A 60,948-nucleotide genomic window follows, 5' to 3' on the forward strand; every position below is an offset into this window, starting at 1 on the left:
GAGATTTGAAGATGAGGAGAGAAAAAAAGATATACGATCCTTAAGCACTACAATTAGGTGGATGGAAAGGCTTTGTTATTGTTTTACATTACAAAGCTAACTATGAATACCAGAAATATTAGAAATATTATTATTTGTATAACTTTCAAACAAGTATTCACATCAGAGCCTCATCAAGAAACATAGGTGAATTGCTGTTTTGGTCCTATTCTTTTAAGGCAGTCATCTACAGCAAATAAGCAAAGGCACAAATTGCTTCCTTGTTATTGGACTCTTTAGAGACAGACAATGAGACTTTCATTAAAGAAAATGGTCTTTGAGAGAATAAGATTTCAGGGCAGAAGCAAACCAATTATGTCAGCAATCTATCTCTAATGAAAATCCATATGAGCATCTACTCATCATTCTTTTTTTTCCTGATTTTGAAAACATAAATAAAGTTTTACCTGCAAAATGGAATGATGAATTACCTTCTAGAAAATGTATGGATTTCTTTTCCTAGTGAGTTAGTCTAATTTTTATTCACTGATTAGACACAGTTCTCTTAAAGAAAATTAGAAACCTTTACATTGTGGATGCAGTACACAAATTAAGTGATTTTTTTTTTTCAATGAACTGTATTTTTAATGTAACTAAATCGTTTTCCTGATTGTTGTTTTGTTGTTTTTTTTTCTTTTTTTTATACCCACAGAATTCTGGGTCCCATAGCTTATATTCCATGGACAATTTTGCATAAAAGAAAAAGACATAGCATGCACCAAAAAAAGTAAGTAACTGCTTTTTTTTTTCTCATCGTATACTATGTATTTTTGAAGTTATATCCAACTGTCTGTTAAATTAGGTTTTTATTGCAACTTGTGAGAAATGGGATACGATCTTCTATCTTGAAAAAGAACTATGAAATAATTTTCAGAGTCTCTGTCTCTTCAAGTGATAGAAGTCTTGTATCCTCACGGTTAATATGCTGTATGAACAGGACTATTGGGCTTCAATACTGCTTAATTCCTTGCGAATGAGGCCTGCTGCTTGGCATGCCTTTTGGTCTATAAGAAACTTGCAATGTGATGTTACACATAATACTCTGTGAAGTGAGTTATGGAATATTAGCGAGTTTTTCCTCTGGTGACTGTTAGCTAAGCAGTAAATCAACAAAGGATACCACAGAATGATGAAATGGTTGTAGACCACGGATATTACAACACATGGGCACTATCAGAGGACTCTAATCTCTCTCAGGAAGAGTAATTTATTACAGCAACTTCCTCCAAAATTCCCTTATTGCTACAGAACTCATTGGGATGAAGCATTTGGCAGAGAAATATTAGTATTGCTAAGCAGATTGCATATGGTCCTTTCCTTTTTATGAATTCACATCAACATTCTCATTAATGAAACCTTTCACAGAGTACAGCAATCTCATTTTAAAGCAGAGGTGCAATGAAAGCGGAAGATACCACTTGACAGTTCAAATCTTTCCTGTTACCCTTCATGATCCAAAGAGCATGCCTGAATTAGGTGTGAGCTTCTTTCTACATTCAGCTTTAAACTGTGGCCCTTAATCCCACTGAAGCCACGCAAAGCATTCTTCTGCAGGAAAGATGCTTCCAAACAGGGGCAGAAGATGTGAAAGTGGATTTCTCGTTGTATCTTTGTCACATCTACAGCTCTCCAAAACCAAGTGGAAAATCAGCTGTCTTTAAAAGGTTTCACTGTTACGCTGTGCTGAGTGTTTGCACAACAGTAAGCTGCTGCAGATGATTGACAGACACCAAGAGGAGCACGATATATTTTGAGTGGAGATAGGAAGAGAGATGTGTCATGCCAAAGAGGTCACTGTATTCACACTGGACTGAACACAATTGGTCGTCTTAACAAGAAGCTAGTAGCTGACAGTGGTTCTGTCAATAAATACTTTTGCCTCCTGAACAGACAGATTTCCAAGACCATAAAAGTATCTTGGAGTGAGATCTGCCCCATATTATTTCCATATGTTGCTTTTCCTGAGGGGAAAAAACAGAGTATCTGCTAGGCCTTTGGTGAACGCTGAGGAACAAAGACAGCTCAGAAATCTTTCCCACATCTTTCAGTATTATATAAAAAATGTAATCACGCTTCCTGAGCTGAGGATAGCCAAAGCTCACATGTGATGAGGTATTCAAGTAAAACAAGATAAATATGGTCAACTGAGAAATGACTTCTGTAAATCTAAATATTTAATCATGGACTGTACTGGGTATTGGGGTGAGTTCATTTTTTCTTTTTATTTTTTGGTAGTTCTTTTTGTATTTTTCTCCAAGTGCTGCAATTTTTGAGGAAAGGGAAATGCCAATAGTCTTTTTTGAAACTACTTTAGGGCTGTATACACTCTTTCCCCAATTGCCCAACTACAGGGGCACTTCTCATGTGATTAAATGCAGCATCACCAGCATTCAGTACACATTCATGGAGGCATGAAGCAAACAGCACCATTTTCATGAATGCACGTGTGAAAATGTTTTAATGTGAGGATGCTCAGCACCTGTTCTCATCATGGATGTTGCATTTCTGAACGTTGGAGGTCAGACAGTTTGTCTGATAGGTTGTGCTTGGAGGGCTTTCTGAGAAAGGGACTTGGAGATCAGGCATTGAATTTAATTGATGAACTGGAATTGAGGCAGAATATGAATTTATTCACAAATTAAGACCTATCACTGCTCCTTTGAGTAAAATTAAACAAGAATGTCTTCAAAGATTATTTTTGTTCTTATTTTCTCCAGTGCTCAATATCTAGCCCTTTGCTTTTCTCAAGCAGATCTTTTAACAAGCCATGTCTCCTGTAACAGATAATTCTGTCTACAAAATCACGTATGTTTCAAATTCACAATGAATTCATTTTTGGAGCTTCTGGATGCTTAGAGCACTTGATTTTTTTTGGCCTCTACTCTCTTAAATAGGCCCAGTTGGGCAAAAGCAGAGAAGCAATCGTGCATGGGTGCACAGTCAGATTTTTAAAATATTGGCTAGGATACCCTTAACAGAAATGCCATAAACCTGTAAAAGAGTTACAGCTATTCCTGGTAGCAGCAGTAAAACTTCAAAAGCCTTCAGTCTGCCCTTGTCCTATAATTTCATCTTCTGTTTTTCCTTTGTGTATATTTCTCAGACAAAATGCTAACAGCAAAATCATTCCAGACGTATGTCTTCTATTAACTTGTTGAACTCAAGAAACTTATAACACTCCATTAGAATGATTTCCCCTCTCCCTCCAGTGCCCAGCTACAAATCATAGAGCAACTTTAAGCATTGCTAACTTGTACCTGGAAATACTATAGTCTTGAAGAAAAGAAAAAAAAAAAAAAGAAAATTATTCTCCCTCCCCTTTCTTCTTAAGAAAAAAAGTTTAATTCTGAACTGTGGCCCAGAGGCACTGCTGGCTTCTGCTCTAAATTATCATAGATGAATTTGATAGCCTGAGGTTGTGTTAGCAGAGATTGATTGAAACATCAGTTGGGTTTAATCCTGCCGACTGGGAAAAAGGAATAAAAAATGGCAAGCAGAATGGTAACCCTGAATGAGATGATCAATAAATAAGCTCTCTTAGAAATCAGAGATATTACATTTCACATGAACTATGAACTTATTTAATAGAAACTGTGCTAAAATGTCTGTGATCCACATCAGGAGGGAATGCTTAATATTTTTATGATATTTTATGAAAGTAAGTCTAAGTTCATTCTTCAAAACCATGATCACACTTGCTATTTTTATGTGGCTCCTTGAAAGTATTTCCTTGGAACAAATGTCATGAATTTTCTTTTGTGTGAATGGAACTGAGCCTTCTAGTTAAAAAATGATGAACAGTAATTAGGATATAAATTATTTAAAGGTCTTGTAGTTTAAGCAGACATAAAAACTGGCAGGCAATTAAATTCATGGTAAACTCTAGGGGATACTGGTGGAAACAGGTGGAAGCAAGTATTTTATGAGACCCGGGAACAAGCTTGAGGGCTCAGGAGATGGTGGCATGTGGATGAAAACTGGCATTTTTCAATCTAATGCTGGCTTAACCAGATATATAGAAAACATTATTGCACTGGTGCACGTGTCCCCTGTGGGGTGGTGTGAGGCTAAAGCTTCTCATTTACAGCTCCAGATGGGAACCTCCAGCCCTCTCTTTGAAAGCTCTCTCTTGCCTCCATCTCTTTATATGTGTAAATAACTGTGGTGTGCATCGGCTTCAGTGCTCCTTTTCACAGCTACTGTGAAACCAAGCAGAGCAAAGTGTTCTGATAAATGAGCAAAGCTTGCCAGGATCTATGAATTTAGTTAGACAGGCAAAAGCTAAGGGCTTGAATATATTGTACCTACCCCTCCCCCATAGAAACAGAAAACTTAGGATAGTAATATTGCTAAAAACTCTCTACAGAATGAAAAGAAATGGTACTTTTCTATCATTTTCCACAAAGGTTTTTTAATACTCATTTGCCATTGTGTGCTAGCACTCTCACAATTGGCAAACAGCTTCCCTAGAAAGAGATGTATGGTTGGTGGAACATCTGCAATTATTTATAGATTTAGCAAATCTATAAAGTAGAATAATCAATTTTTAATATCTGGCAACTCTGTTTAACCACAAACTTCCTTGTGTTTGTTGTATGGTGGTGCGATGCATAGAGATCTCTATGTCTTTGTTTTCATGTGTGTTTATCATTTGAAACAAACCGTGCGAACTCATAGCTGTAATCAGGCAGGCTGATTTAATAGTTAATATATAATCAGTAATTTCTTTACATATTGAGAAGAAAGATTCTCTTTTGTGACCTTATGCCACCTTCCCATTAATTATGGGAGCAAGCTGGAGACACCCAAGAACTACAAAGCTACCAAAAGGCTTTCTTTAAGTTGCTGAGTATGTCTTTTTATTTTAGTACAGCTCAAGACATTATTTATTTTCTTGTTTGTTTGTTTTTGTTCTCTGGGCTTGGGAATGCCAAACAAAACAGTCATCTAATACAACTGAGCATTCTGTGACAGCATTTTTGAGTGCTATTGAGACTCTTAGAAACTTAGAGTCATAGTATGGACATTATTGCCTTCATGGCACTGTCTTTTTTCATTCTCCTGGGAGTGCTGGAAGTGCAGCTCAACAATATAGTTTTTAAATCACTTCCCAGGACACTGTTTAGTTCCCATCACCAATGGGAGTCTAAGCCAAAGATGGTCTTTCTTTTCTGACAAACTGGAACAAATGCTGCACTGAAGACAGGAAATAGAACCTGTAGAAAGCTTGAGATTCCAGCATTTGTTTCTGTTCTACTTAGGAGAAAATCATCTAAGTTTTGGAATGTCTAAAATGAGAATTTAAAAAAAAAAAAAAAAAAAAAAAGATATGCTGAAACATCTTATTTTACTTCATTTATATGTATAAGAAAAACTACAAGCTTTCAGATTAGGAGTACCAAAACTAAATGGTCTATTCTTGAAATGCCCTTGAATTCTTCAGATAAATGATACTTCAGTGAAATCAGAATATTTCAACTTTTGTCAGAGGATTGTATTGCTATGCAAAATACTTCCCTAAACAACAGCTTCATTTTTGTGTAGTTTAATTCTCCTTGCCAAAAGTTCCCTTCTCTGTAATGTCAGGACTTAGTGATTGGAAACACACTGAAAAGCCTTTAGCTCTAACTCCAAGGTTGGTGTCCTGGATGGGTGCTGAATTTCTTCTTCTTCACTGCACATACAAAGCTAATGCTCTGACAGGTTTGTGCATAATAGTGAACTTCTCTTTTGTAAAAATATTTTCCTAGTCCCAGTTGTTCTACAGATTACAGCATTACTACCATTACAAGTAGTTAAGGAGAGGAGAAACCCTGATGTATGTAGCTAGTATGGCCTGAGCACATTCCCCCTTGGAAACTAAAAACAGCACCACTGAGGTAACTGTCTTTAATTGAACCGTCAATATTTCAGCAGAATTGTAATTTTTTACTGTGAGAGTGGTGAGATGCTGAACAGGCTGCCCATAGAGTTGTGGATGCCCCATGCCCAGAGGTGTTAAAGGCCAGGTTGGATGGGACCCTGGGCAGCCTGGTCTGGTATCAAATGTGGAGGTTGGTGGCCCTGCATGTGGCAGGGGGTTTGGAGATTCATGATCCTTGAGGCCATGATCCTTGGCCATTCTGTGATTCTGTGATTCTGTGATTCTCTGTAACCGTGCTTCACAGTTTTGTTCTTAATTCTTAATTCAGCCACTTTCACAAGAATCACAAGCTTTCAATATTTTTAAAGCCAATTTCTGGTCCTTACAGAAATGGAAGAAAACTAGGAATTGTAGTGTGTCGACATTGTTATGATCCAGTGTCTTAGTGCCCAGAAAACTAAAAGTGAAGAGAAACCAGCCCCAGAGAACAGCTGACTGAATTAAATTTTAATGCATTCAAATTCTGTCGTTCTTTTTTTCCCCTAATCCCTTAGTTTTTAGGCCTGATTAAAAATGTTAAATTCTGGATCCTCGGATTTCATATCCTCAAACATTGCACTGAAAGGTAGTGATCCCTTCATTTTGTAGGAATGCTCACATTTAGTAGACCTGCCCTGGATCACCGCCAGGAGGCCTCTAGCACCTTTGGACACAGAGGAAATCTTGGCCAAAGTGAAAACTCTGCAGTGTTGCACAGAGTACATTAATACTATGCATCTAATAGCAGTGATATTACAGCCTAACATTTTTTAAGGATAGTTTTATTTCTGTTATGAACACTTCAAGTCATACTGAAATCAACAGGGACACGTGGAAGCACAGATTTTGACCGTGTTATGCAGTCTACACATGGAGTTGTGTAATTCTGTGATGTAAAATAACCCTGGAAGCTATTAGAGTACTGTTTTCTTTTTATAATCCACATCAGATTTCAGCTCTAAAAAACATATTTAAAAGCTCCAGAACCCCTTAAAGAATTGATTATTTTTAGGTCTTTGGAGGTTGTGTGCTCTTTAAATCAAGCCTTTTTTTTTTTTTTTTTTTTTTTTTTAACTAAACCTGGCTATGTGTAGCTATTAGTAATAAACTATTTTGCATAGCCAATAAAAGCTTTTGGTTTGTATTATATAGCTTAACATAGAAGGTGTAGTGCATAGCTGAATACAACTCATTATGCTGCTAATGAAAACAACTGTACATTGTATTTTGAAAAAAAAGTTAGGCTTACCGCAATTCTCTTCTTTGCTAAAGAATGAAAATACAGCTTAAAATGGAGATAAATAACAGATGTTCTTGATGAAGAAATATTTTTTTTAGCTTTCTAGACATTGTCATAAATCTTAAGATATGGTTTTCAGAGCTGCACAATGTATTCAACTATTCACTTTTTATATCAATGTGAATTGAGCACATACATCCTATAGACCTAGATTTTCAAAGCACCTTAAAGACTGCTGATTTTTGCAGATTTCTTCACAGATAAGGAGCCAAACATTTTAATGAGTATGCTGGCCATGGTACTTACAAGTACCACCATTCTACAAGCTTTTTTTCTTTCCACAAGAGGAAACGACATTGTAACAGTAGTGACAAAAGGGCAGTCACAAAAAAAGGCTCATTTATGAGTGAAATGGGTGATCAGGATTTTGCCAAAGATGCTATAGCCCATAACTGCTATTCAGACCTTGCTATACTAGATGCTGCATATAAAATAACCCATATTCCTAAAAGCATAAAATCCACATAAAAATGAAGCAGGAATAAAAGCATTGCTATAATAGCCTCACACGTGGGAAACCAAATGAACTAATGAGAAGGCTCTTCAAATGGTATCTATTAAAGATACCTTATTATGGTTTCATCTTTTGTTTCAATTTCTAGTTCTTTTAGGAACTGAAGTGTCATTTAAAAAAATTACTTACGCCAAAATCTTCAAAAATATTTAGCCATTTCATTTCTATTTAAGAGAAGTGTAATGATTTTTGAGGTCAGACTTCAGGCTTGATGACCTTAAATGCATTTGATTTTCAGTTGCACTTAGAGACTACAGTGGCAAGCAGGTTTTGCATATTGTAATGCCTGCCTGCCCTGGCAGATTGTGACTTGATCGTTTGCTGCCATGTGGAATTCACTGCCAAAGTGCCTTAGCCCAGCACAGCACATAAGGAGTAAGGCTTAGCAATGACATGCTGTGCAAAGATAAGAAGACTGAACGAGGAGCTGTAAAATGCAAATAGGAAATTATGAGAACTCGTCTATCCAGGAATGAAAAGGCTGAGTCTGATCTGAGTAATGATCAGAGACACTTTTCTCGGTTCAATCCTGAAGTTTCCCTTAGAAACAAGCATGTCACTTCTTCTCTGAGGTGAGACCAATCCTCTTTCAACAGAAAGCAGAAGTAGATGCTCCAAAATCCAATAGCTCAGTAAAACAAAGACTAAGGTGGTCTATATTTCCTTATTTTGTTTAACAGATCTTAACTTCTTCCTTCCCTCTTTCTCTCTTCTCTCCCTCTTCCCCTTTCTCTTTCCATCCTTCCTTCTGTATCTCCTTTGCTCCCTTTCTTCTTCTTTCAGTCACAGCCAATAAAACAGCATGGAATAATATGTTGTCTGTCATTTCTGCCTGAAGCTGTTCCAGACTGAGTTGGGGAATTAAATATTTATGTAGGACTACAAGAGAAAGAGCATGTTTGAGACATGTTAAAGAGCTTGCAGCCTAATTATAGTATTAAATTAGGAAGGGCAAGATGTATTTCTTATTTTCTATCAGTAAGTAATATGAAAAATAAATTATTTATTGGAGTAGGCATTAAGAATCTGATCTCCATTTTCCATATACCACTGATTGTGTTACTATTCCTGGTTTTCATTTCTGGACTAAACTATTTATCTATAAACTACGTACTACAATTTGAGTGCATTTATCCTAGAGTTTTGTACATGAGAAAGGTTTTCCTAAGTTCATATTACACATATCATATACGACATGATGACCATTACCATTTAGAAATCATAGTATAGAGAGCCATGCTGTGTTTGGAACTCAGTAAAGGTCGAGAAGAAGTCCACAATTTGGGATGGCTAGAATAGGAAAAGAGAATCCCTGGCTTGTTGGCAGCATCAACCAGTTATTTTCTGGCCTCAAATACTAAAAAAGTCCAGAGAAAGGGAATTCAGAAGAATGTATTGATTTCCACGCAGAGGAGGAATGTGTAGGCTGGAAATATTCAACACAGGAATAAAGACAACAGAAGTCTTTAAAATTGTGAATAGCATGGCGGTGTGCCACTTGTCATTTCCAACAGCAAAAAAAATATCAGGACCATCAAATTAGGCAGGTAGGGACTGACAGAAAAAAAAATTAAAAAAAAAAAAAGTTTAGAGGGAAGTTGTTCTATTCCTTTGCTTTAGGATATTTTGGATAATAAAATACCTCGGTTGCTCTGAAGGTGATTTCCCACAACAGATACAAAGAGCACAACAGCACTATTTGATAGACCAAATTCTCAGCACTTTTTTTCCAACAGAGCCATCAACATTATCTATGCATTTTCACCAGCAATGAACAAAAGCCTGGATGCCACCCTCATAAAATCTGCACCAACAGGTGGGAACCACCATCACTGTCACCACTTCTGACATGCACCAACCAACACCTCACTGTGCTCACGTTCACTGCTTGGTCTCCACAGATGTTCAGCAAGTATCGATGAATTTCAGTGGGTGAAATTTTTGACACAAAGAGGAATTCAATGTCACTTTCATATGTACTTCCATGTCACACATTCTGTCTGTCTGCCCCTCTGCTGCCACTTTTCACATGGCAACAAAATCTATCAGGATATTGGTGGGAAGGTTCAGCCTCTAATACTGTACCACCAGCATCCTCCTCTGATATCATGGGCCAACATAATGAAATAGGAGGCATTTCTTTCAGAGCAGCCACCATACATTGTGTTAAGAGGAGACAAGAAAACTATGTGGAAGAGAGATTAATTGAGGATTACTCAGTGGACAAATGCCAGTAGACTTTGGAAATTTTCCAAGCAGAAAATTGTTGGAGGCTGAGAGAGTATTAAGGGGAAATATCACATGTGCCTACTTTGTACTGTTCCATAGTGCTCACTTTTCTTTGCTGCTGAAGTCAAAGCTATCTGGGCTGAACTAGTGTGACTATTCTTGTGTTCTTCGGTCCTTCCTTGCAATATGGAAAAAATGTCACTAATTTTGTTAGGATTCTGTGGAATCAATGAGATAAATTTGATAAAAAACCGTAGCATGAAAGTTAATAGCAGTGAGGATAAAACGTTCTAACATCCACTCACGTGTTCACTGAAATATGTACGTGCCAACTGATTCATCTTGGTCTTCACATAATTTTTTATATTCTTGAAAATTAGAAGATGTATTTGGTTATTTAGAGAATAAAACTTTCTTTTCTTCCACAACCAAAAAAAGTACAGGAAAAGAGAACAGCTAATGTTGTACCTATCAGACTAAATCAGCACTTCTGGAGAACTGAGTGATACAGTGATACCTGGGAGGTGTAATCCTAAAAGCCAAATAGACACATACATGTCAGCTCTGAAACAATAATAGGTGCAGCTAATAGTGTTTTTATCCTCAGTTTGTCAATAACAGGAGGAGCAACCCTTATCTGACTCTATGACTCGTGCATAGTAATTCTACCTCAGGAATTCACTGTGAAATGAAACCAAAGAATCCAATTTACTACTAAGAAAATCATATTCTGTTTTCTGAAGACTAAGCACTCATCAGTTTGACAGAACAGTGGATATGAAGCAATGTTGAGATGCTTCCCTTAAGAATATTTCCCATGGTTACTTTTTCTTTCTTTAAAAGTAACTCCACATGTTACAGGAACTAGAGATAAACTTGAGTCCTTGTGTATTCACACTTCCAGAAAATGATCAATCTTAAAAGCACTTACTTTTCTGGTCCTCAGCATCCTTGTAGAAAGGTCTTCCAGGATCCCTTTGGTCTGATGACTAGACAATTATTATTCAGACTTCTGCAATTTACATATGAGCTTGTACTTTTGTTCCTATGTTACACAGTCACAAATTTCATCCACTCCCCCTATTCCTGTTCCAACTGGCAGATGCTGAAGTAATTTAGATTTACTAAATGATATATTCACAAAAAAAACAATGAAATTATGGACCCTTATTTCTAACACAGATCTTTTATAATTTTCTCCCCATGGTTATTGTCATCTTTATGTTCATTATGGTTCATTTTGAAGTATCCATAAAATAGTTATTATCAAAGATGTCTTTGAAGTCTCTTAGGAGATTCTCAGGTATATGTGGTTGACAGGTGGGCTTTTTCCATTCTTCTAAGACTGAGTTTTACTCTAGGTGTAAACTGATGGCTGTCAACCTAAAGAATCAATAGGCAACATAACAAAACATATTTTAAATGTTCTGTCATGCCTGCTATTGCTTTTTACCACTTGCCCACTAGCTCCTTGTTTAATCTTAACCTCCACTTTTGCTCTTGTAAATCATAGCTCTATTTATCTCTTCTGAGAGCTAGAACAAATACCAATGTGTTGATTACATCAGTGACAAACCAGTGTAAATTCCTCTTTCTTTGTGGTTCTTGGTGTTGAATTTCATATTATAGGACTCACACCCTTCTTTTCCAGACTTCACTGAAGATTTTGATCCAGCATATGTCCAAATGATTCTCAAAGTTATCCTTGACTGTCATGTTACAATAATATGGAGTTTATTCTTTCTTCAACAGTAGTATTATTATACTCCCTTGTTTCTTTCTCAATGTGGTTCATGGTAAAGAAGGAAAATCCCAGTGGTTCATTTTTTATATTTTTCGAGCGTAAAGCTGTTTTTCCACCTTGTCAGCCACCACTGACATTCTGCAGTACTTTAAGAGATGTTTTTTTGTTTTTTTGTGGATAATACCCTGGCGACACAAACCCAAACAGCAGTGGCAGCAGCAGTAGAAGCTGAAGTGGTAGCAGGTTTTTTAGTGAATGAAAAAGAAGAACTTGCAGAACCTGTGAGAATGTGACCCATAGGAGGACTTGTTGCCAACTTTCTCTCTCTTTTATAACTTTTCCTCTTTCTTTTTCATTATATTTGACATTTTCCAGAGACTAAGTTTTGTTAACTACAGGTAGCTCGTGGCAGAGAACAGGGGATATGGAAAATAGGGCTCTGATATGGAAAGTAGACAAAGAAAACATGGGAGGGAAAAAGCTTTCATTGAAAATATCATTTGTAAGAGATTATAATCCCTCTTTTTCTTGAGATACTGATAGCAGCCAAAGTGCTCCAATCCTCTCAGAAATGCTTATACACAGAATCAAATGTCACTCACTTCTTCCCCTAATTTTTCCTCTTTACCTTCACTGGTTAAAACAGCACTTGTCTTGGTTTTCAAGTTAGAATTATACACAGCCCTCTCAGTTGGGCTCCACTGCTACCTCTATAATCCATTTTGTATATTTGTTTTTCCTTAAAAATAGCTAGAATATTGAGAAAAGTGAAAAAATGAGTCACTTGGTTTTTCAGAGATGTTTTCATGCTAATACTATTACACCAGTGCTTACCATGCATACTGGCTTAAATCTAAACACTAGTTTTCACTTCTGTGGCCTTGAACAGCCAAAAGCAGGGTGTCTTACAGGCCATTTGTATAAAAGAGATTTCAAATAGAGAGAAAAATAGAATGTTTGTAGGTTTTCCTGGTGATAAAATCTCATTGCCAGGTGGTGTAGGTAAGTACAGGCAATAGCAACAGGTCCATGTTGGATGCCATTGGAATTGACTGGATAAGATTTTAGTAGCTTATAAAATGTTGTCGTAATTTTGCTTTTTTAAATACATTCAAAATTATTGGTAAACCTTGAAAGACCTAAAATGCAGATCTCAGAGGATGCTAATGTCAGATATAGAGATATGAGGTAAATTCAATCAATTTGGCTGAGGAGGCAGTGTTTTGGGGATAAAAATACAGCCACCAGACCACCAGGAGAAATTCACCGGATTAATTCAATTTAATCTGTGACAAATCCTGATGGTAGACAGCAGTGGCAACATCACATCCTTTTTTCTGTTTTGTTGCTATGAGAGGTGAGGCCAGGCTTCTGCAACATTCATACCCCTCTGCTCTTTTTAGTATATCTGGCCCAGTGTGCAGGAAGATTCTTTGAAAAATCACTGTAGCAGATGGTAAGTGGTGTTTGTAAGTGATGTGGAGCAGGAAAAGAAGAATGCTGGTTTGTCTTCATTTTGCAAGGTTGCCTATGGCTTTGTGTTGTGAGCCGTACAAAAGCTCAGTGGTCGCATCAGAGAAATGGGAAAAGGGATTAGGTAGGTTTACCATGTCCTCCATCCCCTCTCTTCTTTATTCTACTCTCACAAGTGTAACCAAACAGCTTTTAATGAAGCATTTTTGTGTTTCTTCCGTTCTTTCACATCCGTCTCTGGTCACACGCTCACACAATGGGCATTGATTTGGATCAAACTGAACGATGACTGCTTCAAAGAAAAAACAACAAATAGGAAGAGTTCTCAGATGCAGAAGCTAAGGACACACTCCTAAGCTTGAAATACATTTTTACTGTCTGATCAACTGGGACATTTTCTTCAGACTGTGACAAAAAGGGACCAAAGCCCTTTGCCCCTTGAAGTTGTTATTTCCATTTTTGAAAAAAAATCTAGAATTTCAAAATGCAGTTTATTCTGCTATTGCTGTGTGACTGTCTGAGTTTAATTTATATATATACAGATGCCTTTTTGACCCAGCAAATGCTTTTAGGACCGTATTACAAAAGAAATAATCAGTTACTTTTGTTATAATTCTTTTTGGAGGGTATGCAATATGTTTGCATGACACAGAAATTAATGCAACTTCTAACTCAGGGCTCTAAAACCTGATCAATCATTTGTGCCTGCTTAGCTAGGTATGAATGTCTTTCCACCTGCAGATGTTGAGCTGGGGAGCTCTTGACGCAATGTTTTCTGTGCTGATGTTTTCAAACCTGATCGAATTTAAAATGTACAGAACAAAGAAATCCACGTAAAATATAACACAAGTTATCAGTGTGCATTTGTGCATGCTTCTTTAAGGAGATGCTCTATATCTCTGCAAGAGCTTAAGATCATCATGTGATGCAGGTATTACCATGGTAACTACCTGTGTGCATTTTTTACTTAACAGCACAATGAGAGGGTAAGAAGAGCTGCATAAGTTATTGGCAACACAAGTTACACCTCTCCTTGGTTTTTGTAGCTCTGTCATCGTTGTGATAAAGGCATTGTCATTGTTTTAGGATTGAATGCTTATCTCTTACACATTAAATCCTAAGAAGGCTTATCTGATTGACTCACTGGCCAGAATTCTTGCATATTTGTAACTTGTGGCATGGAAAAATATATTTGCTTACACTTAGGAACGAGAAAAAGGAGAGCTTTATTGCTCATTTATCTCAATGATTATCTATTAGGCATTCTATATTCTTCTGGGATATTTGTGCAGAAACAAACATATTTCTCACGGAAAGGAATTCAAAGAATAATGTTCCCTGACAGAAACCATAAACAGTGTTTTAAGCTTTTTCAGAAAAATGAGTGCAGAAAATTCTTTGAAAGGAAAAAGTAAAACTAAATGGTATGATTAAGAATTTATCAGACCTCTAGTTAGACAGTGTTACTAGAGGGTATATCCTTTAGAAGGACACAGTTGCCACTAAAAATTCTGTGGCAGATTGTACTATCTGTTGATACACCAAGAGAGACTGAGCAAAGAAGTACTTCACCTTCTTTTTCTCTTGCAAAGGAACCAAGTGCACTCTGCCAGGTGAGGTAAGAAGCTGCATTGCAGGCATGCTACATCAGAGGGTGACACAGTAGAAACACTTCTCAATGACCTCATAAAATATCCTGTTTCCCAGACTTTATAGAAGCTGCCAGCAGTTTCAGGTGGCTCTGTACAGTATCAGATGCTGCTGGGAATACAACCTGTATCTATTCCTGGACTGCCCATGTAGAGAAATTGGTTGGCTGGCTGTCATTGTTAGCTGCCAGTGTCGATTCCTGATAGCAAGCATTACAACAAAAATACTAAGATGTGGTAACAGTCTGTGTTTTGGGCAAGTATAATTTATCAACAAAAGGAAGGGAAATGACCTAAGAGTTTTCCTCTACATGTAATTAATGCTCTGCCCAATTAAAATAGAAATTATTCATAGAGCTTTCTAGAGTGCTAAATGTTAATTCTGGTATATTATATGTATATTGACTATGTAATCTATATTTTCCCATATTTTCAGTTTTACTGAGTGCTTAAGCAAAACTAAAAAGGTGTAATAAATGAACCAGCATCACTGTGTGTTGAAGATCATTAAGATATGTTCTGGAGAACCATGTCGGAGGTGAATGACCCCTCACCTTTTCCTATTTCATCTGCACGTTGCTGTCTGCTCTGCCTCCATTGGGATGAGCATTTACATTCCACGCCACAGAGCAGCTGTCACAGAGCTCCCATTATTATCATTTTTCCTTTAAAAAGGCGACCTGCCACAAAACATTCCAAGTGTTTTTGAATCCTCACATGACCAGAGTGATGAGTAGCAGACACCCAGTTCTAAGGCACTTCTGTTGCAAGGAATCCTCAGCACTCCCTGGCCGCACTCATGGCTGGGCTCTGGCCCTACACTGCTGAATGTGTCAGTGCAATGCATGATCCAGGGAGGGCAGGATGCACATGCACTTATTTTTTGTGATGCAGATAACAAATTGTGTTGCTGTGAATTTGCAAGATCTTTTATGCCAGAGTCCTGGCAGTAAGAATTTGAAACTTCAAATTTGAAATCTGAAAAGGGAGAAAGAATTGATTTAATAAGCTTTGGACGTAAGGAAAGCTGTGCTGGTGAGGGAGTCCAATTAAAACTCAACAGTTGCCTCATCTGATGTTGAATTGTGCTAAAGTTTTAGTTTGAGCCAGTATTTCTCTCCGCAACAGTGCAGTCTATGTGAAACCGCTGCTGAAAGGAACTCAGCTTGCCAAAAGAAAAATGGCAACAGTTGTCACATCAAAATCCTGTCCTTGGTGTATAAGATGCTAGATGTGATCAACTTTCCTAGAAGAGAGTGAGCAGTAGCCTGGCAGCATGCAGGAATTGGAACTGAATGACACCAGAGTCAGACCCCTCTTCATTTGTAGGACTTAAAAAAGTAAGAGTTACTTAAATATAAAATGGTGTGTGTAGAGTTTGAACTGCAGCACATCTCATTGACAGCTCTTTGGTGCTATATATCTAATAGCCATAATGTTTTTTTATTTATATATTTTAAGTGTAACTAATAGCTAGTTTTCACTTTCAAAATAACAGTTTAGAAAAGTTGATGTTAATAACTACAACATGGTAAAGCAACTGAGAATTACCTGATACTGACATAATTCCTGCCTCCAGCCTTCCATTCTTCATGTAAATAAAGGACAACATCCTCAGAATGTATACTTTACCACTACATTTGGCAGCTTTGAGATACACAAGTGTTAGTATCACTTACTATTTATTTTATATTCAGTATTTTTATCATTATTTGGCTGCCAAAATGTTCTTTGTCAGCAGTACAATACATAGTTTTACCCTTTGCTGAGAACCATTCATTTTTCATTGTCTGGATTTTACAAACTGCATTTCTGATGAATCTTAATATAAGTGAAATTTCTTATACTCTAGTGGCTCCTTGTGGAGTTGCCTTTTTCAGACTGAGCTCCTGCACAAGATTCACAGGTTGCTGAAGGTTTTCATTCTGCATTTGCTTTAAGCTGCATATAGTTTTTTGATTCTCAAGTAAATAGCTACGAAAAATAACCAAGATATTTGAGGACAAAATTCCTTTGTAAAACAGCTTACCAGTTTAGTTATATTCATTTTCAATTTCAAGCTGATTTGTATCTTGGAGTTTCGCCTGGATTTTCTTCAATATGTGTTGATCATGAAAAAATGCACGTACTGAAGTCCTCAAAAATTTCAGAGGTATTAGGACTGTTCTTATTCTTGTCAACCTGTCTTGAGTCATCCGAAGACAGGAGAGCTGCACTAAAAAAGCTGAATGACTCTCCTTGCAAGCCTTTTGCTTTGTTACTGCCAACAGCCAACCCGTTTCTGTCCATCTGCATGAAAAAAGTGAAAACTCTATTTCCCACAGCAAGAGGAAAATCTTTTGGAAATTGAGAATTACTGTAAAATGGAAGCAATATTAAATAGTTTAATACATTTAAACTGTGAAGTACCTAAAAGCGCAACTTTCAACTCCAGGGTGGCACTTAAATTTGTCATATTTGTCCACTGAAATTTAGTAAAAAATGCACTACATCATTGCCTTCAAACGGACAACTATTTATCTGCATGCACCAAGGCAGACACCCCGTGCAGTTTAGCTAGCGGAGAATCCCTGTGATAAAAGATTCTGTGGGTGATGCAGCCTCTTACGGCTGCTTTCACAGCCCCAAGAAAGCTTTGAATATGGATAGAGATTGGTACTATTCCAGTGAAGACGCCTTTGCTCCCATCTCACTAAGCTATCTTAAATACAGAGATGCAGCCTGTGTCTGGATAGTGAAATGCTGAATCCTGGGAATACTACTGAAGGAGTGAGCTGCCTTTCTTTTCTTTGGTGGCCATTAAATTACCACATACTAGGGGAGAACTAACTGAGAAAAAGGAAGCAGAGGCTACAGCAATATGTCATGGATTTTAATTACTTGTCTCTCTGAGTTTTTGGACTCCACCATTTTGGTTACGCTTTTCCTATTGATTGATAAAGAGTCTTGTACCTGAGCCAATTTCCATCTCAATATTATGAGGGGCATTTGGAATCTGTAACTAGTACCTGGTACAGAACCAGGTCTCCTCTCTTCTTTGATTCCTCACCAGGAGCCCTGGGCATGAGAGAGCTAGTTCGAGGCCAGGTTGGAGTTAGGGGAGGTCTGGAAGCTGGGCTGGGGAAGGACAAGATTAGAGGAGGACAAGCCTGCTGCTGGAGAGGGGAGAAGGAATTGAGACTAATGACTGGGGCTGGAAATCGCAGCCAAGTTTGGATTGACAGAAAATGAGGCAAGAAACAGAGGTTTGGGGATAGGAAACTGTGTGGTAACTGAGTCACAGGACTGCTAATGAAGGAGGGTGATGTTTTAGTCAAGACTGTTGATACCATTCCAATAAACTGATTTCCTTTTTAATTATTCCAAAACTTCTAAATTGTCGCTAAATTCAACAAAACAAGCAAAACTTCTCCTAGATATTCAAAAATTCTTGTTTTTAGGAAGATGCCATGAGATGATACGGTCTGATCTGATGGCATTAGTGCATTTAGAACTGCAATGGACACGGGAGACTGTATTGTAAACCTAAGTAGTTTTATTTATTGCCAATTATTCTGAAAAATCAGAATGAATCTGCCTCAAATCAGTATCCTAAATTGGTTATCATCTTCATTTTTTTGTACTTTGCTCTCTACCTACGTATACAATCAGGGCCCTCTTCTTAAGAAGGTGCTTAGGAAATGTGAATCAATGTCTGAAGCACTAGGACACAGTAGTGATGAGTATTATTGAAAAGCGGATGAGGAAATTAATCATTCTGACTCCAAATCAGGATTTAAATGGGGTGATAATGTTGAACAAGGAAGATAAAAAACCAGATCTGATAGCTGCTAATTGCATCTGTTATTAATGGACCGAGTGACACAGAGGTCTTGAAAAAAAATGCTTTAATGCATTATTTCAGAATAAATCTGGAAAAGAAGATGACTTGTGTTGTGCTTAGACAATTTAATTCTGATGTCTCCTAACTGTGAATGCAATCTGAAGATGAAGGACTGAGATGCACCGAGCACACAGCTGGCCCAGCCCAGGCACAGGGGAGCTGCCAGTGGAGCTGCAGCAGCACCTGGCATATCATAGGCTCAGCAGGGGAAGAGGAGAAAGAAGGAGGAGACAGATATTGTCAGCATATAGCCATGTCATAAGGGTGGCTATATAAAATGCCATCCATTTCGTTTTGCTGTATTTTCTTTGTGAAGGATTTTATCTGCTGCAAATCAAATATTAGCATGCAGCTAAATTTGCCACAAGTCTCAGCCTGCCGTTGACACTGTTACTGACAATTCTGTTGGTTTTGCATGTATACAGGGAGAACAGTGTCTGCAAACTGAAGACTTTACTTGCAAATGGCCTAATTAGGAATATAATGCTGATTTATTTTCACAGAATCACAGAATCATCTAGGTTGGAAAAGACCTTCAGGATCATCCAGTCCAACCATCCACCCATCACCAATAGCTCTCACTAAACCATATCTCTCAATACAAAATCTAAACGTTCCTTGAACACCTCCAGGGTCGGTGACTCCACTGCCTCCCTGGGCAGTTCATTCCAGTGCTTGACCACTCTTTCAGAAAAGTAATATTTCCTAACATCCAGCCTAAATCTCCCCTGGAGCAGCTTGAAGCCATTCTCTCCATTTCTACCACTAGTTACATGAGAGAAGAGGGCAAACACGAGAGAAGAGGCCAAGAATTTTCATACATTCAATGAATCACAAGAACAACAGAGGACAAATCAAGTTTGTTTTTATTGTTATTACATACAAGATAAAGAGTGCTTCAGATATGAACTTAAAACTTGTTCTAATTGGTGCCCAAAAGCAGATCAATAATTCATCTGTATATATCGTCCTGAACTTTGCTAACCATCGCAAATTGAATTAATGGCCACGCACACCAAATGAAAAGACTGACTCCAGCATTTTTCCCTGGGAAATATACACCATTTCACTATGGATGACAGAGTTTCATGTAGATCTTACACTGTTTATTCAAGTAACAGAAGCAAAATCACACATGGTGGGATGTCAGGTTTCAAGCTACCCCATAAGCACTTTTCCATATAAGCTCTAACATGTCCACATCAAAAAAGCTTTTAAAAAAAAATTCTCTCTTAATAAAAATTATCCAGATCTCTCATTTTGGAAGTGATAGAGGTTTCCCCAAAGTCTTTGAATGCATAACATAAATTTATACTGTTGCCAATAGAGTTAACTTTCAGTTATCAGAGATACAATTTTGTTAACAGATTTCATTGTCTTTTATGACATTTGGTTTGCAGTGCATTTTAATGGTTACCTTTAATTCACTTTCATTCATGTGAAGGACTCTTGTCTGTCTCATTACTTCTCACACTTTCCTTTTCCTGTATGCTTTTTAGATTATTTTATGTGTTTCTTCCAGGACGAATGACATGAATTTGTGATTTCATTGCAGAAAAACAAAGTCAAAGTCGCTTGAATTGAAAGGAATGAGAAAGAAATAGTAATCTGACAGAATGATTAAGTCATTCTGCCAAGATGTTGCTGTTAATCAACTTACAGATGTTTCACTACTTCATTTTTGTAATATACTTGATAGTGATAGATTCACAAGATTAGAGGAATAAATATCAAAAAGAAAATAAGTGTTTCCAGGCAGTACCTCCATGTTCACCTGTTAGTCTCAGCTTTTTTTCTGATGTCATAGTGCCTCTAGGTTATGTGTCATTTGTTATTATATGGAATTGTCCTTCTTGTGTGGCACTGCCTTGTCAGGTGGTAGAAATGCAGGTGTGTTAAGATGCCTTGCTTAACTGATGGGACATCTCCTGCTTGGGGGATACGACGTGTGCCCTTCCCTTTCCTAGTTCTCTTCCTTCCTGTAAGGATGCAACTTCTCTTTGTTTCAAATGCTCTATACTTCATGCTAAGTGATCAGGAGATTGCAGAAAGTTCAGTAATTGAATGGCCTCAACACCTGCCTAGGATACGAGAGGCTTTTGTCTGAGCAGTTGTATCGGCAACCATAGCCAGGAGCTGCTCTGGAGCTGCTCTGCTCTTTCTGTGAAATCCTGACAAGATAAAGTAGTTTATCTTCCTTGTGTTGAAGTCAATATCTTCAAACCACATTGCTTCCATAAGGAGCAGATCTGGTTATTCTGATAGACAAGAGGTCCCGGTTCCCCGAAGTTTCACATTCTGTGCATTAAAGCATCAGTTAGGGAATAGATCTTAAAAAAACACTGATTGTTAAATGTTCAGGAGGTTTGATGAATATCATTGGTATTCCAAGTTCACAGCAATTATTTCTGCTTGCATGTTTTCTGCTGAGCACTTTTTGTGTCCTCTTACATCAAAAGAATGTGCAAGGACAAATTAACCACTCACAGCCCAGAGGATTTTATTCTAAATAGAACACCTAGTAATTACATCTACCAATATAAACGATAAATGATGGTTGCAGTAAAGCTGTCATTGTATGAACAAGTGTCTAGGCTAAGAAAGATACTGAAATACAAGGAAATAAATGAATTAGAAAATGCTTTTTCTAAATGCATTTCCTTTGTTTTCATTCATATGTAGCACAGACAAAAAAATATTCTCCTGTGAAATTATAGGCCCAGAGAGATAATTCTGCTTTTCTACATCTTCATTTCTGTCTCTGTTGAATGTTTTCAGTACACAGAAATGATTGTTTTATTTGACAAGAAAGGTGTATTGATTTATGAAAAAGTCAAATTTCAAGCTTGTCAGCATGACCCAGATCATATGTGAACAAGAAAAAGAGATCAGCTTTTAATTGGCTACATATGATTGAGACATAAGGATAGGAAAAAAAATCACCAAAATTATATTTTCTAATACATGATTTTTGTTTAAAATATTTAACATATTTAATTTTTAGTGTATTTAATTTTCAGATTGCTTAAAACAAACTGAAATGTTTTTGGAGGATATGTATAGACATATCATGTGAACTAGCTCTGAATTTATAACTCAGAGTGAAGTGATTATTTATTATTTATTATTGAGTGGCTTATGTCAACAGTAATTAGGATTTGCATGTTCATTCAGTGTAGAATACTGACTTGTGAAGCACAATTGCTGTGCCAATGTCTAACCACAGTCCTATCCTATTCTTCATGGTCCCATCTTATTGTACACCACCATGTTGCCAACTGAGAAAAATCAATGGACCATTGCCTTCAGGATTCTTAAAGCAGAGTAGATGGCTGGGATTCAACTTGCAGTGCTACCACGGACGTTCTGTGTAAGGCTTGTATATGCAGACAAGCAACTTTCCAGAAACAGAATTTAATTTGTTGCTTTATCTATTCAGGGTAAACAGTTTGTGCTTTATTGATCTTGTAGGCAGACATAACTACATGGGAAAACACAGCAGAGAAAAAAGTTGAGCTGTAAATTTCCAGATTAAAGCTGCAAGCGGTTCCATTGCTTGTTCTGGTGCTTATCTTGAAGAAGATTATCATAACCTCTTCATAAATTCGTGTGGTTCATGGCCATCTATGGCAGTTGTACTGTGTTGACACATTAAATTGATTATACAAGACAAACTCTAATTAAATGGCAGCCTTCCAGTTTTAACAATGCTATCATTTATTTTTGGAATGCTTTCTTATGTGGTTCAATTTCTCCTTTCAATCCTGATTTTCCTTTTCTTGACATCTGTTTTTGGTATTACACTGGCCTTTGACTTGCTGAACCTCCCAGGTGCTACCGCAGTGTAGAGAGAGATAAATAAGAAGGATCATCATGCATGCATCATTCTTCTAAATGTGGCTTGTAACACTCAAAAATATTTTCAAAATATGTGGATTTTTTGCCTTTCTCTTGACCCTTACGTATCCATCCATCCACTTTCTTTTTCTGAACATCGATTTAAACCAGACACTGTTTTTGTGGACCTTAACACATTTTTACAGTGCATGTAATATTCATCTGCTTTGCATAGAAATGTTAAGTCAAGCACTAAAACTGGCTACATAGAGAAGTGGCTGATGCCCCATGCCTGTCGATGTCCAAGAGGCATACAGATAATGCCATCAATGACATGCTGTAACTTTTGGCTAGCTCTGAAGTAGTCAGGAAGTTGGACAAGAAGATCCTTGTACTGTGCCTTCTATCTGAACTTTTTTATTCCTCTCTACTCTGTTCAACATTTCCTGAAAAATATCGTTTTTACTGTGTAAATGCTTCAAAAACTCTCACAGGAAGACTACAACTGTTTGAACGACTGAAGGAAGTTCCATTCTTCGCGGAAACTCTTCTTCATGTTTCTTTTTCCATAGGGAACAATTATAGGTGCTCTGAAGGATTGCATTCTGAATTCGAGGACATCCCTGAAGTTGAGGAATATTTTTAGGTCACTCATTCCTCTAGAAATGTTATGAACCTTAACTCTATCACCTTAAGAATGGTGTAAATACGAAGGACCAATTTCCTGCATTGAGAGAAAAAAATAACTGATTTGCCTACCTTTGTGACTTGGAAAATGTAGCAGTGGTACAAGATAACAGGTACAACACAAAGAGATTTCTGCTAATATCCCTGCAAACATGTTTTCAGATCAGTTTTACAGCCCTGAAAAAGTTAGGTTGTTGTTCTGAAGTTCCTCAAGATCTCATACTTCATCATCTTCTCAAAGAGAAGATCAACTAAACTTCTTATGTATGATATTTTTTTTCTTCTTGGTGTTTACATCCTTGCTTATTGTACATTATAGAGGTTTTGAGAAGAAACTTAGTGCTATTTTAATTTGATAAGGGTGTATTAGGATTTTGATCAATTCAGTAGAAGGATAAAATCATTCTGTATGAAAAGATTTCTCTCTTATTAGTACTCCAAATTTCTATATATTACATACATATATATACGTATCATATGATTGTATAAGTACATATAAACCCTATATGGTTCACATTCAATTTTAAGTAAAGTTTTACAATTACATTAATGTTATAACCATCTTTTTGTGTACTGCTGCTATTTTACTGATATAAAATAATTAATACTTGAAGTAAATTTCTTCCAGCTGCTGACTTGATTAGCCAGTTCATTTTGTTACGTTGCTAATGGAATGCCTAATCTCTGTATCTTCTGAAAGAAAACTGGTACAGGAAACAAATCTACACATATATAAATTTTATATTGAAAACTCATAGTGTCACACTCAGAGCTGTACTCCTTACCATGAAGTGGGATCTTGCTAAACCAAATACAGCCGTACTGTTTGCCTATGTTGAACGCTCATCTCATTCGCTATTCCTTGTGCACAGAACCTGCCATCTGATCCTCAGGGTACAAGCAACACCTCGTCATCAACTCCTTGTCAGTAGTACAAGGTAGCGTTCCTCTTTATGATGCCTTGATCGCCAGTTTTGCAGAAAATCATTGCTTTTAGCTGCTGACCCCAGATAGTGCAAAGATCAAGAGCATCGTTTGCTTGCATACATTTGTGAACAGACCCCATGCCCTTGTGCAATGATGCCCAAACAGAAGTAAGTGTAAAGATATGCCAGTACTGAAAAGCTTCTTACAGTACAAATAAAGCTGATCGTCTCTAACAGGAGGGCTGGGAATGGAAACAGCAGCTTCCTGTATGCAGCTAAGAAAGCCTGTGGTAGGTTCAAGGATGAAAACTTGATTCAGTCCCATAAAAACACTGAGACAGATGAAACATCTCTTCCTGGATAATGGAGCTCTCCCAGGAACTGCTCTCAGGATCCAGATTCTACTAAGGAGACAAACTAAAGAGAGGGAAGTTCAGGCTTGAGCTGAAAAGCTGCTTGGTCATTGATGGAGGCGCTGGCCAGGATCTCAGAGGAGGCTGCTCATTGCTCTTAAGGCCTGTAAGTGCTCTCAAGGTTCTGATGTGTGTTCAGAACAATATTAGGATAGGGTAGGATATGGTCTTGCCAGAAGATGGTAATCAGCTTAGGCAATCATACCTTAGACACAGGATAGCATGGACTTATCCAGACAGGTAGGACTATAGCTAGGAAGGGAATCAACAGAGTGGGGCCAGTCTGTTCTCTATGTTGCCTGGCAAAAGGACAAGAAGCAATGGGCTCAAAGAGAAACACAGAAAGTTCCATCTGCATGTGAGAAATAGCTTCTTCATTGTGAAGGTTACAGAGCACTGGAACAAGCTGCCCAGAGAGGCTGTGGATTCTCCTTCTCTGGAGATATTCAAAACCTGCCTGGATATGACCCTGGGCAAAGTACTCTATGTGATGCTGCTTTAAGCAAGCACGTTGGACTCAATGTTTTCCAGAGGTGCCTTCTAACCTCAACCAGTCTGTGATTCTGTGACTTCATCTTCTGCTTCTTCTACTCACAATTGTCATAAGCAAAAGCTAGGAAATTGGCAGCTCTTCTATAAGCTTACCTTGAAGTTTATTTCCTGTAATTTGTGTTTAATGTTCAATACCAAATCTAACTTTCTTATTGCTTCTCTTATGGAGAAATAGAAGTATACTCTTGTGTTCTTACTTTCTTATAGACAAGAGCCTGCTAGAGATTGGAGTGTTGCTCAGAAACATATTTTGTGTTGTTCTCTTATTCCTTACCCTAGCATTTGGAAGAATGAGAGAATGCAACTTCCTCTAAAACAAAAATTGTAAGGATGATATATTTCTAGTGTTAAAATCCTTCCAAAGATGCATTTCTCAACAATCATTTTGTAACATCAAATACTGAAGATCCTGTCAAAGCACTTGACCTCAATATAACTCATTATGTAGGCTTCAGTAGTTGTACATGTGAACACACATAACACATTTCATTCTTTGTCTTGCTTTGTGCTACAACAGGGTGAAAGAGTGCTAAGCAAATCTAGAATAACAAAATCAAGCACATTAATTAGATCAGATTAGATATACATTGATATAAAATTAAAATATCTTTAAAACTTCCAACGCAACAAAATTATTCAAGCAAATAAATGCAGACAAATCCATAAAATGGGCAAAAGCAGTTGCTGTTAAATAGTTAATCTAGACCAGCCTTCACACTCCTTCACAGCTCGTCCTAAAAGGAGCAGAGCATTTTATCTTTCAGAGGCAGCAACAAAGACTGTGATATTATCTTTCCAACATTACAGTTTTGAACTGTGACATTTATTCTGACTTCCACATTCATTCCTACGCTTAGCTTCACGCTGAAAGAGGTCTTCATTCAAATTTGCAGATATTCTTTTGTCACTGCAATTCAACCTTTACCTTGAGGATTTCTTTTTCCCCACAGGAAAGTGTTTTTATGAAATTGGGTGAAATGAATTTCATGATCACATCTGAAAGCAAAGAGCATTTTAAAATAGCTTTATCTCTGCAAGAAAGAATATACATTGACAGAGGGGATCTTACCAATACGAATACAAATATTTTAATATTGAGTAGTAATACTATATGAGATTGTTTGAGGACACAAAGATGAACATTTGAAGTATATTCTAGCCCCGTCTAAACTCAGATTTTCTCATGATCTCTCTATTGCCCTCTTCTTCACTTAGAAAATAATTGATCGATAAATAGAAGTGTGAGTAAAAAGTGCTTTGCTTTTATTCAGCATAGACAGTACAAGTACAGGATATCAGGTAGGGGAACAGAAGAGAAACAGCTGACAGAACAAGACGATCAAGGGACTGTGAATACTGTTCATAGTGGTAATTTGACTGAGAGAGTTCCAAAAGAGGAACACTGCATCATACCAGTGCAGTGCATCGGTAGAGCTAGTATTTGAACCTGAGTGCAGAGGAGATGCCTCTGGGCAGCAAGAGCACAGTTCAGAAGAGGCTGAATAGTTTAGCCATGCTCTCTATAACTAAGAAGTAGTAAGGAGAAGCATAAGCATATTTACTGAGAAAAAATGTAGGAGTCAAGATGAAGGGTCATGCCTCCTCAATTCTTCTTTTCCCTTAAAATAGATCCAGCTGTTACTGCTTGTCTTCACTTAAAGAACCTCGGCAAGGAACCAGTTATTTTCTCCATTTTCCTTCCCTCTTTCTCAGTCATGTTTCTGATAATCGCTTCCTGTGTTTTTTTTATGTATAGGAGTCTGTGAAGAAAAAACCTTAAAATCTGGCCTGCTTCTCTTCCTTCCTTATTCCATTTTAAAGAGGAAATAAAAGAGTCAAAGCAGAAGCAGGCAGCTAGAAAGAGAATGTAGAGAACCTTAAGAGTGATTTAGCATTTGAAGTGAAGGGAAAAAGAAAATAAACAATGTGTTTTCAGAAGACAGAAGAGCCAGGTAGCTAAACAGCTATGACATGAACAATTTTCATGAAAGCATTCTAAAAATACATTGCAAAACACCTTCCTCATTCCTAGAAACAATTTTCTGAGCATTCCAATTAATACTTTTCCTCAGCCTTTCTGTTCTATCAAGTAAAGCAGTTGTTGAGTTACCGTGGAACGCTGCACAGCTGAAGAGAGCAGCGTATATTGCCTGGATTAAAGTCTTCCCTTTGTTCTAAGTAATTAAAAGGTGTCAAACTAATGAAGAAAAAAGATTACCTGTGCTTAATGAAAGGAAACTATTGAAACAATTCCATAAGATAGAGAATCTGTATGACCAGTCTGAAAATTAAGATTAATAGTTTTAATTTTCTTAATTAGTTTTCATTTTCCGAGCTGTCCTCTTGGTTTAATAAACACAGCAGTACATTTACAGCCCCTATTTATCCCACTTGTGGATCTTCTAGGATGTTTCCATGACAACATCACTCTAGTTCATCAAGACAATGAGCAGGAACCTGGTGAGTCCCTGACTCAGCATCTCATGGCTAGTAGCATACTGGTGAGAAGCGTGGGGCCCGTCACTGTTCTAGCTGCTCTTTGTGGCCTTTTGTTCACTTTGATGCTTCTAGCTTCTTCTGCTGGATTCAGGAGAATTACTGAACGGGGACTATTTTTAGAAGAAGATGTTTTTAATGTAGGATTTTTTGAATTTCACTGACTCCTGCAAGATGGACAAAAAGTATTATGTTTCAGTTAAGGAGTTTTGCTGCAGGAGCAAGAAAGGAAACAAATTCCAAGAGCAGCATTCCGTGATAGCCTTTCATTTTCTGTAGAGAATGCACACCAGCCCTTAGACTTATACATTTTTCCCAGGTTGTGTCATTGGCTGGCAGACTGATTCTCCTGCTCTTTCCTCCCTCATGCCTACTCCAAGAATCCTAATGGGAGGAGGAACAAGAGCCCAGTGACAGGGGCCTGTCCCACCCCACTTCTGTGCTGGAGAGAGCAGGCAATGCGGGACACTGGGTAACCAGCACAGCTCCTAGCTGAGACTCAGACATCATCTCTGTGTTGATAGCAGAATTGGTTTTGCAGCGTGTAGAACATGAGCCAACTATATTATAGAGCATCTAAAAAAAAAATCACAAGAAACTACAGCACTCCTTTTTATATAAAAGGATAAATAGAGCATTTTATTAACACTTTTTGCAGCAACAAAAGTGACACAGTCCACATCTTTTTCATTAAACACAGCAAAAGCTATGGTCACATTTTACATCACTTTGAGGCACAAAGCAAAATATTTTTTTCTTAAGGTTAAGGTATGATTTGCATAAAAAGAAAAGAAAAAAGAAGGAAAGAAAGAAAGTAAGAGTGAAAGAAAGAGTGGAAGAAAGAGTAGAAGGAAGGAAGGAAGGAAGGAAGGAAGGAAGGAAGGAAGGAAGGAACGAAGAAGGAAGGAAGGAAAGAAAGAAGGAAGGAACGAACGAAGAAGGAAGGAAGGAAGAAAGAAGGAAGGAAAGAAAGAAGGAAGGAACGAACGAAGAAGGAAGGAAGGAACAAAGAAGGAAGGAAGGAGGAAGGAAAGAAGGAAGAAGGAAAGGAAGGAAGGAAGGAAGGAAAGAAGGAAGGAACGGAAGAAGAAGGAAGGAAGGAAAGAAAGAAGGAAGGAAGGAAGGAAGGAAGGAAGGAAGGAAGGAAGGAAGGAAGGAAGGAAGGAAGGAAGGAAGGAAGGAAGGAAGGAAGGAAAAGGAGAATTAACAATCCTCAAGTTGTATATTGCGGTAGCAGGGTTTCCAATCACTAGCACGATACAATGAACAGACCAAGAATCCAGAATGGATTATTACATACAATAGTTATCATTTGATTGAATTAGGAAATGGATCATTGTTGTCATTTTAGAGTATTAAGAAGTGGTCTGGTGTTGCTAACTTCGATTTGGTTCAGTTTGGTTTAATCCCAACAACCTCAAATATATACAACAAGCTGAATGAAGGTTAATAGACTAGAAGATTATGCACTTTGTAATGCATTGCACTTATTGCTTGGTACACTAATGTTGCAGTCACTGTTGAGTTATGCTGAAAAGACAAGCGTGATGCTTGTTGGCTTCTTTCAACCCAACACTAGTTATTTGCCACTTTGGTTTATTGTGAGTTTATATTCAGTGTCCATTATTAATAGGTTTAATTGAAAGACAAATACAGGGTTTTTTTTTTATTATTATTTCAGGGATTTCTAAAATAGGAAGATTTTCTATAATTACAGTATTTTCAATAAACTTATATCTATGTATATAACTGTGGCACGATGTGTAAAAATATGAACACTATTAAGGGAAGCATAAGGGTTAAATTATTCTATGTTACTTCTATTGGTTTCAAAATATTCTGAAAAACAAATACATCCTTTTTCATAGGGCTTCTCTTTGGAATTTTTTTATAAGACTATATCTTTTTCTAGTTTATAGTGTGTCACTTTTTTCTCTTTAAAGACATGGGTACAAACTTGGAATATTCTGCAAAGAAAAGAGTAATAAAGCTTATTTTTTGATAAAGAGATTTGACAGTCTGCATGAACAGTCAGACTTTACATTACATTTTTTTTCTATTAGTTGATAAATGCAGGGAAGAACATGACAAGGCCTATAATTTCATAAGAATCCGTGCAGAATAGAAATAAGAATTTGTGCCCAAACATTCAGTATAAAACTCCTAAATAATTCCATTATTCATCACAGAGTAGCCTGCAGCATGTAATCACAATAAACATACAATATGCCCTATATGTTCTTTTAGGCTTGATACAATTACCATTAAAGGAACTGGATCAGTCCCCTGTAAATGCCTAGGACTCAACCTTCCTCCTTTAAGAAAGTTCTTGTCTTAGACTAAACATACAATTCCTACATTGCACTGAGTAAACGCGTGTATTTAACACAATCTCTTTCAATACAGTGTAACAAATATTTAAGTGCATTTTTAATGATCAAGTAATTTTGGCTTTCTAAAAAGAGCATTAGATGTGCCAACTTGGTTGCTTAGTTGTGCTTTACTCTGTACTTATGAGTTTTAGCTCTTGTATTCTGCAAGTATCTAATTGCCCCTATAGTTTTGACCAGTAAACCCTTAAAACTCTAATGTTTATTGAACAAATATAACCTAATGAATGTGATGAAGTCACAACTCATACAGATTGCACTTTAATGTTTTTTTTTTTTACAGTAAGACCTTCCTGCTTGATATGTGTTTACGTTTATACCACATTTTATTTCTGTATGCAAACAATCACAATGAATTTAATCACAAGCACTACAAAATATACCCAATATTTAGGTTTGTTATGAATAATCTCCTTCCTTGTAGTTGTATGAGTCTTGTACTTCCTGTTGTACAAATTCCTCTTTTTTCTCCCAACCATTAGGCCAGCCACCGTTGACCTGGGTTGTAGCACCATAGGACTTGGTGGTACCATAATTTACATAATTCTGAGTAATGTCCCCTGTCTCTTCAGCTAGTTCATCTTCATGAATGAAGCCACATTTCTCTTCACTTGTCTGCTCAGGGTCTGCCCACGGTTGTTTCTCTCCTGAAGCAAATATGCCATAGAATATAACACCTCCATAATGAACTAAAGCAGCAATGAGGAAGACATACTGCCACTCTTCACGTGTCTGTAAAGAAGAAATTTGCTAAATCAGACCAGTTCATACACTTATCTAACTCTTCTGAGCTGAAAGATTTAAACTAGTGGTTGAGGCTGCGATGGCAAAACTAAAGCATTTGCATATCCAATTTCCAATTAATTACGTACATCTTCCTTTGAAAACAACTACTCATTAGCATACAAAATCATTGACATCATGAGCAAATAGTGAGTGCCACATGCTTCAAATCTGCTCGTTCCTGGATGCTCTCTCCTAGAGTTCTCAGTCGGTAACACACATTCTGGGTAAGCTGTGTAATGAAAAGATCTTTTTCATGGAATGAGTTCTATTAAACTGGAAGATTTGAAAACTGCATTGCCACTTACCTTGTTCTTTGTCATTGCTCCCACAATTATAGGGCATACCATTCCAGACAAGGTCCCGACTCCATTAGAAATCCCCATTAATATGCTGGCATACCTTGGGGCAATGTCTAAATGGTTGACATTGAATCCTGCAATGCAAACGTCAGCAAACATTTGTACCATAACCAGAGCAATACTACAGTTCTGCAAAGTAGTGCAAAGTAATTCACTCGACAGTTTTACTTAGATGTATTTTGGCTACTTATATGCATTTATTTTTCTCCAAAAGGGTAACAGTGCTTAAACATCCTTATGGTTCCTCATTTTCTTTAAAAAAAAAAAAATCATAAAACGATACCAAATATATTTTTCTTCCCCAAACTGAAGTTCTAAAATATATCCCAATAGTAACTGTTTAGATAAACCAGAAGATATTTAGATAAAGTCTGTATTTTCAGATTGTCATTGGTGAGCTTTTCACACTGTCATTAACCTGTTGTTTCTTCTTCCATCCTGTGTCACTTCCATTTAGTACTGCCCACGTTCTTCTTTCACACTAGCAGAAGGCAGTTCTCTACTGTTTCTGAATGGTAGAGTAAAAAGAGGCTGTCTCTAAATGATTTATAATCACGCTTACAATCTTTGATTGTTTCCTTGCATTATCAATACCTCAATCTTGTTCAAATGTCTACGGTAACAATTTAAAATATCTTGAAAGACTTGGTTCTATATAAAGTGACTGAAGTTGTTGTCCCCAGAATAACCACTTCAGTAAGTGAAAGCAGAAGCTAGTCCCTTGGATATCAAAAGATAACAAAAAGAGGAAAGGAAGGTGTTTATAAATGCATAGTTTTTAGAAAATAAGACACTCTTCGTGTTTTATGAAAAAGCGTTGAATGATACGCAGAGGAAAAAATAGTAAAAGGTCAATATCTAAACAAAGACATGTACTTAAGTATTTGTGCATAAGATCAGTTCAGTTGTGCTATATGTTTAATTTTGAGAAAATCCTATGGTGAGCATGAGCACCTCATGCTCATGGGAAAAAAAGAAAAATTAATTTGCTGCACTGCATGTGGAAAAGATTGATTATTTCAACAACAAAAACGACAAGAAGAAAAGTAACGACGATACTGATTGTAGTTTGTAGTGATCACAAATAATATTTGGAATTCAGAGATTTGTTTTAAATTATTGTCAATGAATACAAATGAAATGTTATGTCTCTTAAGATAAAATAATGCATTAATAACAGCAGTATAATCTTACCTGATATGGCAAATCCGCTAAAGCCTACAGCAAGCACTAGGAATGAAATAGCCACTCCTTTACTGTGAGAATATCCCACCACAAGAAGAAGAGTTGCTTCCATACCAAAACCTTGGGAAATTGTAAAGAAAACCAGGCATCAAATTTAGCACGCTCTCATGTGTCACAGACTTTATGGTGGTAACATTTCTTAAGAGACAGATGCAAAACATTACCCTGGAACAGAATAGAATCAGGCATTTCTTTCCTCCCTAAAAAGCACGTGTTCTCACTTATGTCTGATAATCTATATTTTATTGTTTATTGTTGCTTCCTGCCACCTTTAAATTCAAAATAAAAACTGTAATTAGGCTGGAACTAATGAGAGTATACTCTCAGCCTGTGATGAACTTTAAAGCTCGCATCACTGCCATGATTCATTTCTGTAAGTTCAGCCTCTGAGAGACTAGATCTGGAATCTGGGTTCTCTTAGTGCAGAGGGCTCAGATACATGAGTGTCTAAGACTCATTTAGAAGCTATTTATAAGCAGATTAACCCAAAAGAGCTCACCTGCTCCTGTAATAGTTTAAGTGCTTTTAGAACTATCAAACATGTCTTTTGAAATTGGATGTAGGAACAGATGTGTTTATTTTAATGTATTAGCCACATCTACAACACACAAAAAAAACCCCGAAGTATTAGTCGTACATATGTAAAACCATGCAAATTTAATGTTTGCAGTACACTGTGTGCCTATTCAGTTTGTACAAGAAACTTTTCTAATGAGGTGGGAAGCCTTACCTCCACAGTTCATTATCTTTCTCACAGTGGTGGTGGAAAGAATTTGTTTGCTTCTTAAGAAGTCGGCAATTTGTCCCCCAATAGGAACAATAATTGTCATCACTAGATGTGGCACAGCAGATAAGATACCCACCTAAAATAATGATGAGAAATAATAGAGCCTAAATGGCAAGAAAACTGTCATTTTTCATTCTCAGAACCATTCAGACATTGTTTCTCTTTAATTTCAGACATTTTCAAACAAAGAATTTATTAAACTTAGTTTATTAAATGAGTAAAACTAATGATCATAAGTTGTTGTTCCTTCATAGAAGATAAAGAAGACAGAATGCAGAAGTTCTTGTGTATATTAGTGTGAACTTCCTATGTTCCAGTTTTTGGCCGTTACTCCTTGTACTGTCATTACATATCTCTGAAAACATTCTGGTCTTGTCTAATTGCCTCTCACACTTTCAGTGTTTATAAACATTGATCAGATTTCCTCTGTTTTCTCTTCTCTAGGCTGAACAGACCCAGGTCTGTCAGCTTTCTGTCCTGTGGGATATGCTCTAGACCCTTTGACATTGCTATTATTTCACACATAGGTGCTGGTAAATGGCTTAGTAGCCACGAAGGATAAGATCTGAAACCTACAAAGAACAACCACATGAAAATGCAGAACATTTGGGTTTTTTTTCTACCTATAAATACTACGAATGTGACTCTGATTCTTGCTTAGTGAAGATGAAGGGTTCGGCTTATTCTTACATACCTTGCTTATTTCAAATCCGAATACTTCCTCAAAGTAAGCAGGCTGACTGATAAGTAACAAGTAGAAAGTCCAGCTTCTACAGAAGTTTGCAACAATTATTGCATAGACTGGCATAGATGTAAAAAACTTTCTCCATGGAGTTTTGTATTTCTGAAACATAAAAAGGGGATACAGTCAATACTTTGATCAATAGCGAATATCTATCTCCCTTTTCTATTCCTACTTTTTACCTATTTTCTAGTAAGTTAATATATACACAATTCTATGTACTCGAATTTCCAGGACTTTAATTGTCCTAAAGTACATGCATCCATAATTGGATACTTTTAAATTTAATATAAAGACGTAAATAAAAATTACACAGTACACAAGTGGGGAAACTCAGTGATCCTTATCTGTACCACAGAATTCAGTTACAGATGCTGCTAGCTCTATAATGTAAACATGAATACACAATGCCCAAAAGTACATTTACTTAAAAGAAATCTCTATCTAAGGTGTCACTTTCATACTGCAAGTACATGTTTTCATCCACATCTTAATCATATATTTTAATATGTAGAACTTGATCTCCAAAATTTGACTTTAGTTTCTACCAAGACTCAGCTGTGAAGCTGTTTGGTCCATATATTTTGCTTTGTTTTATGACTCTTTTTAAATGAATTGTATAATGAAAAAAAGATGACAGATGGGCAGAACTACAGTCCTGCTGAGTGGCAACACCTCTCTGTAAGCTCGGGGTTTGGTCCATCTGTGTTGATTCAAGTGCAGGATCCAGATCCCAGTGAGTGTCTGAAAATTGCCTGAATACTGAATTTTCTTCAAAAAAGTCCAACCCACTGGATAGAATCGTAGAATGGCCTGAGTTGAAAAGGACCACAATGATTATTGAGTTTCAACCCTCCTCCTATATGCAGGGTTGCCAACCAGCAGACCAGGCTGCCCAGAGCCACATCCAGCCTGGCCTTGAATGCATCAGGGATGGGGCATCCACAACCTCCTTGGGCAACCCGTTCCAGTGCTTTATCACCCTCTGTGTGAAAAACTTCCTCCTAATATCTAACCTAAACCTCCCTGTCTCGGTTTAAGACCATTCCCCCTTGACTTATCACTATCCACCCTCATAAACAGCCATTCCCTCTCCTCTTTATATGCTTCCTTCAAGTACTGGAAGGCCACATTGAGGTCTCCCCAGATTCTTCTCTTCTCCAAGCCAAACAAGCCCAGTTCCCTCAACCTTTCCTCATAGGAGAAGTGCTCCAGCCCTCTGATCATCTTAGTGCCCTCCTCTGGACCCGCTCCGAGAGCTCCACGTCCTTCCTGTACTGGGGGCCCCAGGCCTGGACGCAGCACTGCAGATGGGGCCTCACAAGAGCCGAGTAGAGGGGGACGATCACCTCCCTCTCCCTGCTGGCCACCCCTTTTTTAATGCAGCCCAGAACACAGTTGGCCTTCCGGGCTGCAAGCACACACTGCTGGCTCATGCCCAGCTTCTCGTCCACCAGGACCCCCAACTCCTTCTCCGCAGGGCTGCTCTCAAAGGGTTCTTTGCCCAGTTTGTGTGAATACCTGGGATTGCCCCGACCCAAGTGCAGCACCCTGCACTTGGCCTTGTTGAACCGTATCAGGTTTTCACGGCCTCACTTCTCCAGCCTGTCCAGGTCCCTCTGGATGGCTTCCCTTCCTTCCAATGTATCGACGGCACCGCTCAGCTTGGTGTCATCTGCAGGCTTGCTGAAGATGCACTCGATGCCATCGTCTGTGTCATTGATGGAGATGCTGAAGAGCACCGGTCCCCAGACCGACCCCTGAGGGGCACTGCTTGTGACTGGCCTCCACCTTGACACAGAACCACTGATCACAACCCTTTGCCTGCATCCAGCCAGCCAATTCCTAATCCACTGAACCATCCTTCAGATCCATATCTCTCCAGTTTGGCGAGAAGGATGTGTTGAGGGACCATGTCAAAGGCTTTGTAGAAGTCCAGGTAGATGACACCCACCACCCCTTCCCCATCCACCCAAGCCGTCACTCCATCATAGAAGGCCACCAGATTGGTCAGGCACAATCTGTCCTTGGTGAAGCTGTGCTGACTGTCTCGAATCACTTCTAAGCTTCTAGGAGCTTCTGCTCCATGATCTTCCCAAGCACAGAGGTGAGACTCCCCAGCCTGTAGTTCCCTGGGTCTGTCTTTCTCCCTTTCTTAAAAATAGGAGTAATACTTCCCTTTTTCCACTCACTGGGTACTTCACCAGACAACCATGATTTTTCAAATATGATGGAGAGCAACTCAGCAACCACATCAGCCATCTCTTTCAGAACCCCAGGATGGATATTATCCTGCCCCACGCACTTATATACATTCAATTGCATGAGGAGGACTTAGATTTGTTCTACTGTGAGACAGAAACCACTCCCCACATCCTCACCTAGAGGCTCAGGGTCCTGGCAGACACGGGAAGCCTGATCATCCGTGAAGACTGAGGCGAAGCACTCATTGAGTGCCTCAGCTTTTTCTATGTCTGAGGAAGCCAGCTCACTGTTACCTTTCATCAGAGGGGGAACACTCTCCTTGGCCTGTCTCCTCCTGCCTATGTACCTTCAGAACCCCTACTTGATGTCTTTCACATCCCTTGCCAAGTTCAGCTCCATCTGCCCCTTAGCTTTCCTAATCCTATCTCTACACGCATGGACAACAGCCCTGAATTCCTCCCAAGATATACAACCCTGCTTCCACTTTCTGTATATTTCCTTCTTTTCCCTCAGTTTAAGCTGCAGGTCCTTATACAGCCACAGTGGTTGCCTGCCTTCCCTGCTTGACTTCTGGGGGATGGAGAGCCATTGCACTCTCAGAAGAACGTCCCTAAAGATCTGCTAGCTCCTTACATATGCCATTTGTATACTTATCAAATTATACTTAAGAACATCTTGAGAACATTTTCATATGTAAACTATGCATAAAAAAATATTGCCAGTATTTCTAATTCCCTGTTTAATCTAGGTTAAAGTTTTTTTTCTTAGAGGAAATTCCTGAGGTTTGATAGCATGTCTCCAGCAGTTACCTCTGTAATGGGGGATGTTCTTATGAATCTACTAGAATGTTCTATTTCAGCTGGCAGTCTTTCTTGAAAAGCAAATACAGAGTGGACAGGATTTGCTATTTCTGGTGTCTTGAGTTCCTTAAGGTGGTACTTTTCCTCTAGTTTACGAAGATGAACACAATTCAGAAGGGATAAATTAGGAAGGAAAGGAAATGAGCCACTTGAACTGAAGGTAGCATGAAAATCTCAATAAGCTTTCAATTCCAAATGTAATTCTCGCTTTAGCTCTAGCTCTTTTTAAAAATGTATTTTGGAGTAGAGAAAGACCAGACAGGAATTCCAAGCCTGATCCTCTAGCACCTCTGTTCTTTTCATGCAGAAGCACTATTCACCAAGAAACCCTTCAGCAGATTTCAGATCATCCACCGGAAATGTTCAATTGCTGTCTGTCTTAAAATATCCAACATACTACTACTTTTATGTTGATTCATTTTGGTTTTATTTGTTTGGTTTTTATTGTTCCTATCTCATAGGACATAAGTGTATGAATATTCTTACTTCCATTGCACCTAGTAGGTTGGCACTCTCTCCAATGCTTTCTTCTATGTATCGCCTTTCTTCATCTGTGATTGTAGGATGCTTTGCAGGACTCTCGTATGAAACCAAAAGCCAAAACATGTACCAGACTATACCAAAGCTCCCTTTGGAATGGAGAAAAAGGCTTTCAAAAGAAATGCACAGTAAAGTAGCAAAAAAGAAAATATGTGGATAATTGTAACAAATTTAAATGGCAAATGTTGTTAATGCTTCTCTACCAGATCATTGTAAGAGCCAAATCCTGTAGAAAAAATTTCTGTAAAATGCGTGCAGAGCTGTACCACCATGAAGAACTCTGTTTCATTTACAGAGTGACTTCACTGTACATGAATATCATTTATACTCTAACATTAACTTGTACTATGCAATGATACAGCTCCCCTTTTATGTTACACGGTCCATTCAGCTTTAAGCTGCTATTGTTTGATTACTGCACTACACCTTTTTTTTTTTACCTTCAAAGGACAAAATTGTGGCACTGTTTTCAACATAGTCACATACCCCCTGAGTAGTTTAATAATTTTCTGTGGCAATTCCCCTTAATTCACATCAATTTACAGTGCAGATTGAACACCCTTGGGCCATTTTTTTTCTATCAGTGCAATTTAATGTAGCAGAACTACTGTGGGTAGAGGGGTGTACTCTAAAGTTACAGGTCTGTAAGAGTGATGTTACCTCTGAGAATCTGGGTTTCTATAGATTTCCATAGCAGGCTGCACTACTACTAGAAGTGATGGTTTTTCCAGTCTTGTTTGATAATGTTGCTCTCCTTTAAATTCAGTTCTTTTATTTTCTTTTTCTCAAGACTGTATTTTTAGATTATGGAGACATTCCTTTTTTGGAGGGGCCTCTTCATGGTAACTTTTACATCTCTACATGGGGTAGAGTAAGGTCATGCAATACTGGAGTGAGATGAGAAGTGCATACCATACACATAGAACACCGAAGACCACCCCGTATATTGCACTAGAATCCCAGCTAAAGGCATTGCAATAACAGCTCCTGCATAGGAACCTACAAAACAAGATGTATATGGATGAAAAAGTGAGGAAATTAAGTCTCAAAGTACTTCTAGGTTACAAATGAAAGAGAGACAAAAATGGAAAGTTACTTACCACAAAAGGAAGTGGTTGCTAACCTACTTCTTTCTAATGGGGGGGCCCACTTGCTCCAAATACCATGGCAGGCAGGGTAGGTGACCCCCTGGGGAATGGGTATGCCACAAGTTAGCTGATGCTGATCAATCAAGCAGTTCATTTTTCTTTTTTGCATGAATATTTGGTTTAACGCTGCTACAAACAAGGTAGTGAGAATGCTTTACTTTCCTACAGCAAAGTCTGAGCGCAGCCACAGGAAAACTTCAGTTTCTATTAAAGTTGCAGTGGGTTTTGTTCATCACTCCTGATTCATTTCAGAAGGCTAATGGTGTAGATAAAAAACATAAATATTCTTTTTTACTCTACCTCCCAGTTCCCAGGGCAGAATAGTGAAGAAAAAGAGAATATAAATGCACAAGTATCAGAATCAAAGGAGGGACAAAAATACAGATTCTCTAGAGTCTTTCTAATGCTGGGCTCAGTTCTGCAACCCAGAGTTTTGTGGCCTTCTAACATTTTTTGATGACCTTCCAACATTCCAAATATAATTTAGCAAATAGAGTTGTCTTTTCCATTGCTCTAAAACAATCAAATAAGATCAACAAGAGTTACAAAAATATAATGTCAGAAGTTATTCACTATCTTTTAATGAACCTTTTCGAGCTCTTAAAGAATTGGGTGGTGTTTTTTGTTTGATTTAAAAGGAGTTACCTTTTATGTCTTTCTTCAAAACCACCCTTTAAGTCACAATGGGAAAACTGCAAGGAAATCACTGCATCTTACAGGGTTGAAATTTTAGAAAACGTAATATGAAATATGCTGTGCTTTTTCCTAGAATTTGTGCTTGAGAATTACTGCGATGTCTGCATATACGGCCACTTTTCTCTTTATTTGATATTTTATTCCGTCTGATAAAGTAGGAAAATGTTGAGTTTATCACTCTCATGTTACAAAAAGCTCTTCAGATGCTTTCTTTCATTTTCAAAGATTTTATAACCAATTTAATGTGCACTTCAGTTTTTGTTACTTAAGATCACATCTTTTTAAGACTGCCACGATGCATTGTAATCCTTCTTCAAACAGTACTGCTTGAGCAGCTTAAATTTACCATTCCTTTCAGCAATATCACAGTAATTACTGATGAAAGAGCTATTTTATTTTGTAGTTAAGCACTTGCATCAGTTTTTTTCCTTCATGGTCAAGCACAACTATGTCCAAGCAAAGTACTTTTCATGATTGTTTCAATATTTATACACTTATAGCTCAAGAACTTGAGTGGAAGCCTTCTAACTTCCAGGCATATCCTGTACCTTGTTTTTGAGTCTTAATAAACAATAAAGTGCATAAAATAAAGTGAACTTGCACAGCCCTTAGGGAGAAAGAAGCAGGAATCTCATGCCTAAAGTCTGAAATAAATTTAGAGGACAGGCTCATTCTTTTCTCCTCTTCAATCACTGTAGAACTCAAATTGATTTTATCAAGAATACGATCAGAGAAGCTATGAGAGGTCAGAGTCTGTGTGAGAATCTTCATTCATTATTTCAGATTTAGTTTGCAGTGCTGGACAGCAAATAACTACTTGAGAATAACAGCAGTGCAAGGCCTGTGCAGAACAGGATTTCAGTAAAACTTCAGTGTGAGTTCTTGCTGGCTTCTCAGCAAGGGGAAGCTTTGTGTAACTTTATAGGTATAGGAAAATCAAATTGCTGTAATTGTGACACTGTACCAAAATATCAGGAGTAAATTGAAAACTTTTTTCCTCGTCAAATGAGATGATTGCTGTTTAAATGCTAATAGTCATTTGCCGGTAATTTTATTTTTTCATACCTCCACAAGGCCCTGCAGGATCCTGACAAAGATGACACACCCGTAATGCACCCTGGCTGCAGATGGTATCAACATGTTGAGGGAGGATGTCAGCAGTATAGCAGCACCAAATACTCTGCAAGGGTGGAAAAAAAAAAAGAAGTAAATGAAGTAATTTCAGCAATGTTGCGGAAGACTTACTCCACAGATGTTCACATACCAATAGAAAGAAGTTTAAATGTATGAAATTTACATAGGGAATATGCTAACTGCTGGGCAGGATTAGCATCTACTTTCGTTTAGTGTTGTAGTCTGTGTGATAACACTCAGACCAAGCACAGACATGCAGATATCTATCAATGTCCTGAGTAAATACATCTTGTGTAATCACACCTGTATCTTACTCTTCATACAGCTCCACTCTTCCCCAATTTTTACTTTTCTTTCAACCAAACTGAATTCAATTCTCTCATATCTGGAGAAATTAGAAATTAGAACTCCAAATGTGTTGTTAAAACAGGTAGCTGGGCAGAAGAGAAACTCTCATAGGTGCTTTAATCATAAGAAAGTGGCAGCACGTGTTCACTACTTCTAAAGTAGAATCCCCTCTTACAAATGCCAAAGCAGCAGGAAGAATTTCAAACAGAGATGTGATGTTCTTAAACACAGGAGCATTTTCCATAGGGAATGAATTATCCTTTCTGTTGTTTTTTTCTAGGGGCCACTTACTCATAGATTCTGACTTTGACAGCTTCCCAGCAATTGTGTTATTTAAAGTACATTAAGAAGTACATGCATGAAATGAACCATCATTTTAAAAAAATCCATTTTTAACTGTCCATTTTCTTTGTACAAAGTCATGTAGTGCTGAGAAAAATCCTGGGTGTATGTTAACATCATGGTATCTGATGTGGAACTGATTTGACAGAGCCCTTTAACTTTGGCATGTGTGCTGTAAGTTAGTGAGAAATGGACCTCAGATTAAGGCAGGAAGAAGTTGAGATAAGTTTCTAGAGGAAAACTCGTTTTGAATAAATATATATATTTATATATATTTTTTTTTTTTGTATTATCTGTTTAAAACTACAGCCTAATGCAAGCACTTAAATAGCAAGTTGAATATATTCCACGTATAAAAGTTTGACAAGAAATGACAGCCATGCAGAGAAATACTGCTTGGCACTTAGAGGAAGCTTCATTAAACAGCTTCAAATCTGATCTTCCGACTGTGCTCCCTGCACTTTGTATCTGATGGCAGGCACAACTTAGCTCTGTGTGCAGCTTCCTCCTGCCTTCATTTGGCAGCATGAGCAGAGCATTTGCTGGGCCTGACTGGTGTATGTGTTTGTGTCAGCAGGTTTGGCCTGACTTTGGTCATTATTCTTAATTTTTGTCTGTTAGCTGTTCTTTTGTAGCTTTGTGTCAGTGCATAGCCTTGCTACAGCTAGTATTAATCAGCACAGCCCTTTTTAAGTCACTGCTCCTAGCAAAATCATGATAAGATAGAACATAAATTGTTCTCTTTATGAGATCTTCAAAATTGTTATGTAACTGTTTATTCAAGGAAATTTAGTATCGTTTTTTATTTCTATATCTGGAATCTGCTTCTGTTTGCCACAGTTGAAAGCCGTGTTTCCTAGAATTTCTTTGTTCTCATGTTCACTATATGTAGCTGTTTCCTTGAATCTGTTCCTTCCAGAAACTAAAGTAAAATGCAATTCAGAGAATGATCTGAGGCATACATCTTCCAAACAAAAAATCTTGCCTGTATTTAGACACACAAGTACTAATGAACATTCAGTTACCCTGAGGATCAGATAACAGAAGAACTCAACAATGTTACTTGAGCGTCAGCTCTCTCTCAGAGCCATGATTTATCAAAGTCTTTCTCAAAAACAGATCCGCAATTTTTCTTCCAAATAGCTATGGAATTGAGGTTAGAATAAATAAGAGTTAAATTTATGATTCTTGGCAGAAATGTCTCTCTAATTTGCATTCGAGAAAAAAAAAAAATAGAAACTACAATTTTAGTTCCTGTCTACTGTAGAGAGCCTATTTCCTCTGTAACTCCCAGTCAATGGTAAATGCATCTTTCATTTGGTTTGCATTTCTTTGCATTTCTCAGTGCACGCTCATAAATAACATTAGTCTTTTGCCCTTCTTACATTTATTTCCACCCTTCCCCCCCCCCATTATAACTAAATCCTTCTTCCTAATAAAGTATTGTTATATGCTTCTGCTTTTTGATACAGATTTCCTGTATGTTTTAAATATCTCAGCTAACTATATTTATAATGATTTCTGGCAAATAAGAATGCATTTCTAAGGAATTTTACTCTCCCACACACCGAGCCCCTGAATTGTTGTATTATTTCAGTTCTTACCATTTTGTTGCCTTTATTAATCTACTGATTTTATGACTTGTTTACATTTTCTCCTCATCCTAACTATTCATTCATCTGCATAAATCTGATGAAAAAGGTCAGACAGATTACAGATATGTTAAGCCATGTTTTTCTGTAGGATCCCCGTGTTTCCATAACAAACAGACATGTGTTGTTCCATAATTGTACTTACTGCAATTGAAAATGATTACGTTTATTTCTGAACAAACATGATTCTCTTTGAAATGAGACTTGGCATGCAAAGGGACAAATATTCCTTCCTATCCAACACTGCACTGCTTTTTTTATACATGTATGTATCTGTCCTCTTAATATTCTGATATCATCTTGAACAGATCAACAGACACTCAGTGGATACACGGTCTTAAGCTACCATGCCTTCCTGTGCATTCCTTTGGCCATGGCTTCTGCAGCAGCATGGACTTGTGCTGAAGGCTTTATATGTCAGGTACAAATACCACCAGACTTCAACGTTCCTTAGAGAGGAAGCCAGATCCTGCTGTATTGTACTGAGACCAGCTGAGGAATTGCAAGTAGCTGTGCTGTTGAATTTTCATTCAGAGGTGTCCATAAGCATTTGTTTCATGCTGGGCATGTTCTAAAAACCACAAGACATATCTAAATTCCATGGCATAAATTAAGAGCTTTAGTAGATTTAAGGTAAAATCTGGGAAAAACTGCAGCAAATTACAGAGATGGAGCAGCCAATGACAATGCCATTATTCTCTGCCTTGGCGTTAGGAGGGAACTAAACTGTTGTGATATCCCTTCAACAATGCCTGGATAGGAGGGAAAATTTCTTTCTGACCCCAAAACAGCAACTGGTTTAAATATATAGAAGAATTTAACCATACACAAAGGACAAATTAATAAACATGGTAGTAGTGTGTGAGGGAGGAGGTAAAAATGTAAATCCTAGCCCACAAAAGTGACTAGAATCCTTGAAAGAAAGAATTATGCTTTGCTTATCTGTTTCCATTTCTAGACTCAGTAGATTCAGTCCCAAAAGACAGGATCTAACATTGAACCTCAGTGTTTTACTGACAAAAGCATAATACAGAGGTTGTGAGCTGGGACTTGGTCCTTCTGTAATACAAGGAGTAATAACAGCAAAATCATATTTGACTAAGAGACATTCGGGATGGGAACAGAGGAAGGAAATGACTCTGACAAGTCAGGAGAAATACTTAGAATGGAATGAAGTTGTGGGAAGAATTAATCTTTTTGATTTTCAAGCCAGTTGGCTCGTTTTTCTCTTCGGGGAAAAACTAAAGAGAAAGAAATGCACTTATTTTCACTTCTGGATTTCTAATCTCTGTGAAGTCTCACTATTCACATCTGCTTTTTTCATGCAATTCATATTACATGAGCATTCTGCATGGAAGCGCATTATAGATTTGGTTACTTGGTTGAAAGAAGTGTCAGCTTATAAACTGAACTGAGAACAGTGGGAATACAGATGCTTGCCAAATGCTGAACACCAGATGGGTGACATATTGGGTTACGCATATGATATCTGAAATTAAGGAGTCCTGGTTGGAAGCATCCCTTTACCCAAAGGACTGGCAGTGAAAATTGCTCCAATGACTCCATAAACCTAGAACTCTTTTCCCATGCGCATGGAAGGACTCATTCCCCAGCTGTCAGAATCTAGTGCATTTCATTGATGTCATTCTTTAATGTCACTGAAGATTTAACATTATCTATGTCTCCTTATTCTCAGATAATTGTGGTCTACTTTCATTAAAAATAAACTGTTAGACAAAATAATATGTCAAATCTAAAGCATATGCAGTACCTTAACTGCTGTTCATCTTGTAAATAAGGAAAAAGAGATAGCTGTATATGTTCAAAATAGTAAATTTAGCTATGTATTTCAAGAAGAAAGTGCTTTAAGATGCTTAAATATATGCATTATGAATGAGTTATGAATGTCATGTCATTGAAATCCAAAATAATTAAAGAATAGTAAATGCTGGTCACCTAAAACTAGAAAACAAGATGGTGTATGCTTGGATGGAATGAAATTGGGAGCTATGAATGCATAGAAGGTGTCACATCAGATTTTGTTATAAACTAAACAAGTTTTCAGTGACTTTACTAGAACAACCATCAAGAACAGTAACTGAATATATTTCACCTCCAAAAAGTCAATGATCATCATTTCACCTAAAGCCTCTCTGTGGAATAAGAAAGTTTTTTTGTTGTTGTTGTCATGATTTCTTAGGAAATCTTGAAGAAGTACAACATTCCATAGTGCTACGGTAAATTAAATCAGTTGTTCTGATTGAAAAGAGGAACTTGTGGAAAATAAAGCCCATATTCATTTCTGTGACACATGACCTCTCTACTTCACAATTTTACAGTAATACTGATCACAATATAAGGACTTGATTTTAATTTGGTAAATTATTAGTATTGAACATTTTGTACAAGTTATTATCTTCTCTTTTAATGCTGTCTGAACTTTTTTAGTGGTTCAATTAATTGCTTTTAGCACCTTGAGAATATTTCTTTGCATGGGTATGCACAGTGCGGTGCCTTTTTTGTCATCATCATGGATGAATTACTATGATCACCAGTATTTAATGACTCTTCATTGATGTGAATGCTTTCCCATTTTTTCCCACAGTCCTACAACAGTTAAGCCAGTAGTAACTGAGCACAAGTCTTGCATATAGGCAGTTCTTCATACAAAATCCAATATTTGGCCACTAACAAACATAGAACATTTTTCCTGGTCTTAGATGAGATCCCTCTGTTAAGTGAGGATGTAAACTAAAGAGGAGTGAAAACATGAACATTTCTTTAAAACTTTCCCAGTGTAGCCTAAAAATATTATTGCGATTTCCTTCCTTACAGAAAATAATGTATTATGTTGATGAAAGAAAACTTATTTTATCAAACATATATTAAAAGAAACTAGGTCTTGATTATCAAGAAAGAACATATAAGGACCTGTGCTTGTCTAGGAGAAGTCCAGAGCAGGAGCAGCTCTGGCAGCTGCAGGTATTTCATATAAAGTAAGTTTTTCAGACTATTTTATCAGCTCAGGATTGCTAAAATTTATCTTCTGCTCTGACTTCATTGACTATCATTTATTTTTCGACAAACCTCCTACAGAGGGCCAGCAACAAAACATAGAGTTGATTATGCTATTTTTTTCTTTTCTTTTTTTTTTCACAATCCAAATAATTTCTTGTCTGTGGGGAGCTACAAGGCTGGATATTGGATTAAAACTTTTTTTTAATGTTTTTATTAGTGAAATGTTTAAGCAAAAAATACAAGAGCTAGCTAGAATGTCTGTAAGCATGCAGAGATTTATCAGGATCATTTTTTCTGCAGATCTTGCTAGCAATGTCAATTTATCTTTATCTTCATTTTTTCTTTGAGTTATCAGTACGTTCAGTCACTGTATATTTCAGATTGTTAGCTGCTACTTAACATTCCCTTCTTACAAGGTGTCTCTCCACCTATACTGTGTGATGAGGGTCTTCTAAGACTTTGATATAGAGCATTTTGAGGATTCAAATTTGCTATATATATATCTGCAGGTTTTGAAGATGAGCAAATTCCAAAGTATTCCCAAGTCTTTTAGTAGAACAGACCTTGCAAGGCCTGACTGAGCCAAGTGCCAGAGAGAAATGCCATGTATAGAATGTCTGTCAGGAATATGAAGTCCCTTTTTGACCTTCTGCCTTCACTGAGTTCCATTATTACCACTGACACATAGAAGTCAAACCAAGTCCCCAAATACTTCTCACAAAGATCCGTTTGCTCTTCAGAGATATATTTGATACAGAATGGTTTTTTTTTGTTTGTTTTTTGTTTTTTTTTAAAAGACTTCGGCACATGATTACAGCATCATGATAATTGATGCTGGATGTAAACCCTCCTGGGTCATTAAATTCTGATCAATGCTCTTCCCAGCAAGTGGATTACATCATCCTTTCATAAGCAGATGAAGTTCCAACTCAGAAGTAATTAGCATGTGCCCCACTTATCTTGGAAGCATTCCCAGCTTGTTACTTCCTACATCTGATAGATATCTTGCACTCATGTTGTCTTATTTTAGCAGTTCTGATATCTGCTGTTTAACCCAATAGCAATCCTATCTTCCTTCTTTTGCATCACTAAGCAAGCTGGGCCCTCTCCATCCCATCTTCCTTTTCTTCATTCATTTGATCACCCAATTAGCCCTCTCTCTCTCCTGTTTGAATTCAGCTAGGGAATCTCTCAAACTGTAGTTTTGTTTTACAGCTCATTATACCCATATATGTCAAGATAAAACTCAGACACATTCCTTCTAGCTCATTAGCTTTGGGTTGGCTGCTCTTTAAATATGTAATTTGCTAGATCATGTTTCAAACCTAGACCGTCTCATTCAAATTATCTTACTGAGTTCCAGGTTTTGGACTGTGATTCATAACTACCTCTCAATTTAGAGATATATGATGCAGTTATAAAATAAATCATTCATGTTCATACTTCAAAATATTTTATGGATCTGGCAATGTATAAATTCAGAAGCTATATTTGCACTGCCTGGTGGAGTGTTTTCTGGTATGTAGGCTAAGAATTATAGATGACAATATCCTCACTGCTTGGGTTAAATGTGGATTCTTTCAGAGCAAAATGACAGCGACATTAATATTTCTATGCAACCAGCCTAAATTGCATTCTGTAGCATGAAATCCAGTGTTGATACTGTATTGGGCTGAAATAACAAAGCAGGTAGAAGTGATTGTGGATACTTGTTGGGAAAAGTGACTGGCATTAACTACGCTGTGTCAGAGAGGACTAGATTTTCCCCTTTGAAAGGTTATGAGAAATCATACATTCAGCAGGGATTCTGGAGACTGAAGACCTGGGAGAGAGCTGGAAGAGAAGTTACTTGGCAATACTGATATATTTGGATGATATCTTCTATTCTATATCCAAATAATTCAAAAAAATCTGCCTCTTGTGGACTGATAGTACTCCACTTAGAGTAACACAGGTTTTCTCAGAAAAAAAAAAAGAAGAAAATAATAGTTTAGCCTATAATGTTAATGATAAATACAGAGCTTCCAAGCAAATTTCTAACGCTGTTAATGATGATTTGCTTACTTCTACCTTATGTCAATGTAAAGAGTGCTTGTACTAACTTCTGAAAAAATTGCTTTTCATCATATTATATTGTGACAATTGTTTTTGCATTTTTCCAGCTGTTTCCCCATGCTTCAGTGGTTACCTTCTTGACTGCAGACTGTGAGTAGTCAGTTTGGAATATTTACATTACTTATACTCATGTTTATTCAGTGTGTACCTGCCGTGTCACTTGCTCATTCCCTCTGTAAACTAAATAACCTAAGTAATCCTGATAATATTTCTCTTACTCTGGTTATCTTTTTCACTTCATAGTCATGCTGATAATCCTCCTTGGGATATTCTCTACTTCAATTTGCTTATTTGATATGAACTAAGTGAAAATGAACCCCATATGGGGAGACATTCTGCAATGTTACATCATCATTCTGGCTTATCTCTAGCTCTGACTCATTTCTGCTTACTTTGTTAACCTTTCTACTGTGGACATATCCACCTTAAATGCCCACCATGACAGTTCATGGCTCTATGAATGATAGACAGAATGTAGTGGGTTTTTTTCTGAATCAGGTCCTTCGTTTGCATAAAATGACATAGGGCTAATGAAGCTGGGATTATGCCATGAATATTAGAGTGGTCAGTGAACTCAGCTGCCTAGCAAACAGACAGGATAAGCTAACTTTAACATTAGGGGGAATGCTTATTCCCAAGTGCCAGTCTTTGGCTGAACGTACTGCATGGAGAGAATTGCTTAAAACCAATCTATCCATTAAGAACCTGTGGCCAGAAGGCATACTACAGCAGCTCTATCTGTCTTTTTAAAAATGTGATAAAAACAAGTTACTTTCATTCATACGTGTAGAAGGGAGGAGGGGGATGTGTCTGTGTGCCTTTCATACTAAATCCTATTACAAGCCTTTCATGAAACATTAATATGTAAAAGCCGACCTCCCGTCATCTAATCTAGTATAATAAGGGCTTGGGTACATTATTAATTTTTGTCACACATCTGAGCCCTCCTTTTATCAACCAAAAACCCCATCCAAATCCCTTGTTGCACCATTATATTGTGAAAACAGCTCCATCATTCACCACAGAAAAATGGAAAGACCCTGAGCCATATGGCAGAGGGAACAGCAGTACCAGCCACCCGGAGATGGTTCTCCGGTCCCCTACTTGCAGTAACTGGTGCTTAAAAGACTCTGCAATGCAGTAGGGTAACAAAATCATCTCATTTTGTTTTTCTAGTATGGATTTTTTGGATTTTTTTTTTTTTTTCCATGCAAAATAGGCTGCTCTGCCTAAACCCAACACCAGTGTCTGGGACTGTAGCCCAGTTGAATCTGCATGATTTTGAACTGAATCATGTCTTCAGGAGTTCAGAATTTGGCTCCAGTCTCACCATTCTGTGGTTATGCACCAAAAAAAAAACTACAACATATTATACCTACCTATGGCAGAATGTAAAGATGTGTGGTTGCTTTCTATTTCAGTTTATATGTTTTGTTTGGTTGTCGTTAAGACTAAGTTAAGGAGTAAGGAGTTAAGGACACGTTAACGGCAGTGAAAATGTCTGGGTCTGAGATGAAATGCTCTCATATAGTTGTCTGAAATATCAGTCTATTCATGAAAATAATCCTACTGGATTATGTGCTGGGTATGAGGTTTTAGCCCTTCATAACAAGATGAATGGCACTTGGAAAACAAGAATTTGAAAAGAGAGTTTGATTTTTATGTATTTTCATTCAGATTGGAATGTGACAATGATGGAGAGGTCAGCAGAGATGAAAGATAATTGAGTTGTAGAGAAATTTAGTGTAGTTCTGTAACGATGATCCTTAATGTGAATAGTGCCAGGATTTGTGGTTTAACAGATAATGGGAAATACAAGTCATTATCATGGAATTATAAGGTAATTTGTTATATTTTTTTTTAACAAATTGTCATTCTATTCTGCTTTCATTAGGTCTTTGTGTAACACAGTTCTAACGATCAAATATATACAAGTAAGTTAAAATAGCCAGCATTGCTTTACCAAAAAGTCTGTGATTATTACAGATCTATTTTTGAAACACTATTTGGGATCTAAGGTCAAAGACTGCTTTTATATTCTAAATATGTAACTGCACACCTGGGAATGAATTCCTGAGCATGTATAATCTAACAATGACCCATTAACTTCATAGAATCATTCCTGAGTAACAGTAAGTATGTGTTTAACCTGTTACTTCGTAAATCAATGAGGAAATATTGCCACAACATAATAAGGCTTTTGTGAGGACAGTGGTTTAATTACAGATTTTCAGTGTGTCTTTAAACTATTTTTAAAGGATATATCAGAAGTTAAAATATAACTGGTTACTTTCAATATTTATGCTTCTTATACCCCCATTTATCTGGCTGCTTCTTACTGATTCTTGTTATATCTTTCAATTTTTACATCTTTCTAAAACACACATTTATATCCAATGCTTTTGGTCTTTTTTTTTTTTCAATAGAGCTATTTGCATGTTTTATAATCAAGTTATTTCCAACTATTGTTTTTTATATACTGATACATTGCATATACAGTTCCTGCTATTATTTCACTTTATAACACGATATTCTATTTTTAACTACTTTTGTGACTCTCCTGTAACCCATTTATGATTTTTTAAAAAAAACTCATATTAATACTCTTACCCAAATTACTTGCAACAATCCACAGTAATTTCCACTGACCTAAATACACCGACCATTCCAAAGACAGAAAAACACACAGGATTACATTGACTTCCTTACAAGAGGATCACATAGAATAGCTTAAAATCTCACTCAGCATCACAGCTTTCCAGAGCTTTCCCACTCCCTGATGGAGTGTATTATTTTGTGTATTATGTGTATTATGGATATGTATTATTTTGAACAAAATCTTTACCAAGTGATCCTTAATTTATCACCAGTTTGTGCTGATTTTAGTTTTACTAGTGAGCTTATCAGCATTCCTGAAATGGCTGATGAAATGTGAATATAGCAGTAGGTCTTGTTTAAGGACTGTTTAGCATGATCATAGCAGTAGATATGTCCTTGAACATTACTTGCACATTAATCTCTTCATACTAGTCACACTGGTGGAGTCTGTCTAGCCTAACTGGAGGCATTCACTTGGTTGTGAAAAACACAAGAGGGGGCTCCATCACACTGCATTTGACTTGGGCAAATATCCTGGTAACCTGGTGTCTGATACAATATACAGCAGAAAAAAGCATATTCTCAGAGAGAGAAAATCCCTAGAATTGTTTTAAAGCATTTAAACATCTTGGCTATCGTGTTCCATTTAAATCAAATATGCAAATTAAATTAGAAGACTACCAAAGCACCGATTTTTTTCTTCCTTTTAATTAGAGGTGTTCAGCTACTGAGAATTTTTCCTTTTTTAAAATTTGTTAAGAGGCAAAGTCTGATTAACCCCAGCTAAAGTTATTTTAATGACTTAAGTAGAAATTAAGACTTAGTGTGTTTAGAAGAGTGAGGATTTCATAATGTTTCTATTCAAGACTTAGTAATTGCATAATGATAGCCCCTCTGGAGAGAGCCATTCTCATGCTCACATGCAAACCTGTAGTTTAAAAGCATTAAAATGAGACTTATGCTCTTAAATGGCATTAACTGTCAGTATGAGTAACAGCTCTGCTAATTACATAGTTTGGATACACTGTATTAATGCATTAGAATTGAGTTTACTTATTTCCTTGCACTTTTTCAAGGAAAAATACCTATAAACAAAGCAAAAATATCTCAGGTTCTTCTCACAGAAACCCCACTCAAACTATTGAAAACTCACTGTGACTTTAATGAAAAACACAGCACCGAATCCCCAGTAATCTCAAAAAATATTATCACTTTTTATTAATTCTTTTGAGAGAAAACTTTGATATTACTCATCAGAATGAATTGTAAGCAACAAGCATTTATCTTACTTTGGACTTGTTCATCTGTTTTTGACCCTACAGCCTCAGAAGCTCTGAATCATTGCTGTTTTTTGTTCTTGATGAAGATATTTAAGTAAACATCTCTACAGAAACAATTCTGCTCCCGTTGTAGAGCAACATGGGGAGAAGAGAATTGTAGTATAAGGCTGTACATAAATTCATCTATGAGGAAGAACCTCAATTAAATACAAACTGTGCTGGATGCTTTGTGACAAAACACTTTCTCTAGTAGCTCAGAGCACATCTCAATACTCTCTGCTATCATTGTGTAATGCTTCCTTGATGGCAAGATTCATTGCTGATTGACCTTGAGAAAAGATATTGCTGAAATAAGCCCTGCAAACAGAACTCCACACTGCACTTCTGTTGTTCCTCCAGCCTACTGTGGCTGGTTGCACATTAATTTTATTCCAGTCCTCCTCTGTAAGAAGAGTTCTCAAGCCTTGTAGCAAAAGGGAATCCTCTATTTCTACACATGACTGAAGAGTTACAAGTTTAAAGCTTCACTAATTGCAAATGAGGGCCCACCTGAAGCCCAAGTCCATGTCTTTTGGAATGTGCTGAATGTTCCTTCTTTCTATGGAAGTAAACAAAGGTTGACAGGTTCACTGACCTGGGTTTGTTTAGTCTCTTCTTCCATGTAATCAGTGATAGAACTAGAAGGAATGGCCTCAAGTTGTGCCAGGGGAGGTTCAGGTTGGATATTAGGAAAAATTTATTCTCCAAAAGAGTGGTCAGGCACTGGAATGGGCTGTCCAGAGAGATGTTTGAATCACCATATCCAGAAGTGTTCAAGAAACATTTAGATGTTGTGTTAAGGGATGTGATTTAGTGGGGAAATATTGGTGGCTGGTGGACAGTTGGTCTGGATGATCTTGGAGGTCTTTTCCAACTTTGGTGATTCTCTGATTCTAAATGCCACTGATCACTGGCAAAGTAAGTGCTCAGGAGAAGTATTTCTCAGTGCTCTCTGGAATTTTCAAAGGTGGTTTTATCTGAGCATGTTGGTTCTATAGCAGTGTAAGCCTTCTATAAATGTATACCTAAAATAAAGCATTTCCCTAATTGCTGGGCTGTGAAGACTATAACAAAATTATCAGTGATGAACAATAATTGAGGCCAAAGCTATCAACAGCAAACTTCTGAGAAACTCAATTTACTACTTAAAGATCTGTAAATCACTGTATGTGTGTAAATTGATATATGTGATGTGTCAGAAGTAATGGGGGGATCTATGCATGATAAGAGCAATGGTTCAAAGCAGAACAAAATATCTGTGCAGCAGGAGCCTTGAGTTCTACAGTTAGCAAAGAATCTCAGTTAAATGCTACCCATTTAAAGGCTCTACTGAAAAGAAAATATATTAGAAAGTTCAGAGCTTGGTGTTGCTGATTCTTAATGGGCAGGAGGCATTTTAAAATAAGGGTGGAATCAAAACAAAAGGTTTCAGCCCAGCTTGAAATGACTGCATTGTGTGTAGAAAGGTGTACCTGATACCACTGGAGGGTCGTTTCTTCTATGTGTTATGTCTTAGTGACACTTTCACGTTCTATCAACCCAATCTCTATAATTGGTTGCTAGACTGAATCCTAATGTCAAACAAACTCAGTTCTGTGCACTTTGCTACACCCTGTTAATAAATAAAGCTCACAAAACACACCTTAACCCTCTTCCCAGTTTCCATCCTTGAGACTCTTGACACTTGGGAATCAGTTTTTCATTCACACTATCATCTTTTGATACAATAATTATTTTTTTCCACTCTCAGAGAATGAATTACTCTCCCTCTTGAAAAATCTGGATTTTTCTTCAACTAAGACCTGTTCCTCATAGCTTGTCTTGAATCTGGTGATGCTATAGTAGAGACTTATTTTTTACGTGGAGGATATCTGAAGTTATATTTTCTATATAAATCCAAATCTGCCCTGAGTGCAAAGGAAACTGTTGATCTCACAAATTCAGTGATGCTTAAAATAATTTTAAAAACGTCTTGTTTGTCATCCACCATAGTTTGAATGGAGCAGCTGAGGCTGAAGAATATATAAAACAACAGAACTTTACAGCTTATGATGTAATATAACTTCTAATGGTACTTCAGGCTCCCTGACTTCTTCTGATGTGTGGTTTCTTTCAAAAGGTGTAGCCATCAAGCTTTGCACCTTATTTTGAGTGTCATGTGACCCTACAGCGAACCCTTCCCTTTCAAGCTGAATATACAGATGTCAAAATCTGTAGCAGGGTTTGGACTCCTTGACGTGTTGTTGTTCCAGCCATCTAACAAGTCTCTGTTCTAAGCCATTTTTTATCTGCAAGCTAAATAAAAGTCACAGACACCATCTATATTTTACCATTTGCAATTCCTAGCAGCTAGTTCCTTTAATCTGTGGTTTATCTGATCATTTCCCTCGTTGTTGTTTCAGAAGTTTCCACGATGCTAATAACAGATCACAAATCTATGAAAAATTGAGTTAAAGTATGTCCAGGTTAGCAATTAGAACTGGCCTACCTTTACTGATGTAAGTGTAAATATCCATAAAGAGGAAGAAAACTTGATTGACCGAGGTCAGATAGAACGTGTAAACAAACTACTGAGATTTCTTGGGACTCCGTGCTTTTGTCTTGTAAATCTTTGTAGCTGCTGCCACATTAAATCTCTATCGATTCTAATTACTGACATTACTGGGGCAAACAAGGACAGGCTTTTGTTTCTCTGACTCAGATTCCTCAGTCTTAACTCAGGTAAGACTTCCATTGATCCTGAGAAGCTAGGCTCTGCAAAGATGCAAAAAAAGCTCGAAGAAGGAACCTTTTAGGCAGCTGTTAATTGTTATTCGAAATAGCCTTTTTAGATTTCTGAGCTATTAACAAAAAGATGGCACCTGTAAACTCACAGACAATGCATATCCCACTTCCATATACACGTTGCATTCTGGGTTTGTTTATCAATGGAGGGTTATCTCAGTTACAAAGGATCTGTAATGTAGACATCTGTCTAAAAGCCATTCACCTTGGAGAGAGTATTTTTGCCATAGCTCCCCTTTCTCAAATATAAGCCAGCTTTCTTCCCAAGCAAAGTGTCTCCATCAGCCTATGCCTACCCTTGATGCTGCACACTTCGGAGAAGAGATAAAGGTATACATTGCTGATTTTAGTATCCATTTACACTTAGCTTGTTATGGTTTTGAAGACTGGCACTAGGACCTTTGCTGTGTCGTCGACCGATGAGCCTGGGGCATTAAGAATGGATGTGAAAGCGTCATGTGTCTTGAATACTCAGCGGATCTAATTAACAGGTAGAATCGCACCCTGGGTGCTTGAAAAATGGCCAGACACCATAGAAACCAGTCCTTAAGTCCCCGCACCATCTGCACTTTCTTTTCATTGTGTAAGTCTCATGGAAACGTGTTTTTCGACCATTCTACGTTCGTTTGCGTTAATGGAAAATTCCTGCCGATGGTTTTCTTTTTCATAGGAAAAAAAAAAAAAAAAACAAAACACATTCTTTCGGGAAAAAAATATATATATATTCATCTCTGAGGCTTTGAGGAAACAATGGATCTTTGAACTTGCCTCTGAATGCGGCTCTTTAGAACAGCGCTGCCACAACCTCCCCGAGCTAAATTTGAACGAGAAAATAACGAGAAAAGAAACAAACGCCGAGAGATCCCTCGCGAAACCAGAGAGCGGTTTGGGAGGGAGGGTGGAAACGGCCACTTCTCCAGGTTTCCTACTTTCCTTCTTTAGAGCTCCTACATCCCGGCCGGGCGGACGTTTTTTCGGGGCCGCCCCGGGCGGGGAGAGCGGAGCTGAGCTCCGGGCCAGGAGCCGCCCCTTTGTCTGCTCCCCCCGTGCATGAAACTGGGGAGATTTAGGTCGTCGTTACCTGTTGGCTGCCAGTCGGGACGAGATATACCCTCCGGGGATCTGGGTGATTATGTAGCCCCAGAAAAATGAGCCGTGGATCATGCCAACCGTCTCAGGATCCCAGTTAAACTTCGCTTTCTTCCAGAGCCAAGGAAACCGGGAGAGAAGGAAAGAAAGAGAAGAGGAAAGCTGTAATCGTGCTAGATTAAAGAAAGTTCCCGTAAAAAGCTTCACCGTGCCGGTCGAGGGATGCACGAGGCCAGCGATGGCACCCGGGACAAGGAGCTCCTGCTGCCTCCCCTTCCTACCGGATCCTCACCGCACCCACACCGACAGCCCCCCGGATGGAAGAGCAGCAGAATCGCGCAGACCCCCCGGCAGGGATGAGCGTGGGCTTGCTGTCCCGTTACTCGTCTAGGTGTCACACAGCCTCTCGCCCGCTACGCTCTAAGCAGATTTAACGAGGCATTTTAACGCCTTTTCAATGCAAATTCTTTCATCCTGCTTTAATCAAACATTCCTGCTTAACCTCCCCGTATACGTTTCACCCTCTTACAGTCGGTTTATTCGGTGTCTTCCTTTCCCTATGTTTATTTTACGAGATGGCTGTGTTTTCCTAAGTGATGTGCAAAAGGAATCTGCCCGCTCGTTTTTGCCCCAAACGGCTTTGCGCTGGGAACTACAACTGAAAAATAAACATTATTGGCAGAAATGATTTATCTTTCCCCAATGAAGTTTCCGGGCTACTAAGGGCGGCGGGGGGCGGGCAGATCCGAGGGGCGGCAGGGGAGCATCCTTGCGGCAGAGCCCGGCTGCCTGCGCTGAGGTGCCTGGTCTGAAGCTGGGAAGTGCACCCAGAGGGTATGGGAGCTACGAGGGAAGGATTCCCACCTCTTTAATAATTTTTCCTCCTCGGTGTATGGTGCTGTTATTGACCATGTCCACGATGGCCACTCCCAAGTTACATCGGATCCCGAAGGAAATGCAGAATCCCAGTCCACTCATGATGGCAATGATGTACCTCCGGGGCAGCCCGAAGCAGGTACAGTCGCAAAGCGGGGCTTTCTTCTCGGGCATTTCCATGGGCTTCCCATCTTCCGTCAGCTCGATGGTGTCCCCGGGCTTCTGCCTCTTCTCTAGGACTCTGATCGACACAAGAAGGGAAAGTCAAACCCTGCCTCCCCGCTGCCTGAATGCGAAGCCACCTCTGGTAGCTGAAGGCTTAAGTTCACAGCCCCCCCGCCCCTTCGGCTTGCTTTGGATGTTTACTCCTTGTTTTCCGTTCACCTTCAGCTGTTCTTCAGCTGTGACCTGTGGGAGTCACGATTAGTCATCCCCGGCTCCCTTCCGCCCCGCGACAGCCCGCTGCAGAAACCCAGGGAGGAGCTTTAGCTGAGAACTGCTCATCTATCATTAAAGACTTCTGCGTAAATATGTAGGACGCATTAAGAAGACATCATCTGTAGCCACTGCAGAGGCGCCATGTTGGGCAGCCCAAGAGGTTGAGCACGGAAACTGGAACGGTGTTCTGGAGAAGATTTTATTCTCCCTCCGCCGTACCAGAAACACCAAGGGGAACCAACTCTGCGTGCATTTTGCTTCTGGATTGGGAACAATAGAAAGACTACCAGAAAGGGTGGGGAGGCGGTATTGCTACTTATTTTCGATTTGCAAAATGGCTGGCACACGCAGTGGGGAAAAAAAAAAACCACCAAACATGACTGGCTTTGGAGAACTGACGACTCCAGAGAAGTCTTTGCTAAAGATCGCATCTACTCAGCTAGGGTTAGGTTTCCTTCCTAACTCAGCTCTGAGCTCGATCTCACCGTTCCCACTTCCTTGGTTTTACACGGGAATCCTATTATCTCCGAGAAATCTATGTGCAGGAATCTGGAGGGTGCTGGCCGTTTGAAGCTATGTCAAATCAACAGAAAAAATACCGAATAATGACCCTCCCTCCTCCCCTTAAAAAAAAAAAGAAAAAAAAAAAAGAATTCCCCCTACCCGCCCAGCCCCCCCCCCCCCAAAAAAAAAGTCCCAACCCCGCAACCAGTGAAAGCTTACTTAGCAGTTTCTACCTCTTCTTTGGTGGAAATCTTTAAAAATACCGAGTGGATAATAAAAGATATCGGATGTATCAAGCCGATGCTCCATGCTGAATCTCTGAATCTTCTCTTGCAGCAAGTGAGATATTGAAAAGGCAGAAATACTAACTTTCATCTTAGCTCCGTTCTTACCGAGGAGCGAGTGCTCCATTTCCCGACGCTGGGCTCTCTCCTGCCACTGCCCTAACCCACGCCTTAGGAGTGTCTTCTCACCTCAGACATTCTCTTCGGAGGAGCTGCTCTTTGAGGTTAACTCATCCGGCTAATAGGGCGCTAACAATTAGCAGAATTAGGCTGAGATTGTTGCCTGTGCCTTGAAGCAAATGGGGTGACTTTATCCCATGGTTACTCGGTTGAAATCCTAACGATTTTTATTTGCCGGGGGAATTATTTCCGTCCTTTAATACTGCATCGTTTCTTATTGTCTTAAATTGCGAATACAAGAAAATACTCTATTTTTATGTTAAAAATTCGTTTGTGCGAATAAAAAGATGCACGAATGTCCTCCCATTAAACGGGATTATCTTCCGGAAGACGTTAACACATAAGGGACGTGAAAAGTATTTGAATTCCTAGAGTCGGAAATAAAATAGGTCAATCCTATGCCTTGGAGAAAAAAAAAAAAAAAAAAAAAAAAAAAAAAACAAAAGAAACAGAAAAAAAGTAAAAGGTAACTGGATCATTTATTAATTAATGGGGGAGTTCAAACGGAGTTTTACTGGAAAATATGCTTTCTCCATTACTCACTGTATGATAATACAAAAAGCAGTAGAGACGGTTGTTTCATTTATGTTTTGTGGAATCCCTTAGGGGAAAAATAGGAAGTTTATTTCCTTAACGACATTTTTAAGCAGTTACTTCGGATTATCAATTGTTCCTTTTTATTTTTCCTCACAATTTAAGATGATATAATGATAAAATGCAGGGTATTTACTACGTTGCTGTTGGCTTTGGTTTTGCTTTTTTGCTTTTCAAAGCTGTACTCTTTCCACTAAAATGAAAATTTCACTTTTGTCTTATCACTTCAGTAATAGTTCCCTTAAAATGGCAGCAGAAGTTGTGATTCATGCTGTGGAAGAACCTTGTGCTTGTGCCCAATACTGCCGCATAGGCATGGAAAAAAAGACTTTTACATGACCTACAGTAGACAGATAAATCCGCAGTTAGCTTTAATCCGCAATTCGAAACAACGTTGGGATAAGTGTTGGCAGACGAGAAGATCCAAAATACACTGGAATTTCACAGGCTATTCTCAAACGTCCTAGAGGTCACTAAAGTCACTAGCTTGGATGGGGCACGATGTGTCAACTTTAGTACATACCCTTTTAAATATGCGTGGATTTGTGTCTGTTTTCTGTCTATACAGAGCTTGAAGATGGTGGAAATTTGTACGCACAGGAACATGCAGGCATGCCTATGAGTTTAGCAGTTACAGTCGTATATCACTTATAAGACAAGTGGATGCTTCTCAGTGCAGACAGATAAATAATTAAACACATCCCTCTATACGTTTCAGCCTCAGAATTAAAAAAAAAATCATTTGGACATCAATTATTTATACATATCCTTGTTTATCTTCCTCTGACGACGAGTTACACAAGGGCTAAGACTAATCAAATCTCGGAAAGATTATTATCATTAAATTATTATTTAATTATTGGTGAAAGCAGCGATAAAGGTCTTGTGAGCACGTTTCAAAATTAACAAAAAGCAAAGACAAGGGGAGCAGCTCCCTGCTGATTATGGTTTCTAGATAGGATCCTGTTTTTGTGCGAGAAAGATGGGGTAATCTTTGGCTACATATTTACTGGCAGCATCCACGAATCAGATAGAGAAGTTACGAGGGTGCCATATTGAGAAGCTTCAGCAATAGTTTCCAGTATCCAGATTACACCGACGATATATAAACAGCTCCCAGCCCCTCCACCACTAAGCTCCCCAGAGCACACCTATTCCACCTCGACCAGCAGCTCACGGTTAACAAAAGCTTTCAATTGTTTCTAAGAACTAGAGTTCTCTAATATATTTTAGTCTTACCTGTAGAGTTGACCAAGAGATTTTCCGGCAAAATTTTTCAATCCCTCCTTGCCAGGGGTCAAAATCCTTTGTTTTACCGACTCCATTCCTGCAGTGATGCTCGCTGGATTCTGCTCTGCTCTGGATAGGGCACCGCTACGAGCAACGATGGTTCATATTGGTTTAATCCCTTAACTTTTTCCCGTCATTAAATGGCTATCAGTGCAGCTCCGAGTAAAGGGAGAGTGAGAGAAAGCGTGCGCGCGTGTTTGAGAGGGGGAGAGACGGCGTGCAGAGCCTGGGGGGGAGGGAGGGGAGGGAGAGGGCGAGGGAGCGCGCCTGTGTGCGGCAGCGAGAGGGAGGCTGAACGCTGCAGGCAGCCCCCGGTTTTCCCGGCAGCGCGGAGCTGCGAGGCACGGTCAGAAAGTCTTCTCGGCCCCGTAAGCTTCAGCGGTGGCGGGCTCGGAGTGTGCCATACCCGGCTGGGAGGGGATGGAGTGCCCCCCGCGGGAGCGTTGCAGAGGAATCGTGGTTTGGTGCCGGAGATTTCCCCGGCTGTACAACGGAGGGGGAGGGGTGCGATTAGCCCCGGTAGGCAGTGAGCAGAGCTCCCGAAGCTCCCAGCGCCCCGGAGCTAAAGCGGTCGGAGGGCTTTTGGAGCGCCGGTCCCCTCCGCGCTGCTGTCGCCCGCCCACGTACGCAGGTCGCGCCCCAAGGCGGCGGCGAGCGGCACCTCAGCGTCTTTCAGCACCGCGGTCAGCGCCGCGTCCCACCCTCTCTGTTCTCTTCAGCACCGCGGACAGCGCCCGGCCCTGGGCGGCCACTGAACGGGGCCTCGGTGCGCCGATGGGCGAGCGGTGCTGAGCCACTGGTGGGGGCAAAGCGCTGGGCCTTCCTGCTGTCAGCCGCACTGCTGGGGAAACGGGGCATTTGCTGCAAACCGTAGAATCATCGAATGGCCTGGGTTGAAAAGGACCACAATGACCATCCAGTTTCAACCCCCTGCTGTGTGCAGGGTCGCCAACCACCAGACCAGGCTGCCCAGAGCCACAT

General features: G+C 38.4%; 1 protein-coding gene across 1 annotated transcript; it reads right to left on the reverse strand.

The window, feature by feature from the left end:
- Positions 1-28,707: 28,707 nt before the first annotated feature.
- Positions 28,708-60,002, reverse strand: SLC17A6 (solute carrier family 17 member 6). The gene is made up of 12 exons (XM_003206097.5): positions 59,917-60,002; positions 56,666-56,918; positions 55,794-55,912; positions 40,468-40,582; positions 38,659-38,746; positions 38,471-38,557; positions 37,505-37,647; positions 33,906-34,055; positions 33,155-33,287; positions 32,374-32,484; positions 31,126-31,253; positions 28,708-30,766 (listed from the first exon to the last, which is right to left on the reverse strand). Exons 1-12 carry the CDS (start codon positions 60,000-60,002, stop codon positions 30,434-30,436), a joined length of 1,746 nt encoding a protein of 581 aa, XP_003206145.2. The 3' UTR covers positions 28,708-30,433.
- Positions 60,003-60,948: the final 946 nt, after the last annotated feature.

Source organism: Meleagris gallopavo, chromosome 5 (genome assembly GCF_905368555.1).
Source record: "Meleagris gallopavo chromosome 5, MGAL_WU_HG_1.1, whole genome shotgun sequence".
Classification (NCBI taxonomy): domain Eukaryota; kingdom Metazoa; phylum Chordata; class Aves; order Galliformes; family Phasianidae; genus Meleagris; species Meleagris gallopavo.

Coding starts and splice junctions, on each gene's coding strand:
- SLC17A6 (XM_003206097.5), bottom strand. CDS start 60,002: ATGGAGTCGGTAAAACAAAGGATTTTGACCCCTGGCAAGGAGGGATTG. Junction 34,056..37,504: donor ACCTACTAGGTGCAATGGAA/GTAAGAATATTC, acceptor TTTATGTTTCAG/AAATACAAAACTCCATGGAG. Junction 30,767..31,125: donor GAGCAATGACAAAGAACAAG/GTAAGTGGCAAT, acceptor TCTTCTTTACAG/ACACGTGAAGAGTGGCAGTA.